Raw genomic sequence first — 71862 nt, 5'->3', positions numbered from 1 at the left:
CTGTATTCAGCATATTCAGTTGTATCATATGGGTTTATTGTTAGTACCAGCAATAACAAGATTCCAGCCACCATCTGCTGAGTGCTGACTGTGGGTCAAGCACTATGTCATTTGTGCATGAACTCAGTGAACTCTCATGGCCACCTGTGACATGGGTGCTGGCCTTACTCCCCACATTCTACAGGTGAAGAGGCAGAGGCTCTGGAAGATAAACAGCTTGCCCTAGGCCACAGAGCTAAGAAGCAGTGGGGGTGAGTTGAGAACCCAGGTTTCTCTGATCCCAGAGCTGTGCTCTGAACCAATGTGGGCTTGCCTTTTCCACCAGACTCAGTTCATAAGGGACTCTTGACTTTTTCATGGAATTCCACATCCCAACACTCAATCCTGGCTTCTTCCTGCAGTGAGGACTTGCTGATTGATTTCAGACTATACCACCATCAGGCCCTGTTTAAGGAGATGCAAAGGGTAGGGCAGCTATGAACTTTAGGCAGGAGGAAGTGTCAAGTTAAAGCAATAATCCATGTATCCTGTATGGGGCAAGGGTCTGTGGCTTCCAGGCCCACCTCACGGTCATAGCACAATTCACAAGCTTCTGGCATTACACCTTCTGCCGATAGGGTGAGGGGAAATGAGTGATCTCAGTCTCCTCTTTGTTCAGATGATTGAAGCATCTCTCAGAGATGATTCTCTGAATATCTGTATTTCCATGGAAATTGGAATTTGCAAAGTATCTTATGCCCCCTTGTGGACTGTGCTTTCCTGACATTTTGAAAAAGAAAATACCTTTAGTCTGAAAATTGCTGAGCAACTACTACTGCCTGAAAATCTTGCAGGATCTAGGAATCAGCCACTGATTTACTGACTGGGGAACCCTGAGTGTACTCTGGACTCCTTTACTCTGTGACAGATGTGCTGCAGTCAGCACTCTGCTCCTGGGCAGTAAAGCACACTTGGCAGGTCTCTGCATCTTTCTGAGCTCATAGCTTACTCCCTTTTGTAATTTGCAGTCATCTCTCAGCTCTATTCTTTTGAAAATACCAAGGCCTATGCACTCCTTTTCTCCGGCCATGCATTTCTTTCCCTCCCCACTACCACTACCACAGCCTGTCCCTAATTTCCACACTGTCCTGTCCAACTCCACACCTGTGTCTCCTGCCACTTCACTTCCACTCATGCCTCACACCACATCCACATTCGTCACCCAATACCCCACTTTGCATACAAGGCTCCCCGCTGTCTATAGGGGAAAAATGTTCAAAATCCTGCACTTCTTGTCAGCAACACCAGCTCACTGCCTACTGCATACAAAGCACCCCTCTGAGTCTTCTCCTCCTAAAGAGGTGTGACCACAGTGGCCACCAACTCTCCTGCAGGTACTGGATTGGAGTTACATCATTTAATCTTTAGGACAACTCTGTGAGGTGGGTGGTGGGTATTATTTTTCATAAAGCAAAATGAGTCTCATAGAGGTTAAGCAACTTGCCTGAGGTTATCCAGGGAATAATTGGCAAGGGCAGGTCTCAAAGTCATGGCCCTCTGACTCTACAATCCTTGCCTTTACCAAAAGCTACCACGTAAGTCCCCTCCTATGTCAATCTTTGTAGAGCTTCACCTGCACTCTGGTTATAGTTCCTGGTGCTAAGGACACAAGGAAGAACAAATCAGGTGTGGCTCTGGTCTCCCCTTCTTAAGGCTTCTTAATCTCATGGAAGAGACAATGGTCTTGTTTCAAGATCCCCATCCTCCTAGCTGGTCTGCTTGTCCGACACTCACGGTTTGTGGGAAGCTTTGATTTCACTTGGCTTAAGCATTCCTGCCCTTCCTTCTACAAACTCACATTTGAGAGCTTAAAGTATGTAGGCCAGTGACAGTGCTAGGCACAGCATAGTATAAAAGCCATGGTCCTGCCCACTGGCCCTTCTGTCCCCACAGCTTTGCTCACGCTCTTCCTTCATCCAAATTGTAGTCCCATGCCTTTTACCAAAACCCAGTGTACCCCTTAAGGCCCATCTCCTATTGTGGAAGAGAACTCCAGTGACTCCTTTTGAATCCAAAACAATTACTGTGGGCTGGCGATTTAGCTCAGCGGCATAAGTGCCTCCCTTGCAAGCAGGCAGTTGTGAGTTTGATCCTTGGTACCGATTAAAAAAAAACAAGACAAAAAAAAAAAAAACTCCAATTACTGTTACTTTGATTACTTGGAGACTCATTTCCTTATACTGATATGTGAAAGGCTGGCTAGGGTATTTCTGTCTCTCTCCAATTGGCTCTGAGCCTTGAAAATAAGGCTAGCCAGGTGCTAATATGCAAAATCTATAGCCATCTGACAGTCCTATTTTCCTCGCATGGTGCTCTCCACAGTTCAGATTTGAGCACGTGAGATGTTAGAGCAAATGTTAGAGCTCTGGGAATGTCAACTGGGTAGGAGGCTCAAAATAAGAGGCTATAAGGGCATAAAAGTTTGCTATCAGAAATGGAAGTGATAGCCCCCCAAAACAATTCCACTGCTACCTTAATTGGATTATGTAAATTGATCATTCTGCATGTCTTTATCTCTGCAAATTACAGAGATGCCATTCTTGCACCTGGCCAGCCAGTTCAAATTACTCAGTAATCCCCAACATCCTCACTATCACTAATCCCTGGGCCACCCCCTCCTTTCTTCACAAGATAATAAATTCTGGGAAAAGCCTAAGATCCAGGCCTTTGTCCACATGTCCTCACAAGGATTGGATTTAGGACCCCTTGGCTGCCCTTAACTTGGATATGTCTTGGTGTCTTTGCATTGGTGGTGGTAGATTGGAATTAACTTGCTAGGATTCCAGTGATGTCTCAATGGGATTACAAATATAAGCTTTTGGATTGTGAGGAAAACTAGAAAAATGATTACAATACTTGGGTGACTGAATTCGATATTTGGGTTTACAATACCTATCTTACCTGCGTGGTGGAGCCCCCTACCCTCCCACCCACAATCATCGCTCCTTTCTCTAAATTCTTCCGACAGTCATCCCCTGGACGATTCAAGCAGCAAGACAGCTCCCTTGGCACACGTCCATTGTTCTTTATTCTTTATTTTCCCATTTATGTGTGGATCCTATTACCTTGACTGTTTGCCTCATCACCCAGGAAACACCTTTATTCTTCTCAGGAAACATCTGCTGAGTGCCTAATATGTATTTTAGTGGTGGAAAACTGACAAACCTTTGTAGAGTCTCTTTCAGCTAATAGCACTTTCATAACTTTTATCATTTGATTGTCACGGAACATCACCACTTCCATCTTATCCTTCAACTTGAAAGAGGTAATTCACATTATTTCATAGATATGGTCATGAACACGAAAACACGACACATCTGTCTACCCATTCTCTGACCACCCCTACCCCTAGCCCACTCCAAACTCTCTGGCTGCTCCTATTCGTCCACCTTCTTCCCATTGGGGGTGAAGGCCCCATTTATACAGGGGCTCTGCACCGAAGCTGGGGCTCATCAGGTGCTTCTCTTGTCAGCATACTGCTTTCTCAGGTGAGCAGTGCTGACCTCCTCCGACCCCACAGCAGGCTCACAGGGACAACTGAGGCCATGGCCCTGGAAAGTGTCCCTTCTACCATTCCTAGACTCTGAAATCCGGGAGCCTGAGAGTCTCCTTGGGAGCCGCTCCAGCAAAGCCGAGCAGAGGCACGTCAGGCGTCTGCTGGGCACTCGCCATCTGGCTATGAGTGGGATACTGCTGGAGGGCCAAGGCTTGTCCAACACATCCGACACACTTAGCAGACCAGCCAGCATATGTCCAAGTTGTAAATCCTGCAGGGCTGGGGACGCTTTGGCGCGGGGGCGGGAGTGTCAGAGGAGCAGAGCGTCAGAGCGGCTGGGGGATGTGCTCCTAGGAGGGAGCGGGTTAGACTGAGAAGTTAGGTTACCGCTGCTGTCGTGGTCAGCGAGGAGGAGCACGCCCTCTGTAGGCAGCTTCGAGAAAGCAGCAGCTGTCAGCTGCTGGAGCGGCGGTGCCGGGACTTTCTGAGCCAGTATCTTCCACCTAGCTTAGCACCATGGTAGCTTTTAGTCGCCTTAAGGTCCGACACACTCACATTTCCCCCAGCCCTCTCTACACCTAGCTGTCCTTAGGTCCCACCTGGGGGCGGGGCGTTTCCCTCACCACTCATCACAGTCCTTGCAAAACCGAGCCACCATGCTGAAAGCGCCCCCTACAGTTTCCTGGGTATGGACAGGAACCCCGGAACCCCGGTATGTAAAAGGACAAGGCAAAAGAGCCTGCAGTCGTTTCAGCAATTATTTACTCTGTACCAAGCGCCGGGCAAATAATAAATCCTCACAACAGTGCCAGGCATGTGCTACTCTTCATTCCATTTTATGGTTGGACAAACTGAGACACCAAAAGCTCTGTATGTCACTCATGGTCTCTTTGTATCTTGCCAAAGTGGAAAGAGGCAGAGCTATGCTTTTAACCGTTGCATCAAGTGCCCCTCCTTATGTCCTTGATGTCATGACAGTCCCCATACAGACTGATGGTTGCCAGCCTGAGCCAGTCCCCTTCTTCTGGGTCACCATGGTCCTCTTTCTAACACCACACCCTCCTGTGTGGCTCCCTGGGCCTGTCTAAGTGGAACTTCTCCACTTACAGAGTTTTCAGCTGCAGGGCCTGGATGTGGCTTGCTAGGTTCCTCAGTTTCCCTGGAAAATGGTGCTGTAGCATCTGTATTGTAAGGCTTCCAAGAACTCTAAATAGACAATCCAAGCACAGGTAAAAGAGTTTCTGGCCCACAATAAAAGCCCAAGAAATGATAAGGAGTGCTATTGTGAGAGGGAACAACTTGTGCAAAGGAACAACCCCTAATTGCCCTCTGAGCGGATCAAAGAGGGTTAGATCCGCTGTAGGGTTCTTGTCTCCTTTCAGCTTGGATTGTCTTAAGAGCAGGGAACATTAGGCGTAGTCCTAAGAGCATGTCTGGTCTAATCAACTCTAATCAGTCACATGGGTGTGCGGTTGGTAGAGCTCTAATGGCATCGTCCTCAGGTACCCTGGTAACATTCCTGCTCCTCTCCCCTTGCAGTGGCCTGAATCATTTTGTGTGACAGGCAGTGTTCATTATTATCACCATAACAACCAGATAGCCATCAAGTACTCACTGTGTGGCTATGTGTCAGAGGCCCATGATCGAATGGCCAGCATATGTTCAGAGGATGAAAGGAGCCCTGTAGACCGAGTCATACCTGGGTTTCACACAGATGTGGGGAGGATGTCATCCTAAGCCCCTAGCTCTTGAGTTTTCTGGTATGGACAATGCATCAGCAGTATAGGAACCACGAGATTTCTAAACAATATATTCATGCCAGAAATGCTCTTAATGATTTATTCCTACAGAATTGTTCTCAATTATGGAGGGGCTGGATCCAGATGATTAGCATTCATTCATACTAATCAGTAACCAAAATAACAATTCATACATGCCATTCATTCATTCATTCATTCATTCATTTCTCCCTCTAATGAACCTTAACCATGCATCTACCAAATGTCAGGTTCCGTGCTCAGTGTTTAGAATATAAACAGGAACCAGATATAGCCCCTAGTGGAGACAAACACTATACTATGAAACAAACATGAAGAAGATTCATTCATTGAACAAATAATTCTTGACCATCTGCTATGTACCAGGCACTGCTCTAGACACTGGTGATACAACTATGAACAAAACAGAGAATCCTTTTCCTGGAGGAGCTAAGAGAAACAGATTGCTTGCAAGACCAGAGGGAGAGCCATGAGTATTGGCCGATGGGGTGCTAGAAGGCTTTTGGAAGTGGTATGGACTGAGTTGAATCTTTGTACCTCACATCATTAAGCCTCAGTTCCACCAGCTGGGAAATGGGGTGTACTAACACCTACTGCTCAGGGCTGTGGAGGCAATCAGGCAAATTCACCCATGTTGAGCACTTAGCACAACACTTGACATGGAGGAGGACAAAATAATGAGCTCCGAGTTACAGCACAGTTTCAGAGAAATCACTGGTACCTGGTGGTATCGCTTATTTCACGGGCAGCAGCAAGCTTGACTTCATTCAATCTGTCTAGCTCTAGAAACTCTGGCAATTGTGGGTGTGGTAGGTCACACGTATAATCCCAGTACTAGGAAGGCTGAAGCAGGAAAGTTACTGTGAGTTTGAGGCCAACCTAGGCTACACAGTGAGTTCAAGACCAGCCTGAACTACACAGCGAATCCTTGTCTCAAAAAAAAGTAAAAATAAACAAAAACAGAGCTTTGGAATGGACACAGCCCCAGTATAACATTTCAGTAAACAATACTACAACTCTAACAGAAAAGTTGATTTTCAGTTTTCGTGCTGGACAAACTGAGGCACCAACTAGTGATGGTGTATGATGTGACCCCAGATAAAAGCATGGAGCTGAAGTGGGAATATAGTTCCAGTGGCCACTCATTTTTAAATCCAAGTGGTAAATAAGATACTTTTATCCAGAAGCTTACACATACCCACTTTCTCTTTCTTCGCAGTGCTAGGCATTAAATACAGGGCCTTAAGCACATTATCCAAGTGCTTTATCACTGAGCTACACCCCCAGCTCTTTTAAATTATGTTATTAATAATTTTTGTCTTTTTGAGACAGGGTTTCACTATGCAGTTCAGGCTGGCCTCAAACTCACAGCAATCCTCTTACTTTAGCCTCCTGAATGCTGGGATTGTAGGCATACACCACCACAACCAGGCTTTAAAAATTGCATTTTGAAGCAGAATGTCATTAAATTTCCCAGGCCTCAAACTTGTGGTTCTCTTGCCTCATCTTCCCTAGTATCTAGAATTCAGGTATGTGACACTGTGTCTGGCTCAGTTTTTATGATAAATGGACTGTGGACCCTGAACCTAATGGCAAAAGTGAAAGGAAATCTTTTGCTTTGAAACATCTCAGTAAGCTGTCTATTCCCTGCAGTTTCTCTCCTTTGGGAGTGAGGTCACAGGTCGGGGATCTGGGCTGGGATCTCACAGATTCCTTGCAATTCCAGAAGAGCAAAGAGAGCTAGAAGGACCCTAGTGATTGCATTCTGTCCCTGCCAGCTGAGCAGTGCAGCTGGGTGAGGCAAATTGGATATAATTTTGGCCTTTGCTCTCTTTCAGTGCTGTAAAATAAAGGCTGTGAGTGAGGGATTATCACTATAACCACATGTTCCTGCTCGATGCATTCTAAAAGGATTGGATATAGCGCAATGGCACAACACCTGCCTGGCAAGCACAGGGTCCTGAGTTCGATTCCCAGTACCAAAAAAAGAAAAAAACAGGAAAGAAAAGAAAGATAAATCCATTATAGCAGTCCTCCATGAATGAAATGAAAACAAAATGTTGGAACTATTACCATCATGATAGGGCCGGGTGTGGTGGTACATATCTATAATTTCAGCACTCAGGAGGTTGAGGCAGGAGGATCACCTCAAGTTTGAGCCCAGCCTGGGCTACATAGTGGGTTCAAGGCCAGCCTGAATTGTATAGTGAGGCCTTGTCTCAAAAACAAACAAAAGTCATAATGTCAAAATTTGTGTAGAGACTGGAGGTGTAGCTAAGTGTATATGTTTAGCATGCACGAGGCCCTGAGTTCTATCTCCAGTACCTAAAAACAACAAAGAATTAAAGTAGGTCCCCAGCTTTATTCTAAGCACTGTACACATGTTAATCCCTACATAGTTTCTATGAGGATGGTACTATTGTTATTCCCATATTCCAGATGGGCAAACTGAGGCATGGAACAGTAAAATAAAAGTTCGCTAGCTGGGCAGGGGATTTGGATCAGTGGTATAAGTGTCTGCCTGACAAGACCAAGGTCATGAGTTCAATCCCTTGTACCAAAAGAAAAAAAATCTCAAGAAAAGTGGGACAATTAAGTGAAAGAAAAATGGCATTTCAAAATGAGACCTCTAGCCCCAAAGCTCCTCATGAGCGAGTCCTGAGCAGGAAGGTGAGGAGGAGTGCTCCACCTGTACCTTGACATACAGGGCAGGCTCCAAATTTACTCATCTAGTCCAGCTCCGTGAGCAGGAGTGGAAGGACGTATGGTGGACTTTATCAGAGTATAAGCTCTGGTCATCCTTTCATAAAAACAAAATACGGCTTTTGAAAATTTTACCAAACCATCTAACCACATGGATACATTGCAAGCCACCCTCCCCTGCCCTCTGGCTCAGAAGGAGCCCAGGCAAGCACATCTGTGAGGGGAGGCACGATTAGTCTCGTCGAACATCTGCCCCTCCCCCTCCAGACGTGCGCTTCTCCTCTTCTCCCCAGCCTACCTTTGGAGCTCAGTCACACAGAAGACTTCTCCTTTTCACTTGCAAACGCGAGGCCCCTTGTGCGCCCTGATCCCTCTACAGCTATTTAGCAGAAACTGCCCTGGTTCCGTGTTTGCAGCCACAACTATCTCCATTCTGGCAGTGAAAACATTACGGATGGTGAAACGTCTCCGATGTGATCAGATCTGGTGCGATCTCTCAAATCCCGACAGTGCTAAATCTCCTAATGGGTTACAAAAGTTGCCAGAAACTGGCATGTACCATAGTCCCAGCTGCTAGGGGACGGCTGAGGCGGGAGGATCGCTTGAGTCCAGAGGCTCAAGGTCAGCCTGGGCAACAAGCGAGACTATCTCAAGAAAAAACCCACAAAAATAAGCGCAACAGTTGTCTGGGGAAATGAAATCCCTGGGTGAACGCTCACCACCCAGATAAGATCCCACTTCCACTGCCCTTCCTTGACAGTTAAGGAGATGCTGTGGATTAATAGACTGCGTTAATTTAACTCAGTTATGTTAAGAAGAGGGTCCAGACAAAGTAACCAACCAATCTGTCACTTGAACAGTGTTTATATTTGTTGCTGGGATACCGGAGACTCTTTTAAGCCTTAGACTAAAAAGAACACCATGCATTTGACCTTGTTCACCTGCGCGTACAACAAATAATGGCCAACAGGATAGGAAAGCTCCTTCAGACATTTTGAGTGAAACACAAGGCATTTTTGTGTCCCCAAATTGCAGTGTCAAATACTTGTGGTTCAAATAAATCTCAATCTGCGTACAGAAGTGTACATTACATGTAAAAAGACAAGCGTTGGAAAAGACAGATGTTAGTTATTCAGAGGTAAATCAGATCACCTTTGACCTAAACCCTGAACTGTAATTTTGTTGCTCAGCTTCTTGGTCTTGAAATTAATGCAAACCTTTACATTTGTACTTTTACTTGCCAACGCCAACCTGCCCACACAATCTGTAAATCACTGCTCTGAGTCAGACACTATTCAGTTACGATTGTGTTAGATATTTTAAAATGTTCTCTGGAAGGATTAAATCACCTAATCCCGATCCTGTCACTGATTCTGCTTTATGTAAAAATCATGGAGCCGGAGGACATTTAAACTGGAAGAGACTTTAGACTGTCTGTTCCCTGAATTCCTCCTTTCCTGCATGAGAAACTGAGGTTTTGATGTTACACTGACTTTCCCCTATGTCATTCAGTCACCAAAGCTAAAGCCCCAAAGAAAAGTACTGGTTTAGGGTTTTAATAAACCTAGACAGCCTTGCTGAGTCCTGAAGCTAACCCTCCCTGCCCTCCTGCCTCCGACAGTACCTGAGAATCCTGCCCCCATCCAGCCTGATATTCTTCAAGAATCACACCGTTTTCAATCCAATTGGTCTAAATAAGATTCCAACAATTCAGCTACTGTTACAACAGTAAGCAGGAATTTTGGGGGGCAATGTTAAACCTGAAACTGCTACTAACAGCGACCTTTGAGGAGGGGAACTAGCGATGGGAGATGCAGAATAGGGAGATGCTTACTTTTCATTTTATATCTTTTCTTTACTGCTTGATTTTTATTGCCGTATATACATACTGACTGTCTTAAAAACCTGAACGGTAAATTAGAAATTTTGCGCTCACAAACTTCAAAGAGAAAATATCATTTACTTCAGTAATGTCAATGCTTGAAAATCCATTATATAGCACAGCACTACTTAAGCATTTTTTTTTTCTACTCAAGTATCCACAACGACAGAGGAAACTGAATGGGTTTCCCCAGGAGTCTGGGGGCAGCGCCATAAATGGCCCTTGGATACAAGAACTCTCTTTGCAGTTTGTGGTGTTAAAATGCCTCCAAATTAATAGACTCTTTAGCATATTTCCATCTCTTTTAATACAAAAATAATGGCTTAAATGACTTACCGTCCACGAAAACTGCCCTTCTGGGAAGACACCCCACGTTTCTCCTGCGGCAGTCCGGAGCACCCGCAGCACACTGCCTCCAGTGACCAAGTGGAGAGGCCCCCGGAATGGGCAGCGCGGCTGTGCACAAGCTGACCTGTATTCCGGCTCTCTCACCTGGAATGAGGCTTCACGGATCTTGTTATGCATTGAATAGTAACAAAACAACAGCATAAATTAGTGGGTTGCTAAGATTGTGTACCATCAACGTTTGCATGAGCATAATGGACATAATGAATTCTATAGCACTATCCTGCACAGCTTGGAGAGATTAAAACCACTTTGTCTTTAAATTAAATTTCAGAAATCACTGAACGACAAGAATAGCAAGAACAACAACAACAAACCCCCTACCTCATCTATGTCAGCCACCCAATTGCAGGAGGCACCACTTCTTGCTCTCTGATCATTAATGCCTGGTCCTATGTTTATTTTAATAGCTGCCAGCTCAGTGAGTCCACATCTATTGTAATAACCATAAAGGGGGCTTGGGTCCTCTTCTGCTGTCTATGCAGCCCCAACTGGAGAGCCTCTTATCCCCTTTCAGAAACAAAATCTGTAACTGAAAAGACCTAAGCTGAAGTTCACTTGCTATAAATGCTATGCAACACAGTGTGTCTAGGCTGCGGCAGAAAAAGGAGGACTTGAATTCACTCTCATGTAGTGCTCTACATAGACAAATCTTCACTCAACAAAAATGGGTGCTGAGTTATGGAAAAAATCTCCTACTGGAGTACATTGCAGATGCCAAGCATGATACTTACTGCCTGAAATGCTTTATCTTATGTGCCTCTCACTTATGACACTCCTAAGAAGCAGGACTGGCATTATTATATACCCATTTCACAGAAGAGAAAAGAGAGGCTCTGGGACATTGACTCACTCAAGCTCATACAGCTAAGCAAGCAGCAGAGCCAGTATTAAAATGCAGGTACTTCTGAATGAGACCCCTTGAAACTCTGAACTGCCTCCCATTATCAGTTACAAAGGAGGCATGCTTAGTACATATGTTGTATGGTAGATGGTTTGGGGAAATGATTGATAGTTTGCAACAACCCTCTGAGGTGGGTATTATTATCCTGGTTTTGTGGGTAAGAAAAACTGAGCCTTAGAGAAATGAATTAACTTGCCCACCAGCACAATGAAGTAGCAGTCTTGATTTCAAGCCCAGGCCTGTTACCAGAACAAGTAGTATTTAGTTTTGTTTTGCTTTTTAAATCCTTTTCTTTAGAAAAGACTCAGATGGCATTATCTATCTCCTAATTCTCCTGAAGGAAGAGAAGTATGATCGTCAATCGCAAATGACATTTACAGAGAACAAACATCAAAAGTCAACTTCACATGTAGGAGAACGTACCTCCTCCTCTTAATTGAAAGTTTTAACAACTCATCTATGACTCAGGTGCTTGGGCAAGGAGTAGAGCCTCTAGGATCTCCCAGGAATTAAGTTGTGCTGTTATTTGTCTGTCAACAGGCTTACACCTGTGTGGGATGTGTTTCTCAGGAGTGAGTTTAACCTGTGCATATTAACTATTCTACCATTTTTAAAAAATTTTAATGCTGTGGTTTCACAGGGTGTTTTATTCTTCATACAATTATCATGTTACAGGCAAAATCCACTGGATTTCTAAACCCTAATCAAGAGCTACAAAAGTTGCAAACACTCTGTGGCTCCCAAATAAGGGTTTATCCAAAAGAAACATGTTCTCCACTGACTGGAGTTATTAGTCTGCTCGGCAAAATGCAGGTGCTGGCTCCTCTTTGGGAGGTGAGTTTTGAGGTCATGGCTGTCATCTGACAGTCTCCATAATCTTTTAACAGCACTGCAATCTCAGCACTTCATATAGGTGCCAGTTAATCCTCTGCTTTGGATGAGATTAAATAAAAATGACTTGAGCCAGGTGAAGATGGATAAAGGCTACTGGATGAAAACTGGTTAACTACAACTATCTTGTATGTTAGGAAATTGTTTCAATGTGGTGATGCACTAACAAATGCAACCATTTAAAACTAAACAATTTACCTTGTAAAGTGGCACCTCCTTAGGGACACTTTAGTTCAACAATTCAGTTTGCAAATAGAAGCATTAAGAAATTTGTGAAGTCTGCATCAAGTGAAAATCACCATTTTTTTCAGAATCATAGAATTGAGTTTGTGAACTGACAGTTCTTGATTAATAACCTAGGACTTGGCAGTGGGTATATGGTACCTATATGTTAAGTACTGGAGATTAATTCCATGGTCTTCTCATTGAGTTACATCCCTAGCCCTTTTTAAAAGTCTGAAGCTGGGTCTCGCCTAAATTGCCCAGGTTGGGCTCATACTTTCAATCCTCCTGCCTCAGCCTCTCAGTGTACACAGTACTTTTTGAAGAGAGAACATTTAGCTGTCTATGACGGCCTACAGGCAATAGGCCACCTTCTTTTGGATACATTGGGCCCAAATTTCATTCTGTTAACATACTGGAAATGTTGACAGGTCACACAACCAAGCTATTCTTTGGTAGTACAATGGATGACAGTTTAAAAAGAAAGTTCATCTCAGGAGATAATGTAGCACTTCCTAAAAAAGGTAGCATTTACTGAAATACAAAGTATATTTCTAATGAAAATAGACAGCCAAGAAACAGAATTGCTTTAAATATTTTTATTTCTTCAAATTTGTTATCAGGAGTGACTGAAATAAAAAATATAATTACGAGTCCCATTATCACCACCATCATCATCACCATCATCAGCATGGAAATGGCTTTAAGAGAAAACTGGTCAGATGAGTATTATTGCTTCCCATTTTCAACCAGCAAATAGTTGCCATGATAAGCGGACAGCAGAGTCTGGTTTGGAATGCTCAAGATGTGTTATATAATACAACTTGCCTGTTCACAGGAGAAGAAACCTAGGAAACAACTTATGTGAACTTCTTGATTTCATCATATAAGACAAGCACAAAAGCACCACCCATCCCTCGGAGAACATTGGACCAGGCACCCTTGAAAAAAGCTTTTCCTCCTTCATCACGAGCAATCTTCCTCCAGCAGTCAAGCGTGCCTGTGTACATGATGTCAGCTGTGAAGAATAAAGACATGAATAAACTGGTGACTAGAGGCCAGTAAACGTCTGAAAAATTCTCTAGACTACATAAACAGAGGCCTATCCCCGAAAACTAATGTCATTTTTTGTTTGTTGTGCTGAGGGGGGGACACGGGCTTGCACATGCTAGGTAAGTACTGTACCATTTAGCTACACTCCTAGCCTCTCATGTGAGCTTTCAGCACAGCATGTACACATCAGCAGTGAATACTGAAATATTAATTCCATGATTGGAGAACTACAGGGTTGTGAACACTATTCATGGTCTTACCTCTAGTACCATTTAAGCACCCTCATTCCTAGGCATTGAAAGGGCCTGCTCACCAGGCAGCTGTGTAGCAGACATAGATGCTAACAATGCATCCCTCCACCTGAACAGACCACCGTGCAAAGCAGGCACTGCTAGTCTGTGGCCACAGCTTGTCTCCAGGTCATAACCTTCTGCTCAAGTGGAACTTACTTCCTTTTCTCCCTGACTGCATCATCATGCGGCGGCGAACAGTGTCAAATGGGTAGGAAGTCAAGCCAGCAACAGCAGTGACTGTCTGTGCAATCATCCAGCTAACGATGATGTGAGTATTTTTGGGGTCTGGAAGCATTCCTGAAAATAGGAAAGAGATAGTTTTTATCAAAAAGCATTTTTAGTGACTCTCCCCCACAAGCATTTCATCTGTAGAGGAGTGTTGTCTTAGAGGAGCCTGGGTTTTCTAGCAATTAAAAAATGTCACTAGCTCCTGAAATATTAGGTTGCCATAATGATTTTTTTTCCATATGATCTTTTAAATCGTCTCATAACAACAAAGCTTCAAAACACAGCAAACTTACCTTTTGCAGTATCATAGATACCAAAGTAGGCAGCTCGGTAGATGATAATACCCTGCACTGACACGTTAAAGCCTTGATACAGGCCCTTAATCCCATCAGATTTGTAGATTTTAACCAGGCAGTCTCCAAGGCCTTTGAATTCCCTTTCTGCTCCAGCTTTACCCACATCGGCTGCCAAACGGGTACGGGCAAAATCAAGAGGGTACACAAAGCACAAGGATGTGGCCCCTGCGGCACCTCCTGATGCCAGGTTCCCTGCAAAGTAGCGCCAAAACTGGGTCCTCTTGTCCACACCACCCAGGAAGATCTGCTTGTATTTATCTTTGAAGGCAAAGTTGAGAGCCTGGGTGGGGAAGTATCGGATGACATTGGCCAGGTTACCACGCCAGAAGGACAGGACTCCCTGCTCCTTGGGGATTCGAACCACACAGTCTATAATGCCCTTGTACTGCTTATCAGCGGTGATTTGCTTGCTGGCATGCTGCACCTGATGGACAGGAAAGAAGCCAACAGGGACAGTTATAGAAATGGAGAAGCGAAAAACGTACATATATCATCTTTACCAATACTCTTTCAGTTTGGCACTGCTTTTTCCAAACCTAGTCTTCCACATCACACGGGCTGATGGTGTCACAGGGGGAAGAGGTGATCTGCGCCATCAGAAGAACTAAGCCTCCACCCCTCTAGGTAGGCAGGGGGACACCCTCAAGCAGACCTATGACCTTTAGACCTGGGAGAAAGGTCGTTTACCACGGTCTCAGGTAGAGGTATTAGGGCGAGTCCCACGCAGGGCGCAGTCACCTTGGTTAACGTCTCAGGTCCCTGAGCTGCTGGCTTCCCGCTCCACCCCCACTCATCTGCTGGAGGTGACCCGGGTGCCACCACCCCTCGGCAAGCGCGGGCGCGCCCTCTAGAGCTGGAGCGCGCCGGCCGGCAGGCAGGCAGGCAGCCCCGGGACCGCGGCGGCTGCGTCGGCGGACGCAGCAGACACACGCGCTTCCCGGCGCCGGCTTCCGGCGGGCGAGGTCTGAGCGCATTCGCCGGCCGGGCAGCCGCTGCACTGGTCCACATGGCCCCCCGCAAGACTGCGATCTCCTTGCCTCGACCTTGACGACTCTGGGCAGGCCAAGTATTCCTCCTTTAGCGGAGGCTTTCGAATTGTGTCCTTGGTCCCAAGGCCCAGGGAAACAGTCACTTCTGGTTGGCTCCATTCGATTTCACTGCCTGTTTCGGGGATGCCGAGGCCTGATTTTTCCTCATCTCCTCAGTCCCTGGCCACTTCCTAGTCGCAAACTTCATATCACTAAGGCACTTCCCTGAAGCACGCCTTCTGGTCCCACTCCATGTCCTCTCCTGCCCCAGGTCTAACGAGTTAGCCCGCTCTAGTCCTGGGGACACTCGCCTTCCATGCGGAGCCCCCTCCCGCTTCCTGATTGTCCCCGCGGTCCCAGGACGTACCTGCAGCAGCAGCTTGACCCGCTCGATGGGCGCTACCGCAGTCTTGGAGATGGCCGCGGCCACTCCACCTGCCAGGAAGTCCTTGGCGAAGGACACAGCGGCATCTGTCATATTGGAAGAAAAGACAAAGCAGGCGACAGCGAAACGGACTAGGGCTGAGAACCGGCTTTGACTCCCGGGCTCTAGGGAGGAGCGACGCAAATGGCCGGTTTATATAGGAGGAGCCGGTGGCCGAGTGGCAGGCGTCAAGGGCGGGCAGGGGCGGACCTCGAGCCCGGCGCGCGGGGTGCTGAGTGGCTCCACAAGCTGGGGGAGGAGCGGAGAGGTTCGGCCAGGGACCGCCCTCCCCGCCGTCTGGGCTTGCTGGGGCACTAGAGCAAACTGGAGGAAGGGGCAGCTCTAGAGGCTACCCTGAACTTGGCCTCTGGACCCACAGGGACCCTCGGGGTGGGGAGGAAGTCGGGGTTACAGTGTGCCTGGAGAAAAACCCCTGGAGCAGGACCAGGCCTTGGTGAGGCACGGTGGTAAATAGGATGCCCCGAGGAGGGGCACTGGGAAAAAACTCAGTAATCAAGATAAATACTGTTGAGTGCAATTGTTTTTAAAAAGTCACTGTTTGCAAACTAAGGCCTGCAGGCTTCTCATCTGGTTTGTTTATCTGGAGACCCAGGGCTGGGATTAGGGTAGGCAAGTGAATCAAGGTCATGCAAGTGCAGAAGGGGATTCTCTTTTAAAGTTCTGATCACTTGATCACAAAGGATTTTTGAATTCCTTTTATTCTTAAAAATAATGGACTGAAAGTCATTTATCTTGATTACTAAATTATTCGAAGGCGAGTGCCTTGATCATTTTATCCTACACTGGGCACTGCCCTGGAGCTGTGCCAATGAAACCAGAAGAAATTGGGGGAAGCAGCAGGGCCAGGACACTGCCAGCGTGCCCCAGATCTGGGTGCAGTGTGCAAATACAGTTTGGCAAAATCCACAGAAAGGGAGAGTTGGCCTAGGAGAGTCCAAAGCACCCGGCTGGGGGTGAAGAAGTAACCAGCCAGAAGCTGGACAGAGAGGTTGTCTAGAGGTTTAAGAGGCTTAAGAATGTTAAGAATTGTGTTGACATTTGACTTCCTGAACCCCCCAAACAAAGTGCTCTTGAAATAGATTACTGGACTCCAAAACATTTAGAGGAATCAATAGTCTTAGATCAATGGCCATTGGGTCAATGAACAAGTACTCACTGAGCCCCTTAATCCCTGAACTGGGTAACCATTTGCTATACATGTCTTTAAAGCATGAGTGTTCAGAACAAGAGCGGATAGTGTAATTGCAAATTGCACATCTAAATCATCAGTGTTTATAGAAATAAGGATTGTGGAGAACCACTGGGATGACTCTCCTTGAACAAAGAGCAGTTACCTCCACTTTGGCTAAACCTGGCCCTATCTCCAAGTACTGATAAGTACAGAGCTGGCTAGGCCATTTCCTTTTCCCTTCAGTTGGCTCTAACCAATGTAAATAGGGCTAGTTGAGGTGCTGATGCATAATCTTTGAAGCTAGGCGACAGTGGACAGTTGCTGTTGGTTGAGCAGGGCAAGAAGAAGGTCCTATGACTCCAGGGCTGTCAGTTGGGTTCAAGCCTAAGAGGCCATAACTTCCTGGCGCAGAATAAGAGGCCACGACTTTGTGGCGCAGAAAACAAGTCAGAGCTGAAGCACCTCCACCTAAACATTAAAAAATGCTATCTCAGTTGTGTTATGCAGATTGGTCTTTCTGCATATCCTTCCCTCTGCAAATTGCACTGGGGCTTTCGAGCCTCCTAGCTAGGTCAGATCACATAGTACTCATGCATCTCCTGCCATTCTCACAGTCACTCATCCTCAAGCCACTCCCTTCTTCACAAATTAATAAAATACAGGTTAGGCCCTGGGTCGACATCTTTGTCCTGATGAATCAGTATCTAGGCTTGACTTGGGACTCCTTTGGCTCCCCAAAATAATAGATATGCCTTAGTGTCTTTATTGTCGCCATGGATTGCACTGCAAGTGGTAGATTGGAATCAATCTATTGGAATTCCAATAACATTCCCATGGAATTACAAATATATACTTCCCGGACCACAAGAAGGTCCAGGAAAAGGCTCACTATAAAAAGTAGCTGTTGAAAACTAACTGCAGCCAAACTGTATCCCCAAGGGCAAAAATGCCACAAGAAAGGTGCAGTGGGCATATCCCTCATTTTCCTGTCCCTCCCTCCCCTGCCCTCTCCTGCTCTGCCTGCCAGTTGATTGGATTCTAGGGTTTTTCTTAGATTGTTAGGCAATTCTATAAGTACATTTTGCAATTTTTCAGTTTTCCAAAGAACCTCAGCAGCCCAAAGCAATGGACACAAATAGCAGATGTCTAAAGGAGCAAGTTTGAATCCAGATTTGTTGATGTTGAGTGAAACCCATTTTCAAAGCCACAGTTACTTTTCTTCTGGTGAGAGAAATAAAAGCTAAAGCAAAATCCCATAGAGGGTTTTATTTGGAAGGAAGTGATTTTTATAATGCACTTCAAAATACAATTAAAAACCTTTCTAGTTCGAACTCTCCACATTCTGGTGAATGGTGAATGCATTTTTATTCAAATGTTAATTACTCCTTGATCGACCGCGCATCAGTTTCACACCTCTGTTCTGCAATGGCCTTTCACGGGCCACATGTACTACTGCCTTTGAGCATGATGCTCTTTTTCATTGCAGAACTCTTCCCATTTCAAGTACTTCCACATGTACTGTTTGGTCAGATTTCTTTTGTGCAACAACAACTAAAAAAGATGAAATAATTACATAGAAGTTGTCCTTTAGCACAGTCTGGATGACTAAATGTAGTTTTATTGGAGGCAAAATACAAGATGGATCATTTAAAAGAACTTCATGACAGAATTTGGCATTTTGCTAACTCCACCATATTCTAGAACTCTTCTAGTTGCCTATTACCATACATACTTCAGAGTCAGACATTCTTAAAAGTGTCAAGGTCATAAAAACAAAGACTGAAGGACAGTTAGGAAATAAAGAAGACTATTTGCTGGTAGTGGTGGCACAGGAATGTAATTTCAGCATTCTGGGAGGCTGAGGCAGGAGGTGCCAAAATTTGAGCTCAGCTCAGACAGTGTAGTGACTTGTAAGAACTTGTCTCAAAATTAAAAAAAAAAGGTTGGAGATGTAGCTCAACACAAAGGCCCTGAGTTCAGTCCCCAGTATCAGGGAGAGAGAGATAGAGAGATCGAGAGAGAGAGAGAGAGAGAGAGAGAGAGAGAGAAAGAGATAGAGAGATAGAAAGAGATAGAGAGAGACAGAGAGAGACAGAGATACAGAGAGAGAGAGAGAGAGAGAGAGAGAGAACGAGATAGAGAGAGAGAGAGGAATTTACTGCACTGTGTGATTTTGGACCAGAAAACAGTTTTGATGATAATAGTTGAGTATCTTTACATAAGTTAATGGTAGTACCAATACTAGTCTTACTGTTGTTATGTAAAATATTAACTTTTGGAGGTGTTGGGTAAAGGATATGTGGGAATTCTTTGTACAATTTTAAAAATTTATCTTCAATGGATTCATAAAAGCAAAATTGTACATGTTTATGGAGTGCCGTGTAATGTTTCTATACATGTGTACATTGTGTAACTTGTAAACTGGGTTAAGCATATTCATGTCCTCAACCATTTATCATTTCTTGATAGAGAAAACTTTCAAACTCCTCTATTCTAGCTTTATGAAAACATATAGTACATTAATACCTCAGTTCATGAACACTTCTGTTTGTAAACAATTTGGTGCTCAAATAAAATTTTGCTTCTGTTCACAAACTCCACTTTGGGTGGCAAAAACAACTACAGCCATCTTCCCCACATAAGCACAAATAAGTCCATTTCCCCAAAGCGTGAAACAAATTAAAGTTCATAAACTAAGGTACCACCGACTGTATGTCGTTATCTGTAGTCATCCTACTGTACAATAACACACTAAATTTCTTGCTCCTAGTGTTACAGGCAGCTGAGCTAGTTAGAAATATTATATAGGCAGGGAGTCAGGGCTAGGCCCTCAAAGAACCTGGCACAGAGGACCAGAGGTCTGATGGCCCTGGAGGAGACACACACCTCTTGCTGTGGGCCAGATCTTAGGACAAAAGGCAAAACAAATGCAACCACACCCTTAAGTATAATCCTTAGGGATTAACTCTGGATCACTTTGAGAAGTCAGGACTCACCATTCCAATCCCTAGGGAAGAGTCACTGCTAAGAATGTCCGCTTTCTATGTGACTCACTGCCCCATTTATCCCCAATGTAATCAATTTTATCTGAACTATTAATCTTATTGGCTAAACATAGCTCTGTCCCACTTCATTCCCATGTACCTTGTGAGTTCCTATTTTCCCCCAATTTTAGACCTGCATCACCTCAAGGTTTGTTTTTTTTTTTTTTTTTTTTGAGACAGGGTCTCACTGTGCATTTTAGGCTGCCCTTGAGCTCACTTTGTAGCCCAGGCTGGTCTCAAACTTGCAAAGATCCTCCTGCCTCAGCCTCCTGAGTGCTGGGATTACAGGCGTGAGCCACCACGCCTGGCTTCACCTTATGGTTTTACTCTATGAAAATTCCTACAAAAACCAGAGTCCCTGGCAACCCACTGGGGACCCTTTCTGTCTCCCTCTCAGACAGAAGCTTTCTTTCTCTCAATAAATATTCCTACTCTTAACCTCTGTTGTTCCTAAAATACATTCTTCTATTTTAGAGAGCACAAACTTGTACCAGACATATAGTAGGTTGGCTTATTTCTTTCACTTAAAATGATCTCCAGTTGGTCTGTGTTGTGGCAAATGATAGGATTTCATCCATTTTATGACTGAGTAATATTCCATGACACATATGCACCAGATTTTCTGTATCCCTTCATCAGTTGAGCCACATGTGATAGAATCTTGGTGTGGCTGAAAAGATAGGAAGTATGAAATATAAATGACCTTTATTTTAAGAATGTGTGGACAGACCACCTGACCCTCTGGGGTCTGGCATTGTCTCCAGGAGCTGGCATTCTCTCCACCAGACATGTGGTGTGGGGGCATACATGTAGCTTAGGTTTGAGGTGGTGCCTAAGGGGCATTAGTGATGCACAGGTAGCCCACTTGTTATTTTTTATTCGTGTGTGTGTGTGTGTGTGGTCCTGGGACTGAACCCAGGGACTCATGCATGCTAGGGAAGCAATCTCCCACTGAGTTATATCCCCAGCTCTTTTAAAAGTTTGAGACAAGATCTCATTAAGCTGCTCAGACTGGCCTTGTACTTAGCTGCCAGAGAGTATCCAGAATTAGATATTAGTTGTTGTTTGAAGTACTTGGGATTGAGCCCAAGAAATGCTGACCTCCATGCCTTGTTCTTTTTTATATTTTATTTTGAGACAGGTCTTGTTAAGGCTGGCTTTGAACTTGTGGGTCTCCTGCCTCAGCCTCCAAGGCATCTGGGATTACAGCTATGAGCTACCATGTCTGGACTGTCTTTTTGATAATAGCTGTTTTTAATGGGGTGAAATGACAATTCACAATGGTTTTGATTTGCATTTCCTTGATGATTAGCAAGGTTGAGTCTTCATGTACCTGTTGGCCATTTGTATATCTTCTTTAGAGAAGTATTTACTTTGATCTATTACCTATTAACTTTTTTGTGGTACTGGGGATTGAACCCACAGAGCACTAAACTAAGCTACATCCCAGCCTTTTTTAGTTTTATTTTATTTATTTATTTTATCAGTACCAGGGATCGAACTCACGACCACGCGCTTGCAAAGCAGGCACTTATGCCGCTGAGCTAAATCCCCAGCCCTTCTTTTTTAGTTTTATTATGAGATGGTCTTGCTGACGTTTCTTAGGCTGACCTCAAACTTCTGACCCTCCTGTTTTAGCCTCCCAAGTAACTGGGATTACTGGCATGTACCACCATACCTTGTGATATTGAGTTTTTAGAGTTCTTTGTGTATTCTGGATATCAGCCTCTTGCGAGATGTATCTGTACTAATTTTTGCAACATTTTTCATAAGTGTGAACTTAAAAAAAAAGCAAAAGGAAAAGAAACCAAGAGCAAGAGCCCAGGAGAATAGAGAATAATATTCATATAACAATAATGATATTGACAATGACACGGATATCACTTCATTAAAAACTGATTTCCTCCAGTGGGACATAGTCGGGACTCTGTCAGTAGTAACTGCTGAGTTTCTAGGAACTATGTAGAATGCAGTACACAACAGAGAAAGGAGAACTAAAACTAAGGCAGTGCCTATTAACTCTGAAGAAAAAACCAGGAAGAATAAACAGCAAAACTTAGGGCCTCAGATATTATGTGCCAACACCCAGAATATGGGTAGTAAACTGAATGTAAAAATTTAATTCAGGCGGGAGAACACAGTTTTATGGGTATGGTGTAAAATGCCCATGGATATTTTATGTACTGTGGAAACGAGGACTTCTGGCTCTCATCACGAAAAGGAAGAGTAAGTCTGGTTCTGAGAGATAGCACGCAGCAAGAAAAGAGAACAACAATATATCATGTGAAAAGCATTCACTAGGGATGAAAGGGAAAATGGAAGTGCTCAGAGTTGTGGAAATATATGAGCCAGCACTCAGGTAAATAATATGGCTAGTACTCCACAAAACTATGGCAGAGGCAAGAAATGATGACAAGGAACATAGACCATCCAAATGTCCCCTAGAAGCTTCATTATGCTAACAGCAACACATATGATAAGTTCTTGACTCTTTATGACAGTTACAGTCTCATAACCATTGAGAAGCAATGGGCTATATATCTAAGCTGGACTTGATACTGACACTCAATAAGGAAGATCTGGTCAGCAAACTGAAAGTGATATCTTGGGACCAATGACTGTACCATCTGGGTTGTTAAGAAAAAGAATGCTGGCCATGGTTATAGGTTAACTAATGTGCGTGTGTGTGTGTGTGTGTGTGTGTGTGTGTGTGTACACAAAGTAGATATCAAATGGATCAGTGAGGCTAAATATATCCTCGTTACACACCAAAAGAGAAAGAGGGGTGAAGAGGGAGATATCCAAAAAGAAAAAAAATATATAATAAACTACAGTGTTCATATAGATTATTCTCTAATTAGTTCAGATTAAAAAATACGTTTAAGCCAGCTGTGGTGACACAGGCCTCTATTCCCAGTTCCCTGGGAGGCTGAGGCAAGAGGATCACCACAAGTTCAAGGCTGACCTGGACTATATAGCAAGACTATAACTCAAAAACAAACAAACAAACCAAAGAAGGCATTTAAAAGACTGGAACATATTCAGAGAAGCTATCAGGAAACTGAAATGTCTGTGGATCATGTTATAGAAGAAATGGTGGAATGAATGAGAGACACTGAATTGGGAAAGAGCTTGGATGAAGGAGGAATAACATACAACTGGCTTTATAATTAAAGGACTGCTGGGTAGAAGCATATACTAGTGGATATTCTATGTGGAATTAGCACTAGCTGTAGAAAGTCTACCTTCATAAAGGTAGACTTTTCAACTCACTGAGAAATTATCTTCTCAAATGTGAGTTATTTAAAGGTGAAATGGGTTACTGTACAACCTGATGAATTTCTTGTTACTGGAAATGCTAAAAGTTGAGGCAGAATAGGCTCTTAGTAGGCGCCCTGTAGAGGACAGTGTTTTTCTGGTTGAGGAGAGAATTCTCCAGGGATTATATGTTTCTATCTCTTTTTTTGTATCTGTAAGTTTCAATGGATTTTAGGATCTAGGTTTGGAAATCTAGGGCAAAATAGGAAGAGAAAGGTAATTTAGCCCAATGGTTACGAGGATGCACTGTGGAACCAGATTGCTTGAATTCAAATACTAACTCTGCCACTTGCTAGCTGTAACCCTGGGCATAAGCTGCTAAACTCTCCAAACCTATTTTTCTTTTTCTTCAGATATAAAATGGGGATGACAGTATGTATATCTCCAAAGACTATAGGGACAAATAACTGCCATAATGTGTGTATAAATCAGAGTACAGTACACAATAAGCATGTATTGCGTGTTTGGTTTTATTACTATTAAGAAAAATTCTTAGTTGAGTGACTTTGAATTTTCATGAACAGTTCACTCCAAGTCTGCTTCAGTGGGGTGTAAGTCAGTGCTTTGTCCTAGGTCCCACCTATAATTTGGTAACCATATCAGAGACCACATGAGCAGGATTTGAATTCCTAAGAGGTACCTGGGAAAAGCACATTCAGTATTCAGAGCCAGCTCATATTTCCAGTGAGTCATTGTTGTGTTTATAGTGAAATCAATGCGCAGCATTTGTGAACCTGCCTTCTTTTTTTAAAATTTATTTTTACACTTTTATTAGCACATACTGATTACATTCTGGGCCTGTCTTCTTGTGGCTAGTCTTTTACTGTATCAGCTTCTGGAACATTCTTATTCATATCCAGCTTTACCACATCGCCTACGTTTCCCAAGACCTTCGTTCATATCTCCCCTTTGCTTACTGAATCAAATCTAACCTCCTCAAAATGGCATTTGAACTTTCTCTTCCCCTGAGTTCTTGGAAGGATTTGATTTTTGGAAGGCTTAGTATGTAACAGATTTCAATCTTCAGCAAACTTCTTAAAATGAAACAAGTCTTAGCAAGGTATAACCTTTCTATGGTTACTGTATATATTTGAAGAGTATACTTTGGTGAGGTTTTTACATATGGGTACAAATGTGAAACCATCATGGTAATTAACATAGTGAACCACCACCTATCCAAAAATTTCACATGCCTCTAGGTAATGCCTCCATCCCAGACAACCACTGAAGCTTTCTGCCACTAAAGGTTAGTTTGCATTTCCTAGAATTTCAAGTAAATGGAATAATACAATATAATCTCTTTTTGGGAGGGGGGGTCTCACTTCTCAGCATATTATTTGTTCAGATTCATGCATGTTACTGTATGTATCAGTAGTTAATTCTGCCTGTTTCTAAGTAGTATTCCATTATATAGATATGTCACACTTTATTTATCCATCACTTGGATATTTGGGATTTTTGCCTATTATGAGTGATGCTGCTGTAAACATTTCTATAAAACATCTTGCATGGAGGTAGGTTTTCATTTCTTGGGTGTATATCCAGGAGTGGAATTGCTAGGTCATAGGGTAACTACTGTATATGTTGGACTACTTGAAGAACTGCCAAAGATTTTTCCTGATCCATTTTACATTCCCAACAGCAGTGGATGAGCATTTCATTTGCTCCAGTTCTGGAGGCCTTTCTTCAGCTGCCATCTCCTCAATGAAAGCATTTTGCCCTAGAATAAATTACAGGACATTAAGGCCGTTGTCCAACATGTTGGAAGGCCAAATCGAGAATGCTTACACTGACAGCAACTTCCTTCTTCTTCCCCAATTACAACTCCCTCCTTCCTGTCCCTGTGTGCATGAAGAAAATTCCAATCAGCTCCTGTGTGTCATAAAGGCCTACCCAAGCACCACATCTAGTCAAAGGTCACATATGCCCCCAACCCATACCGGTCAGAGGAGAAAGCCAAATCATTGCAGGTTGTGGGCGCCTCTCCATGTCCTTTGAATAAAAGGACCACTTTCACTTTTTTTTATATTCTCCTTCTATATTGCACCAGAAAACTCTAACATTTTAGTGCCTTGCGACTTGCATTGGCAGAGTGTGTTGGCTCCTGGGAGTAACTCCCAGTATGCGTTCCCCTGCCTACGAACTGCTTTTCCTTCCTTCAGGACCTGCTTATTTGCTGTCGCTAGACTGCATCCAACACTGACCCACCTCATTTGTCACAAGTGAGGCAACTTCCATCATTCAGGGGTTTTCGGTTTAATCTGTCGGCCCATGTCAGATAATCCATTGCTGTCCCTGGACAAAGATAACAGTTCTCACATTCCTTGAGCAAGACAGCCCAAGGCAGAAATGTTACACTCTTGTTCTCTGGAACCCGCCCTGCACTCTTGGTGACAGCCAATGAGAATGGGAGTTGGGACCTTGCTTGTCACATTTTAGAAATAGGTGATGACTTCTTTTGATAAGTGTGACCCAGGACAGTTTTCACATTTTTTTTTTTTTGGCTTTTTCCTTTTTATCGGTACCGGGGATCGAACTCATGACTGCCTGCTTGCAAGGCAAGCACTTATGCCGCTGAGCTAAATCCCCAGCCCCCAGCTTTCACATTTTTGCAGCTTTCAGAAACTTTGGCAAGGTTGTTCCTTTCAAGGGAAATTTAAAAAAGTAACAAATGTGAACTGTTCATTCCCTCGGGGTTAACAATTCATCACCCTCCAAACTCATACTGGGCTATAGATGAGGTTTTCTTTATTTTTATTTTTATCAGTACTGGGGATTGAACTCACGACCATGAGTTTGCAAAGCAGGCGCTTATGCCGCTGAGCTAAATCCCCAGCCCCAATAGATGAGGTTTTCATGTGTATGTGTTAAATGCCACTCCTAGTAAAACTCAGTTTGCCACACAAACTGAAAAATGAGTTATTCTGGTGCATTTAAATGAGGCAAGATTCTGGAAGTTTAAAGATTTTGGTAGCTTGGTATTTAACCATAATTTTATAATTGTGATTAGTAATAAGTCACCAGCACAATAAATTTAATAAGAAAAATGCTTTCAACATACTGAAAACCTGAGTGTATATTTATGAGTGTGGGAGAGGGAGAGGAGATATATATATATATATATATATATATATATATATATATATGCATTAACAACTTAATGTTAGACATTAATGCATTGTAAGTATATAGATGTTATTTAAAATGCACAGTTATGAGCCTCTAAGGTGGAACAATCTTGAAATTTGATTTTTAGAAAATCTACTATAGGTGATTAGATTAAAATATTTTCATTCTTTACATTTTGGGGGGATATGTGTGTCAAACATTTCATTTGATCCTTTCTAGGCAACTGGGACATCTTCTGAGAAAAACTCAAGATGACTAAATAATTTATCTTCATGGCGGTCTTGCAAAGCGAGTTAAAAAGACCGAGAATTTAGGCCACTTGAACTGTACATGACTTCAACTAGAAGATGGTCTATAAAGCGGAAGAGTTAAGCCAGCATAGTAAAAACTGCCTTCCTGAAACAAGCATCTAAGCCTGGGATGCTTCATATTTCAATAAGAAGGCTGACTCTACTAAAAGAAGTGATCTACTTTTAAAGCTACCATTTTGATCTGGTTTCTGATAAGGCCTAATCTACACTGTGGCATGTGCCCTCAGAAGTGAGGAGAGGTTATGAGTGCAAGAATGCCATAGGGGAGGCCACAGATCAAACCAAGTGAAACTAGTCTGTGCAAGCCTGCTCTGACTGTGAGTGACCCTGTACTTGTGGCTGAGCTGAGCAATCTCTGATTTGCCACTTCAATACATGTTGCTTTGTGATGTCATGGGAATGTCACTGCTTCAGTGTTGTGTTGCTCTTCTGAGTGTACAGTGCACATCTTTTTATTGCTAGGCTTCACTTATAAAATCTGGAGGGAGCTGGGTGTGGTGGGGCATGCCCATAATCCCAGCACTCTGGGAGGCTGCAGCAGGAAGACCATAGGTTCAAGTCCAGCATGGATAACTTAGTGACTTAGTGAAATCCTTTCTCAAAATAAAAACCATAAAGGGCTGGGGCTGTAGCTCAGTGCGAAGGCCTGGGGCTTCATCTGCAGTATCAGACACACACAAATCTGGTGGGATTGCCATAGTGATGCAATAGTGCTGGGAAATCCTCTCACGGTCCAGGTGTTCGTGGAGATATCACTGTGGTGGCTCCAAGGTGGTTTATGGCCAAAGGATCTCATTTCCAAGAATGGTAGATGGGAACACCCTCTCACTACTCCTCCGTGCACAACTGTGAGGTTACATCATCTTTGACCGCAGCATGCCTTCAGCCAGTATACTTCTAGTTCTGTTCGGTCTTACAAAGTTGGTTTTTTAGACTTCAGTTTTTCAGTTCTCAAGAATTTCTTTAATTCCCTTAATTCCTGGGGCTTCAAGCTCTGGTCCACCCCTGGAGTCAACTTGTAGTTCAGGGGAGACACGATGTAACCATTTTGGTAAAGACATATTCTCTTGCAGAACTCAAAGGTGCTGAACATTACTCCAAAATATGGAACTATCTGTTAAACAGAAAATAAATGTGATTATTTTCAACTCTCATTAGGAAAATGTCAACATGTCAACAATTAAGGTGGATCAGAATGAACTGAGATAACAGTTGTGGGCATCACGACGTGGCATTTCTCTTTGGAATCAAGGAAGTGGGCAGAGGAACACTGGTACAGTGTAGGCAGAGTGACTAAAGGGCATAGGCTGGGGAGGCAGCAGGCCTGAGCTGATGGGCCCATGGGCGATCTGACACTGCCTGTCAGTATATGTTGGCCTTGACTGGTATCGTTTACATGGCAGCTAGTGTAAGGTTCACTCAGAGTTCTTCACTTTTGCCCTTTGATCATGGAATTTATTGGGAATAGGATACACACACATTTGCAGACAGCTTTTGATGGGGTCATAGCTCCTTAGGGGTCAAGGAATCTCATGTTAAGAACCTCTAAGTTAAATGCTTAGCTCCTGTAGGATGGGGTATAAGAAGTTCCATGACTACACAGGGTCCCCCCACTCTTTGGGGGCTAACAGCCAGTCTGCATCTATGGGTCCTGTGCGATCCTCAGTGTTAATGGGTGTTTCTATGGGGGCAGGGACAAAGGAAAAGGTAGAACTGGGAGACACAGAGAAACAATAAATTGACTGCCCTTCTCACCTTTAATAAGTTGGCTGTCAATCCACTCCAGAGCCCCAGGACTCCCTGGGCCTTCACAATCTGTCGGAAACAGTCCACTGCTCCTGAGAAATGAACATCTACACCTCCACAGTGGGGAAGATAGGGGCTCTGAGCCTGGCAGGAAATAGAAGGTGGGTTGGATGATTGAAATCCTGAGAAATAAGTGTCCTAGTACCCAGAATCTCAAGTCGGCACTCAGGATGTTATGTTCCCGGCTGAGTTAAAATGGCAAAGAATGGCTGCCATAGTGTTCTTCCTGGCCCATGGGTTTAGAATGAGTATCAATAAAACCATGGTGCCTTGTTCATTTATGTGTGGTTTATTTTGCCAAGAAGGAAGCAAGAATTCAGAAGGCTTGATTCTGTACTTCCACTCCATTCCAGCCTACACCTTCCATGCATGGTAATACTCCTATGCCCTTAATCAACTTCAGTGCCCTCCTGTCTCTGTCTTAACTGCTCCCTCCACTGGGAAGTTACTACAGCAGATGGCGCCCGCTTATTCCCACATGACAGATGTCACTGGTGGGAAGCAGAGCAATCATGGCACTCTTCTAGCTCCCCATTGCTCTTCCCAGACCCCTACTCCTTCACTCTCATGACAATTAGCCCTCAACTGGGGGCTCCTGTCACTCACACTTTGTCCTGCTACATCTACTGACCTCCTGGCCACTCTTCCACCTTGACTGAAGGCTGTGACACCTGCTGGCTCACTCTTGCCCAGCCTCATTATCCTGTCAGGGAACATTTAAGACACCCCATACTATCCCGGCAGTTGGTCTTCAAATTCAGTGATCCTCACCATTAAGTCACTTTGTCCGCCCCCTCTTTCAGCCAGTTCACAAACCTCACTCCAACCCCAAAACTATCCTGACTGAATCTCGTTATTGTCAGAAGGCTCTATCTCTGAAGGTAACTGGTTTTTTTCCATTAGAAAAGGAATTCTATCATCAGACAAACTGACTTTTCACTACACTATCTGTAAAATCAGCACTATTTGTCCACCCTGTGGGGGACATCCCTTTACAGCTGGCTTTCAGGAGTGGCGTTTGGTTTACAATAGGCTGTGCGCATACAGTAGTTTGGCTGATTGTGAAACATCTATAGTGTTCTATGGCAGTGGAACAAGGATCTGCCCTGTAGGAGAGACATTGAATAACAATAAGAGCATAACTTTACGGTTGGACAGGTCAAGTTCTAGCCCGCGGCTTCCTTGCTTACTGGCTATGTGTTCCCAGGCAACTTATGTAATCTTCTCGAGCCTCAATTTCCCTAGTAAGAAAATGGAAACAACACCTACTTCATGGGGCTTCTATGAAAATTCAATGTGAAGCATTCGGCATGTCAGCCATGCAGTAGGATCAATACCTAAGAGCTACGATTGCTATTAATTACTAGTATGTCTGAGACTAGGAGACAGAGGGACAGTAGTCAATTAAAGACAAGAGACTGAGTAACCTGAGACAAACTCCCAGAAGTTAGAGCGCAAGGAAAGTCTGCCTTCTGACGTCAGAGGTCTAGCAAAAGCGGTAACCACAGTTTCATTTTTGCGGCCCACCAACAGTGCCTGTTGAAGTGTGCATGTATGTAAGCCCCAAACTTAAGTGTCTCGGCGGTACCCTTCCTTAGAGCCCCTCTTTGTCAGCTTTTCTTTGTTCTTCCTAATAAACTACACTTGGCTGGTTCCCCAGTGCTGTGACTGCTGACTTCATTCTTTGTCATCTTCAGGACAAGAGCCCTGAGGGAGAAAATCTGTAACAAGTTGAGAGTACACTGTCATTTGACTTCCTCTCTGTACTCACTAGTTCCCCTCATGCCCACTTCGGCAATCTTACACAGCAGACTCTTCTAATCAGGGTTCTCATCTACCCAGCTATTTCACTCTGAATTTGTACTTGTCACATATTTTGGAGAAAATTAACCCCTCTGGTCACTTGCCTACTCCTTTATCTCTAGGCTGTGAGAGCTCCATTGGTCTTATGTTCCTTTTTTATTTGTGTAGCTTTTCTTTGGCACCTACTCTCAAAATGCTAAAAAATCAACATATCATCTCTCTATAAAATTGACATTATTTGTTCTCTATCCCCTTGCAGATAGATAGCTTTCAGGAGTGGAGCTTGTCCTTCGGCTGATCCCCACCCATCGAAACTCCTTCTGTGCTCCACACTGCTGCTGCTGAATACACAGAGGAAGATGGGGACATTGGAAGCTTCAGAGCCTCTGATCTTGGCTGCCCCTTGGACTACAGAGCAGGCCTGCAAAGCACCCTTTCCCATTCCTCACAACAGCTTTGCCAAACTTTATCACTCCTCCCTCCACTAACTTCCTCTACGTGTAGGTGGCTGACTTGTCCTCCTTGAGCATGGAGAAACCAGAAGACTCAAACTTTTGTTTTTCTTTCTTTTCATTTTTTTTTTTTGTTGTTATCGGTACCGGGAATCGAACTCATGACTGCCTGCTTGCAAGGCAGGTTCTTACGCTGCTGAGCTAAATCCCCAGCCCTGTTTTTCTTTCTTTTGGCACTACCAGGGACTAAATTCATGAAGCATTCAGCTCCATCCCCAGCCCTTTTTTATTTTTATTTTGAGGCAGGCTAACTTACCCAGGGGGGACTCCAACTTGCCATTTTCCTGCTTCAGCCTTTTTAGTAGCTGGGATTATAGGTATGCACCATGGTCTCAGCCAGGCCCTCAATCCTGCTTCTTTTCACGAAAGTCTCCCACCCAGAGGTGCTTTGGGTCTCATTCCTTTGAATTTTTGAGCACCTTTCCCAAGAGACCTGCCCATCTTCCTGAGCAAATGAATAAATTTAAGTTCTTCTCATTTCAAAAATAACTCCTACCATTAATCCTTCAGATACTTCCCATTGTCTCATTCCCAAATTAACACACAACCCCTTGTTTGTTCTAGGAGTTTGAATATTTGTATTGATTTGAGAGATTACCACCACAAGGAAGATACAGAACTGTCCAGTGGGCCCCAAAATTCTCACAGGGTGCTCCTTTGTAGTCAATACTTTCCCTACTTCCACCCCAGAAAGCTCCCCATGTGTTCCCCTTTCCTGTCATTTTTTCTTGTGAGAATATCATATACAGGGAAATACAACCTTTTAAGACTGGCTTCTTTCACTTGGCTTAATGCCTTTGAGATTTATCCATGTGTGTTCATCCCGAGTTTGGCTGTTCTTATTGCTCACTGGCTATACCATAATTATTTTGTCCACTCCCCTGTGGGAGGACATCTCATTCCTCTTTTATCTGTGCTTATTAGAACAGTTGCCTCAGGCTCCTTACCTCTCTCTCATTCAATGCTCTACTATTTGCAATCTAGCATCTGCCTCAATTTCTCCACTTCACTGAACCTGAGCAGGCCTAGATCTTTTCCTGCTTTTATTTTCTCTAGAGTACTCACCACTTCTTAATATCTGGTATAATTTGTTTTTAAAAAACTGTCTTTTGTTGCCCCAACTTCAGCTCTATGGAAACAGAAGTTTTGTCTATTTGGTTGCCACTGTATCCTCAGCATCCTTAGATATTCCACACATTTTTGAGCAACAAAATGTATCACATAAAGTGACCTCCTAACTGCCAAATAAAATGGGTATTTCTGAGCCATTTTCTTACTATGTTTTTGGGCAATATTAGGCACTGATAACCAGCAACTTTTTGTCTTCTTGAATTTATAGCTGTATTCTTGGAAATTCTACCACAGCCACGGCTGTAAGCACCACCTCTAGGCAAATGACTCCTAAATCTTTATCTTTAGTCTCAGAGCACTCAACTGCTTACTGGAGTAGTACTGCCCACCTAGACTGTCCATACAAATACTCGAGCCACCTAGAACTCACTACTGACTTTCTCCTTTTGGGGTCAAATTTATTATCTTTATTATTTTTTGTCTTACTTTGTGGTACTGGGGTGTAATCTATCTAGGGCCTCAGGCATGCTAAAAAATGATGTACCACTGAGCTACACATCCAGCCCTTCTTGTATTTCTATTCTCAGTAAATAGCTCCACCATTCAGCCAGATGTCCCAAGCTAAAAGCCTGAGATTCCTTCAATTCACCATCCTTACTGCCCTATCCAATCAATTAGCAAGTCTTACCCATTTTATATTCTAACTGTGGTATTTCTCAGATCCGTCTGCTTCTCTACACCGTCACTGCTGTCTCCTTAGTGCATCCTACTATCATTTCATGCATGTATCACTGCAGCCACCTCTTACTGCTCTCCTGGGCCTTCTCTTGTCCTTTCCAATTCATCCTTCCCACTGCAGCTATTTTATGTTATTTTGTCGTTTCAGTTTGGATTACTGTCTCCTTCACTGACTTTCTGTTACGGCTGCTCAGATCCATACACTTGCCATGTCACACAAAAATGGGAGGCCCTCTTTTCTTCTAAGATTGTGGTGATTGAACACAGGGTCTTTGCATTACATCCCAAGCCCTTTTAAAATTCTAAACAGGGTCTCATTAAGTCATTAGGTTGTTCAGTCTGGAACTTGCTGGAACTTGTGATCCTCTCCCTTCAGTCTTCCAGAGTGCTACCTCCAAGGAGATGAGGCGCCTCTTATTGCCACAAATCACCATCTCACTGTGTCCAGGTGTGCAGGCCTTTGATGGTAAGGAAGAGAGGGGACAGGGAATACAACGCAACAGTAGAAAACTCCATGGTTGCTTCATGCCTCCCTCCTGTGGAAAGGAAAGCGGACCCAGCCTTCCTGTGCCCATATCTGCATGTTCTATCCATTCCCCTGTGTCGAGAAGAGGAATCTCTTCAAGCTGGGCTTCTGTGTCCCTTTGACATTTCTGTCTTTTTCTGTGGTACTAGGAATTGAACCCAGGGCCTTCCCACATTGAGCTACATTCCCACTTTTTTACTTAAATTTTGAGACAGGGTCTTGTTAATTGTAATGGTTTATATCTAGATGTCCCCCCAAAGCTTCATGTACTCACAGGTGGAGCTTTTTAGATTGAGTCATGAGGGCGTGATAATCATCCTTGGAATCATGCACTGATGGGTTAATAGCCAAGAGTGGTGCTGAGAGGTGGATTCCAGTCAGAGGAGGTAGGTGACTGGGGGAGTAGCCTGGTGGATCTTCCTTCCTGGCTCCCCTTTTGACTTTATCTGCTTATGGATGCTGTGTGATGAGCAGTTCACCTCTGCCATGCCCCTCTGCTATGCCATCCTGCCTTGTAGCCAGCTGACTACAGACTGAAACGTGAGCCAAAATAAACCTTTCCTTCCATAAGTTGTGGATGTCAAGTACTGCAGCTCAGTGACAAGAAAATGACTAAGACACTAAGATCTAAGTTGCCTAGACTGGGCTCAAACTTGTCATCCTTCCGCCTCAGCCTCACAGAGTGCTGAGATTACAGCCATGCGAGACCATGCCCAGATTCTGCTCCTTTCTTGTTCCCTTCTAAGCCCTAGATCTTCAAGGCCTTAATTACTCTAGGCCTTAAGAACTAAGAATTCCCAAAGCACAAACTCAAATTTGAAAAGGATTTTAAAATCTCCAGTCTAGTTACTTTATTTTACAGATGAAAACTCATGACCTTTAGAAGAGTGACTTAACTGAAGTAACTAGCTAGTGTGCAGCATAGGCAAGACTAGAATTCAGATATTTCACCTCACAGGCCACTGGAATCTACATTCAGGATCCCGGCCCCAAGTGATTCCCTTGGCTTCTAGACTCCAAGGCTTGAAACTACAACCTGTACTGCGCTGACAGCTACATAACATGTGTCCTTGCAGGACAGCCCACCTCACTTCTTGTTGCTGTGCAGTGATGGTGGTCATCTTGTCTAAGTTAGACTTTAGTTTCTCTTGTAACTCGCATCCCATAAATAGGACATTTAATAAACCAGACAGTAAAATATCATTAATTCCAACCAGTGGGTGTGTGTAGGGGGAGTCAGTGTGAATTAGTAAAGTCTGATTCTCTTTTATTATATGGGGCTAGAACTAGACTGGTGGACAATTTAGTGGAGAAACTTTCAAGCCCTACTTTCAGGCATAGTTGAGTGGTTCACAGCAGTCTACACAGTGCACCAACATTCTCTCTGCACATGGGTTTTAGCAGAACACAAAGCTGCATTTGAATGCTATTTGATCATAAGTAAGTTCCTTAACTTCTCTGACTTCAATTTCCTCATTTTGGAAATGGAGATAATAGTACTTATCTCTTAAGAGTTGCTGTGTAAATTAAAAGAGACAATGAAGACCACCAGGAACATTGTCAGTGTTCAATGAAGGGCTAGGGTGTGGCTCAGTGATATAGCATTTGTCTAGGATTAGTGAGGTTCTGCGTTGTAGCCAAGCACTGAAATAAATAAAACCCTCCCAAAACCAAAAATGAAAACAAAAGTGCTCAGCAATGCTGCCCATTAGTAGTTGTAAACAGGTATTTTAGTAGGCTTTAAAATCAGCTTTTTATGTTAAAGAATTCAAATATTCCCATAATCATGCTGTTTAAGGTAACTTTGCTTACTAAGCTGTGGGTTATGAGAATTTTAAGTTAGTGATATGTTAATTAATGAGGCTTCATAATTCTTTATATTGTACTAATGACTCATATCCTTATTAATCTAGCTTGAAGGATCTATGTTGTATATTTTAAAAATTACGAGCTCTTTATCAAGGTGAAGGTGAAACTTCTGAGTTAGGCCTTTCCTTTGAGGTACAGTTAACAACCAAACACAGGTCACAAGATATAAACTGGAACATGTAATGGACAGGCCAAGTCTCCTGGCCTGCAGTAATAGCTTCCAAAATGGTCAGGGAGCTTTGGTTGATTCTGACTTTACTGTTTTTCTTAACAATGTTCACACTCAGCCTTTCTTTCTTACTTTACCAGTAAAGAAAGCTGCCAAACAGATATTAAGATTCCTCTCCCCTTAGAAAGAATCTGCCTGATCTCAAGCTTTCAAGTTCTTTTTGCAGCTACATGACGGAAATATTTTTTATGACTGAACTATTGAAAAGAGGAAATTATGTTTGAGTAGAAAGGTAACCTTATTCTGCTAGGAAAGAATACTATTTATCTTTAGCCAGCTTATGGTAAAAACTGCAGAAGCCCGTCATGAGGCCAGTAACCATTCTGTCATCTGGTGTTACTACTGCAACTAAAACAAAAAAATTAAATTAAGCTACCTGTGTTTTCTTTCAGTTTAATGGTAATCAATTTGTGATAAATGCAGGGTCATCCATGGTCAATCCAGGACCTTAATGTTCTCCCAGTGTTTTTACTGCATGCACCCTCTAAGCCACCATCCTTGTTCATGTGGACCACTGTGGTAGCTTCCGCAGTGGCTTTCTTGCCTTCTGCCTCACCAGCCAATTCTCTGTGGTAATTTAAAAAAATCAGATGATTTGATTCATCGTCTTATAATATTTAATTAGTTTGCATCCAACTTTGAGGGAAATCTGAATTTCTTACTGGAGCCTACAAGCTTGAGTGGCAATATGGTGGTATATATAAAGCAACTTGTTCTTTAGGGGATATAAAGTTGACTTGTAGCATTTTTCAGTTCAACGATGTAAATATTCCCACCCTGGCTAATTTTAGGCTACCAAATGTGAGGTCCAGCAGCTTCCTGATTTCCTGAAATTCAACAATCAGGTCCTCTGAGCCACTACAAACTGGTTCTAACGTATCACCTGTAGGCTATGAGATCCTACATAAATGTGCACTGTTCTCCCAACACACTTTTTTTGGGTAAAACTAGGGATTTAACCCAGAGGCACACTACTACTAAGTTACATTTCCAGCCCTTTTTACATTTTGAGGCTGGGTCTTATTCAGTTGCTAAGCCTGGCCTAGAACTTGCAACTTTCTTGTCTCACCCTCCCAAGTAGCTGGGATTATAGGCACGTACACACTTGGCTAGAACAGATTTTTTTTCTGTTATTGGGAGTTGAATCCAGAGATGCTCTACCACTGAGGTATATCCCAGTCTTTTTAATTTTTTTAAATCTTTATTTTGAGAGAGGTCTTAACTAAGTTGCCCAGGTGAGGCTTGAATTTGTGATCTTCCTGCTTCAGCCTATCTCAGTGCTGGGATTACAGGTGTGCAGCACACCAGCTTGAATGGATTCTTTATGCAAAGATCAGAACTTGTGAGAGAGTATGAATAAACGCATCTACGAATGTGTCTAGAACACAAAGGCAAGCACGGATTGCCGGTCATCCCCAAAGGATGAAGGAATCATTTAGGCATAATAGTGCTTGTCAACACTCAGTGGCACATTAAATTAACCTGGGAAGCTTTTACAAACCATCAATGATTGGGTTGTGGCCCTAGAGGTTACAATTTAACTGACCTAGGGCAAGGCCTAGATGTCAGTATCTGTACAAGTGCCTAGGTGATTCTGATGTGCAGCTAGTCAGTCCCCGCCAGTGTGTGCCTGCCACAGCACAGGCAGCTCAGGGCTCAGCGTCCATCGGCCTGCTGACTGCACTGTGAGTCCTGGGGAAGGTGCCGATTGCCTGCAGTCATGCACTGTGGCCTTTCACAAATGCCTTGATCTGTCTGAGCCCCAATTTCCTCACCTATAAAAGTGGGGTAATATTAACATCTACGTTATAGAATTGTTTCCCATATTAAATGATTTAATGCAGGGTGCTTAAACCTGTATTTGATGAAAAGCAAGCACTAAATAAGTAACCACTACTGTTAACATCATTATGATTATTCTACACTTGGAAAAGAGATGAATATGCTGAAGACCAAACCAACCTGTTAGACTGGAATGACAGACTGCATGTGTCCAATCTATTATACCAGTAAAGAGAAACAGAATGTGTCAGACTGTTAGTCACAGCACCTGAACTAAAATCCTCCTTTTACACAAAGCCAAGCAACTATCCAAGCTATAAAATGTAGCTGTCTGGTTCATATTCACAGGTCTCTGGGTGTTATGGCTTGTGTCTTTATGTCCCCCTAAAGACTCGTGCAGTCACAGGTAGGGCTTTTTGGGAGGTGGCTGAAATTAAAAGAGTGTGATCCTGGGATTAAGGGTGTGTAAATGCTAACTCAAGTCCACTGACTGGTTTGGCATAGTTGGAATATAAAAGAGGCAGAAAAAAGCTGCTAAGATCCCCCGCTTACTTTGCTGCTTTCTGCCTGCATGAACTGTCTCTTCTTTTCAATGTCTGTCTGCCATGCCACCATGCCTTGGAGCCAGTCCATTATGGACTGAAATCTCTACACACTTTGAGCTAAATAAACCTTTCCTTTTTTACCTCTGGATGTCAGGTATTTTGTCTTAGAAATGAAAATAGTAACCAAGGCACTGGGGGAACATGTTGGCTTCTGCAGGATTCTAAGAAAACCAGGGAGCCAGGCCTGGCTCTGCCACTACCTGTGTAATCTTGCCTAAGTCATCTACCTCTTTGGACTTTGGTCTCCTCACGTGTCAAGCAAGGAGACTGGAGGCAGCTGACCTTGAATATCCGTTCCAATTCATACAATCCTTGCTGCTGGCCTGGCTCCAGGCTCCTTTCGGCTTTTATGACTTTAAACCTGCCATTTCCTCTGCCTTGCTCAGCCTTTCTTACTGATCAGAATAAAGGCAGTCTGAGCTCCCCAGACTAGGTCAGGAACTTTGATCACCCTTGTGCTTCTTCATGGCATGCAACACGGTTTGTAATGATAGAATTATTTCTTTCATGTGTTTTCCCCTCACCCTTGCCACAGCCCCATTTCTCTGACTCTCTCTCTCTCTCTCCATATATATATATATATATATATATATATATATATATATCACTATAATCAAGAGGTTAGATGGAATCTTTAAAAATTAGAATTGTTTTTAAAAAGATAACTTATATCTCCAGGTTCCCCCTGACCAAAGTAGAAGTTAAGGAGGGTTCAACATTGGGTCCTCTGGTGGGGCCACGCCTGTCTAAATCTACACACACCTATTTCCTGACTTTTGCTATACCCTGTCCATACACTAGAGTACTTCAGAGTGCTGAGAGGGGCAGGGTAGCTACTCTAACAACTTGGCTAAGATGATGAATTATAGAATTTTCAGCGCAGAATAAATTCATTTCCCAGTTTTATGGGCTTTTCACATACTCTGGATGGTGCGCAGGTAAACAAATCCAGGCAGCCAGCAAACCCTCCTACCCCATCAGGGCAGTGACAATGTCTGTCTGAGCATGGTTTTATCCTCAAAGTCTACCAACATGCCAGGTACACAGGAGAGGCTTAATATACATTGAAGGAAATAAGAAACAAACTTACGTAAGAAGAAAGTGAAAAATAAATACTTCAAAGCAAAGCAGTTGAAAGTTTCTGATATAAACTTCACAGGGGCCTTTCAACAAAGGCGTCGTTTTGGTATTATTCTTTCCACAGGTACTAAAATGATTCAACAGTATTTATAAAGAGGTAAAACACACAGCCTTTGACCAAAACAGTCCTACTTTAAGGAAATCACATTACAGATATATCTGCACATGAATGAAATGATGTTATGTTGTAAGAGAATAACAGCCCCATTAGTGGCCACATTACCTATATTCCTCTTGGCATGGCCAGGACTGCCTACAGCTGGGAAGCTGTGCTCTATAGTGGAACACTCACACAGTGTGTGTAGGCAGTGGCTCCCAACATGTGTGTATCTGAGCCCTTTCAGCATGTCAGCAGCAGGCCAGGGGGATGATGGGCCACTGGGATTGCTTGTGGTCACTGTGGGGGAAGCCAGCAAATGACAGCAGGTTAGTATTCTGCTTGGGCAGAGACAGGAGAGACAGTGAGTTCCTGTGTGGCCACGGGGCAGGGGGTGGGGAGGCCAAGAGCATGTAGCTGGGCATATCCAGGGAAGGCAATTGAGATGCAAGTGAGCAGAACATGCTGAGGTAAGGCCAAGGCTGGGGAACTCCATGAGTAGCAATCACTGATCAAGTTTTAGAAAAGCCAACTTTGAGAGTGTCATCTTGTCTAAGGGTGAGATTACAGGACGGGTAAAGAAAAAGATTTGGGAGATGAATTTTCAGAAGGCCGAGAACACACAGATTTAGGCAGGATTTGTGCATGGTGGCCTCTCAGTAAATGTGTATTAAACTCACCAAATGAAGAATAATTAACTGTCCTACCATCCCTGCTCATTAGCTCTAGAGTGCGAGGGTCTACTGAGGTTTTATGATCCTGGCTCATCTGTGTGTACAGTAATCAGGGGAATGCAGAAACACTTGGATTGGCTTTATAGATCTAACCCAGGCTTTGTATGCTATGCACAGGTTCTAAAGAGATGCTCCCAGCACAATAAAAATAGCACTGATTACATGCCTGGTTCTGGATTTGCAATAACCTAATTCAGTCTCTTCTACAGATATGAGATAGGTGCAACTCTCGTCCACATGTTTTAGATGAGGAAGATCAGGTGCAGACCAAAGTTCACGCAGAACTAAGGGGCAGGCTGGGATCCAAAGCTTGTACTAGGACTCTCTGAGCTAGTGGGCTCATTAGAGACTCAAGGTGAACACAGCTATCAAAAACAAGTCACTGACAGTTATGTGGGGAAAAGATGGGAACTCCAGTGTTGGTTGTAGGCCAGTGGGGAGGTCAGCAAACTGGAGTCTCCATATTTGCCCCTCAGCAGCAAGGGGTCATATGCACGATCATAGGTAGCTCTAGGCTTTCCTGGTGGACCACAGCTATTTCCTGGAACCTCTTTTCCCTGTCTGTTTCCCTGTCTCCCACTCTGGGGGAGGAAGGTGGGTAGAAGATCCTGTCTTAGCAGCTGTTACTGGTAAGTTGGAGTTGCTGCAGGCTCCCAGATCTTTATGTCTTTAAGGGAATAAGTGAGCTCAGGTCAGGAGAAAAGGGCAGAGTAAGATTTTAGCTTTAGTGGAATTGGAAAGCTCCTCCCTACTCCCTTCGGCCTGCCCTCTAGGGACAGTCTTGTTTCTGAGATCAACAACTGCGATCCCTAAAGTATTTAGGGCACAGTACACCTTTGAACAAAAAACAAAGGGGGAGCGGTTTCCTTTCAATTCACTTTAATCTCAATGCCCTAAGAAGTGACCTTGCCTAAGGGATGTCAGACATCTACCTGGATTTGGAAAGCATCTGTTTTGCTAAGTGCCAAGGCAGTGCTGCTCACCTAGGCAGAAGTTAGTCCTCCAAGTGACCAGCCCTCAAAGCAAGATGACAGCAAAAAACCAAAACCGCCACAGAGGTGAGTTTGTCGTCTCACTCAGCGCCCGCCACTGTTTGCCATGCCGGGCAGGTAAGCGTGCTCTGTTAGGAAAATAGCTCCATTCCTACTGAGACTAGATGCTCTGCCACCCAGGAGAGGCTGAGCTAGGCGGAAACCCTCAACTCAGCTATCATATCTCCCAGTGGGGCCATGAAAGCAGTTTCTCTTTCCCTCCTGGACGTCTGTCCTTGCTCCACTCCCATTCTGGCCTTCTTCCCAACCCTTAGAGTGGCTGTGGTCAGTTGGTGGCTGGTCAAAGAGTCTGTGGCCACTGAGCAGTCTATGCCTATGGCTTGCCTTTCCTATCACGATCTTCAAGTCAAAGCTGCCAATAAGGCTGCCTCTTGTTATCAATTGAGCCCCAGGACGGCCCAGTTTTCCTGTTTTCTTCTCCTCTAATTTGCGTTAACTGTTCCCTGGCCAAAGCCAGGATTGCTATAGTCTGAAACATTTCTGTCTCCCCAAACTTCTACATTGCAGTTGCAACCCGATGTGATGGTCTCAGTGGGTGGGGCCACTGAGAGATGATTAGGTCACAAGAGCAGAGTCTTAAATGAATGGGAGTAGTGGCCTTATAAGTCCCCAGGGAGCTGCCTGGACCCTTGCTTTTGTGAGGACACAGCAAGACCATGTCCTTCATGAATTGGGAAGCAGCCTGTCAGTTTCGAGCATGCACATTGTTATTTCTCTCAGCTCCTCTTGCACCGATGCTGCAGCTCCCACCCCTCAAGGGTCAACTTCCGCTTTACTCCCACCTGGGGCAAAGTTAGTGAACCAGTTACTTATTCAGGAACAAGCCTCTGTTGTTGGAGGGGATAAAAGAGTTTAAGGAAGGAGAGACCCAGGTTCAAATCAAAGCTACACCACGCAGGGCTAAGTGACTAACTTTTCTCTGTGAAAGAGAAATAACATTGGTACTTATTTTGCAGCAGCAATAGGATTGAATGGGTTAAGAAACTGCCTTGTACACATTACCTGACCAATAAATGGTTACTATAGTTACTGTTCTATAGTTACAATTTTTTTTTTGGGGGGGTACTAAGGAATGAACCCAAGGCTTTTGTATTGCGCTATACATCCTCAGCCTTTTTATGAAATGTTTTTATGGATGCAAGGTCTCCCTAAATAGCTAAATGGCTAAGGCTGGCCTAAAGCTTGTAATCTTCCTTGCCTTAGCCTTCCAGAGTGCTGGGATTCCAGGAGTGTACTACCATGCCTGGTTACGTGGTTACAATTTCCTAATCCTGCAGCAACAGATGTTTCTGTCACTGCGGCTCCTAATGTAGTTTTTCCTCATGTTTACCCAAGAACAGATTTACACACATTCATTTAGACCTGGTCACATGTAGTAAAAGCAATCAACTAAAAATATAAATTAGATAGTTTTGTGATTTGTCAAACACTTCCAGATACTATACAACGTAGCAGTGGGCTGGCCCTAAGAAGTGTAAACAAAAACGTGAAGGTCCTTAATCTGCTGGCTTGAAGTGGTTACAGCTGTTGCCCTGAGCTGTGCACATCCTGACTGCTAAAGTTGGACATGGAAGATTGTGCATTTGGGGACTGCAGCACAGATGCAGTTTTAGGCAGGGCACAAGCAGATGTCTCCTTCGGCTGGGAGGGGCGGGCTTGGGTGTGCTTACCTCCTGCTTCAATAGCATCTAACCACGCAGACTAGGGCCCACTCAGCAGCAGTGAGGGTTCAATGTTGTGCTTATCATGAAATTTCCCAAGGCTGTCCTGCACTTCATTCATTTTTAAATGAGTATTCAGTGCCTGCTATGTGAGACTAAGTGTTGTAGGGATATACAAATGTGTGACACACACTTCCCATAGGTAAAATGCTTGCAATTTAGAGAAAGTAAGGGACACGAAAAGATATAATAGGGGTCAAAAAGGTATAATAGAGGCCGGGGATACAGCATAAGTGTCTGCCTGGTAAGTGAAGGTCCTGAATTCAATTCCATATGTGTGTGTGTGTGTGTGTGTGTGTGATACGAACCATAAGAGAGTTATACAAGTTGAGGATCCCTTTGAAATGCTTGGAACTTTAAGTGTTCGGGTTTTTTTTTTTTAATTTGGAATATCTATATGTGTATAATGAGATATCTTGGGGGATGGGACCCAAGTCTAAACATGTAATTTATGTTTCCTATATAATTTACATACATAGCATAGAATCCTTTTTATGCAGTGCTTTTAAGTGTGCCTGCATTGTGACTGCCACCCATCACCTAAGGTCAGGTGTGGAATTTCTCACCTTTGGTATCACTGTGGTGCTTAGAAAGTTTCAGATTTTGAGGCATTTTAGATTTCAGATTTTTCTTTTTCTTTTCTTTTTTTTTTTTTTGACCTTCAATCCATTCCAAAGATTTCAGCTTTTTCGATAAGGGATGCTCAACCTGCAGCAGGACTGAGGTAAGGACATGGAGAAGGGGGAAGACTACTGCTTGGGGAGGTGACAGAAGATATGAGGAGGTGCTCTGATAGGGAAAAGAGGGCCATGTGCGCTGAGTATGGAAAAGGTGGAGGCATGGAGAGAAATGCGACAGACACTGGCTGGCAAATGGCATCGGTAAAAGGAGACATTCATCCACAAGGGTCTTGGAACAAAAGAACCATGCCGCTGGGCTCAGAGGTGGGTCAGTGAAAGCCTAGCATCTACAAGTTGTGGAAAGAGCAGCTGTTAATTAGCTTCTCTCGCCCCAGAAACCCCTTGGCAGTGGTCTGGGGCAGCCCCACTGTGATACAAAGGCCAAATGTCTGCTTTCAGCCATCACAATAAGATGGCTGTTTTAGGGGTGGAAAAAGCCGCCACACTTGTCAAACAAAGCAATAAATCATGCTACAGTAGATCTGGAGGGATGGCCTGCATGAGGCAAACTCAGCTGAACCTTTAAGGAGCCCAGCAAGATTTGACATTTGGAGGCAGAGATGGCCACAGGAACAAAGGCGCAGTGACTGGAATGTAAAACAGGAGCACTCTTCAGGGCTGGGGGAGGGGCAGGGGGAAAGTCCTTTCACTGGCACTGGAGGCTTGAATACAGTACAGGTCATAAAAAGGCATGCTTTATTTAGCCCAATCAGTACTCAATTTTTATTTGCAACACTGAAAAAGGGGGAGATTTTACATAAATTTTGGATTTCAGGCTCCCCTGAAAACTGGGTCTGCATTTTTAAAAGGCATCCATCCTTTGGAGAAGAGGAGCTTGCAAGCTGCCACAGCCTCCACTGGCTCAGTTTATTCCTTTCTGCTATCCATATTTAAATGCTAATCACATATTGTAAAGTTCAGTTCTCCAGAATGCTTTCAAAAGCTATGATGGCTCAGAAAGCATTTCAAGTCTTGTTCTTTAAGGGATGAGGATGTGTTCTCTGGGTTTTCCCATTCTCCTTTCCAGGTCACTTGCAAGTTCCAACAGGCATCTGATGTAGCAAATTCAGGTATAAAAGGCCTCTGTGTAATGAGGATAGCAAAATTGGTAAAGAAAAACATGCCAAGCCCAGAGGTTTTGCCTTTGGTGTTCTCTGAGGGCATTAAAGGAGGACACAACACAGACTTTAAGAAAGTGAGTTCAGCAGAAAAGCCTATGGCTGGGCTGAAAGCACTGAAATGAATCTTGGCCCTGAAGACAGGTTATGTGGGTTTCTATCCCAGCTCAGTTACTGAGTGGTGAGCTGGCAGGCTACAGAACCTTTCAGTGCCTCAGTTTTCTCATCTGTCAATGGGCTTGGGGATAACCATGCCCATCTTGCAAGGATTAAACAAAACAGTGACAACACAGTGTCTGTTACATACTAGTATTTAATGCTTATGATCATTTTTAGAATCCTGGAGACCAATTAAAGGATTACTGTAAATCACATAGACAGGAGTTAATAAGGCCCTGGATTGGGTAGAGGGTAGTAACAAAAAGACTAGTGTGGGACAGTTAGGAATGGAGAGGAAAGCAGGCTTGAGGTTGACTAGATGAGTGGGAAGGCCAAGAGTCAAACCTAATCTCAGGATTTCCAGCCAGGGTAACCAGAAAAATGATGGCACTGAAATGGAGAATTTGAGGAAGAGTTTTAGTGCAAGGAGCGGTCGGTCTGATAAATATTAAATTAGAGGTGGCAGTGGAGCTGTGATGGCCAGATGGCAATGCTCAGCAGGCTGTGAAAAATGTGGGACCAAGGTTCAGAAGGGAGATCGGAGCTGAAGACAGAGATTTGATCATGAGAAGCTTTGAGAGGGGATGAGTATTCAGGGAGGGAATGAATGAAGCTGCCATGCACAATTCGGCAAAGACAGCTCAAGGTGGCAGCCGTCTGGGTCAAGTCTGGATTCCAGTTGAGCAGACTGGGACCTCTGTTTATTCACTGGCCATGTGTGTTCTGCTCAGTCAGCTGTGCCACTCAGATACCACCTTTGTCCTTCATCTTATGTGCTTTCACTTCAAATGCTGACCTGGGCCAATCCTGCTTACCTTATGAGCTATGGTGGGGTCAAAATTCACTGAGATATAAAGCAACAGGCTGACACTTGGTTTCCTATTTGATGAAATGGAGATACTCAGTATGGGCAAGAGGGAAAGGTGTCAGGCAAACTCCTGGGGGGCCATGCTTGAGCCTGGTGCCTCCCTCCTTACTCCTTCAGAAGGCCTACAGGCACCAGGGCTCCCATGTTCTCAAGCTCCTCCCTGGATTTTCAGGGCAGTGTTCCCCAGCCTGTCATCCCCTCTTCTTTGTATGCGCCTGTCCAGAGAACCATTTTCTCAGGACTCCCTGGTCCTGATTAGGGGCCCACAGATTTATCACATAAACTAATCTGTCAGTATTTTCCCTTTCCTACTTGTTTTCTCAGTACACTATGTGCTACCAGTCCCTTCTGGCCCAGGACCTGAGCGAGCTGTAGGAGGTCAGATAAAAGAGCCAGGCTATACGGAAGTGGGCAGAAGGGCGTTTCAGATGGGGTAATGTTGGAGCCCCTGAAAGCACACCAGGTGGGGCATCTCACTCCCTTTGTCCACATGGGAGAGCCCCCCCTTCCCACCAGAAATGTTCTATTAAAACATGCACATGCATAATGTATTTACCTCTCCATTCTCTAGCATGCCAGCCAGGAGCCAAGGCAACAGAAAGAAAAAAAAAAAAGAAATAAAATGAGTATAAGCCTGGTGAAGGAAGGGCTCAGGTGGTTAAACAAGATTTCTGATTATTATCATTAATGTTCAGAAGGGTTCCAACCTGATGTGGCACTCAATGGGCAGACTGCTTTCATGTGAGTGTGTGTGTGTATGTGTGTGTGTGTGTGTGTGTGTGTGTGTGTTTGTGTGTGTGTATGTGTCTATGAGTCTGGATAAAAGCATATTAGGAGAATGAGTCATTCAGACAAAGGAGCGAGTCTGGGGAGAGGGTTTGAGAAAAATTCCCAGTTGGTTTTCCAGTTGGTTTTCTACCAGACACCTGCTATTGATTAGCTTCGTGTTGGGCGGTGCAGTGGGGAAAGCCAGTGGAATGCAAATGTTACCATTAAGTGTGTTCAAGTCACAGCAGCCTGGTCTCCTGGCAAAGGTCCCTTGTTACCAATTCTGCAGGCAAAACCTGCCTGCTTCAGTGGCAGGGGAGACGGTTCTTTAAGCTCCCTCTCCTTGGTGAATTTGGATTGTGTGCTTTGCAAGAAAAACAACAGTTTTAGCGTTTGTCTGATGTCTCTAGGCTCCCAATCTTCCAAACTGAAGGTGGATTTCCAGCAGGGATTATGAGGTTTGTAACTGAAGATCACAGAGCTGCTGGCTGCAGTACCCTGACTGTACTGTTTACTGCTGCGACATCTAATGGCCAGAGAAGGAAATGCCGCATTTGTATGTAAAAGCCCATAGTTTTTGTCTTGGGGGGTAGAGTACAGAAGGAGATAAGTTTATATTATATAATCATGGGTTATATTTATTGTGTAGCTATGGGTTATATTTATTAACCCATGAAAAACAACAGTCTTACTAAAACCATATGAATTCATTTCCTATATTTTTGGGACATTTATGATGTTATTCATAATTAGATGCTGACCCTATTTTGTACAAACAACACAACTACATCTTTGGATTTTTCCTTTTCAATCATAATGACTTTGCATCTACTTGAAAGCTTCTAGAATCTCTATGTATATATTATCAAGAAGGTTCTTACACAAAGGAAAAGTTGACTACGATAGCCCCGAATACCTCCTTCCAGTGTGTCCTACTCTAGTTTACAGCAGATTGTTGTGGTAAGGACATACTCTAACATAGAACTTAGTGTCGGCTATGGTCTCCCAGAGGAGGAGATTGTTTTAGCTACCAGAAAAAGAAATGCATGCAAAGGTTTATGGAAAATATTGAAACCACTTAACCTCACATTTAGATGTTATTCGACTTCATCAGAAACCCTTTCTCCTAATGAGACCTACCCTCACCCCAAGTGGAACGATGCATAAAGAACACTGCATTACAAGAGATAGCAGAAAGTTCTGGAGAGATGCCCCTGGCAGTTTGAGAGTCTCAGGGCCAGGATAGTTTTTAAAAGTAAGTAAAAGTTTATGGTGTATCATATCTCCTTCACACCCTACCTCTCCTTAGCTAGTTTTAAAAAGCAAGTATCTTTTGGGAATGTGGAATGTAGCTTAATGGTAGAGTCTGTGTAGCATGTCAAAGGTCCTGGGTTCCATCCCCGCCATTATAAAAAAGTCACTTTTTTTTTTAAAGAACATTAATACCATATAAAGAAAACATTTTTTTCTTAAGGGCTGAAACATTAAATTGCCATGAGACATTGGCAATTTCATATGGTTAAAACCAAAGAAAGAAGATTTGAAACAAAAGGAGAGATTCTGAAAATAAAGACTATCTTTCAATTTGAAGCTAGCCTGGGGTACACAGCAGATTCAAGCCTGGTCTGGACCACACAGGGGGACCCTGTCTAAAAAATACTCAAAAAAACGTATCTTAATAAATTATTCTAAGTTTCTAGTTTAATATAATTCCAATCCTAAACACAAGTCATTCTAAAGTGCATCAGGATTGGTACCAGGGATTGAATTCTCACTCTCACGCTTGCTAGGCAGGTGCTTATGCTGCTAAGCTAAATCCCTGGCCTCCTAGGAAGAATAAATGGCTGAGAATAATCAAAGAAATGTTGCAAAGAAAAGCAATGAGAATTAAAGGTCATTATAAAGCTACAGAGACTGAAATAGTGTGGTGCTGGCACAAGAACAAACTGATAGACAATAGAACAGAAAGCCGGGCCCAGAGGTAGAGACCCTAAAAAAATTATACAAATAGTATGTGTTAAAAGTAACATCACAAAGTAGTGATAAAAGGACATATTAAAACTGGTGCTTAATTAATTGGTAAACCATATTTTTAAAAGCTAGTCATTGCTTCCTATCATGTACCAGGTAAATTTTAAATGAATTAAAGTGTTAAGTATAAAAATTGTAACTACAATAGTTAAAGTACATTAAGTGAATAGTCATTAGATTGTGAGGTGAGGCAGGCCTTTTAAGCAGAAAAACAAGGAAACAAAAACACAATAAGATACAATCTCATAAAATTTTAAAAATACATACAACAAAACAACAGTAATAACATATAAACAGCATTAGAAGCCAAAAGTCAAACTGGGAAAAATATGTGCAATATATAGTTGTATAACAAAAGGCTAACCCCTTTTATATATAAAGACTCCTTAGAAGTAAGAAGAAAAAAGTTCAAAACAGGCAAAAAGGCAGAGGTAGAAAATTTATAAAGAAATACAAAGAGTTGGGAGTGTAGCTCAGTGGCAGAGCACCTGCCTAGCTTGCATGAGGCCCTGGGTGGGGGTGGGGTGGTTTCAATACCCAGCATCACGCGCTGGGGGGGGGGAGGTGAAAGAAAGGTAGAAACACAAAAGGCCATCTGATATGTATGAAAAACATGCAATCTTGCTTATAAAAAATAAAGTTCAAGTTAGAACAGTATGATACCCCTTTTTAGGTAGTATTAGCTTAGGGATGCCTCAATAATGTTAATGTTGATGAGAGTTCAGATGAACCAGTCTCCCTTTCTGCTGTGCAAATATAAAATATACATTTCTGGAAAGCAGATTTCCTTAAGCACCTTATGACGATGCATGTCTTGTGACATACACATCAATTTCTAGAGATACAGCTTATGAGTTGCATCATAGATGTGAGAAAATTCAAGGGTTTTCATTGCAATGCAATAATACTGATGGATTAGAAGCAGCTTTAATATTCAAACTATGAGAAATCAACTATTTCTGGCACATCCATATGGCAGAATATTATTTGATAATTACAAATTTAATGGCCTGGAGCAATACTCTTTATATAAGTTTAAAAAAGCATTCTGAACACAATTTTATAAAAATAATCTTATATATACATATATATGCTTATATATACATACACTTATGAACACATGTAAAAGAAAGTTAATCATAATCTATGGGTATTGGGCTTATGGGTAATTATTTTCCTTTTTTGTACTTTTATGTATTTCCCAAATTTTCTACAGTCTATGTGTATTACTTTTTATTGTAGTCAAACACAGAATTAGCCATTCTATTTTATATTTTGCAGTATTACGGATTAAACCCAGGGCTTTGTACATGCTGAGCAAGTGCTATTCCACTGAGCTCGTTCCAGGTCTATTTTATTTTAAATTTTATTTCATCCTTGAGCTTGCTAGGTTTCCCAGGCTGGCCTAGAACTTGCAATCTACCCTCCTCAGCCTCCTGACTAGCTGTGGTTACAGGTGTACACCAATGCACCCAGCACAACTAACCATTTTAAAAATACGCATGCATTACTTTTAAAAATCACAAATAATGTTCTATATAAGTGAGCACACACAAAGGCTTTTCTAAATTTGCACCTACATTACATAATAACAATGTGACAATTAGTTGGAGTGGCACAGTGTAAAGATAGTTGTATGATAAGTGAGTATCTCTAGGGTTTTCAGTGCTGAGCTAAGCAGTGGCCCAGACCAGGCAAGAATAGTATGAAAGGGAAGCAGAAGTAGGGAGGACATTGAGAAAGCAGATGGACAAGTCAGAATCTTGTACAAAAACAAACAAGTGGGACTAATCATTTACAATACAGTCAACTGGGCCCAAATTAATTTCCATACAGCAGTTCAGGACTATGTGATTGTATAAATCAGGATTTGCCTGGAAGAGGTGATGGAGCCACACAAGCCATGTGGAATAGATTCCAAGGCAGTGAATGGGTTTAAGGAAAGACACAGAGCCTCAGTCCTGTTTGGATTTTTTTTTCTGTTTGCATTTTGAATCGGCTACTATTATACATATGTGGTGGCATGCCCCACGCTTCATTTGAATGAGTCTAATTTTTCTTTGATCAAAATTGGTTTATTTTGCGGGAGAACATGGTGGATAGACAGCAGCACCTATGGAGGCTCTCTGAGATACTCCACTTAAAATCCAGGAATGGTGTGGTATGAGGAGTCCTAAGCAAGGGGAGATACACCCTGCTAACCCAGGAATGAACTAAACTAAGAGAAACCAACTGGAAATCCAATCCTGGTGCTATAACAGGACCAGATAAAATCTCAGCACAGAAGCTAGAACCCGCACCACTGGAAGCCACAATTTGAATTTCCTGCTGCTGCATCCAAATCTGCTGTGCAGGGAGAGAGATGCGCAAAAGCTCTGAGAGTGGGAATATGCAAACTGAGTTGAGAGTGGGACTAGCAGTGAGCTCTACATCAACTTGCGGTGAGTGAACAGAACGGGGACCCTTTCATACAGTAGGAGGCTGCAGTGACATTAGCCACATATTCCCCTCTCAAGTGGGATTGGTGGGGAGTGCCTGGCCTGCATGACGCCATTGACTAAGACCCAGTAGGCTACCCCAAACCAGGTCCCAGTGCCTGGAGGTGTACCCTAGCGGTGAAGCCTTCAGTAGGTTGACCTGGAGGGGCAGGCCCAGCAGAGGCTGCCGAGGTCTGTGTCTCCCTAGTACACTGCAGTGGGCAGGAACACTTAGCCGGTGCAATTCAAATAAACTGTAACCGACAAAGAGAAAAAATTGGGCCTCCTACATTCGCTTGTATGGAAGGAACAAAAAGTATGGGAAGAGAAAGCAACAAGAAAGGGTCCTCAGTCCCCAATCCTGAGAATAAATGCAAAGGAAGACAGAAAACAAGCAATATCAGACACGACACCAATAGACATAAAGGGATATCTCCAGAGCCTCATAGATGAGTTCAAAAATGAAGTTATTAACGACCTAAGCAAGATACAAGTAGAATAGTGAGAGAAATGCTAAGCACTGCCCAAGAAAAAACAGATGGTGGAATGGAAGAACAGAAAAAGAGGGGAGAATTGTTTGATGGAGAAAATAGAGAAAACATAGAATACATGAAGCAGGTTCAAAGAGATTACCAGGAAACTAAAAACTCTATCGAAAGCTGGCATAACAGCTTGAAAGAAACTAAGGATAGATTATCTGAATTGGAGGGCAGATTTGTAATATGGGAGCATGAAATGAAAAACTTCTTAAAAATAACAAGAAAACAAACAAATAATACAAAGGCTAGAAGATGATAAGAGGATCTATAACTTAAGAACATAAAAGAAGTAGGCACACAAACAAATGGACTACAAAAGCTATTCACAGAAATAATCCGAGAGAATTTCCCTAATTTAGCAAAAGGTAAAGATACTCAGATGCATGAGACATACAGGACCCCAGCCACCTACAACTCAAACAGAGCTACACCCAGGCATATAATAATCAAAATTCCAGAAATCCAATATAAGAACAGAATATTAAAAGCCATCAGAGACAAGAAACAGATCACTTACAAGGGAACACCCATCAGAACTACAGCAGACTTCTCGGCACAAACCATCAAATCACGAAGAGCGTGGGGGGGGGAAATAATTCAAGCTTTGAAAGATAACAACCTCCAGCCAAGATTGATATATCTTGCACAACTGTCCCTAGAAATTGATGGAAAAACAAGGTGCTTCCAGGATAAAGAGGAACTAGGGGAATTTGCAACCACCAATTCAACTCTACAGGAATACTGCAGCATATTCTAAAAATGAAAAATTCCAAGACTCCAGAAACAGTGGCAGAGAGGCCACAATGAATGGAGCAGAAAGCAAAATGAAGAAGACAAACTGACAACTAATGACAGAAAAAGATCTCAACAGAAATGAGGCAGAGAATGTTGGATGGTAAGAACAGCTATATTGGAGAAAACAAGACATCGTAATAGGTAGTGCTGATTTAATATCCTCTTGTTTTGAAGTCCCATCAAGCTTTTGTTCTTCTGTCTCCATCTGTTTTAACCTGTTGTATCTTATTGGATTTTATTATATGTGATAATATAAATAAAAACTTTTATAGACAAGGAGATTATACAGAAACCATTGCTCATTTTCTGTTAGTTGATTCTAAATACCCTATAATACTGTCATTCTCTTGAACAGTTTTACATTGTCTTGATATGTTTGGTGCTGCAGTATATGAAGTTATACCCAAAGATTTTAAGGGAAGAGACACTATGATAACTACTTTTATGTTGGGATATCTTGTGGTGAAACACTATTTTGCTTAAATGGTTACGCTTTGACCTGCACTGGTTTGTTGTTATGCCCTCTTTTATCTCAATCTCCTTTTTTAAAAATTATTTACTTTTTGTTTTTAACTTTTTAATTAAGGGAAAAATAAAAAAAAGCAGGATACATTATAGTAACCCACTTTGATTTCCTATTAACTTGATTTGAAACCCTGTATTGCTCTCACCATCTTGCTTTGACTGATTTTCCTCTATTCTGCTTTGCTTGATAGTACCAAGTTTGAAAGTATAGGCAAAACTGTGAAGACAGTAAGATTCATTATGACGCCCATCCCGGTTGACTATTATTCTTTTAAAGTCTTGTAATGTCCCCAATGTTTTGGTTTTATTCTTTACTGTTTTGTTCAATTTTATTATAACTGACGATATAGGCAATTCTTTTTAAGATAACAAGAGGCATTATGGTAACCATTGTTGATCACCTAGTATTTTGTTTTAACATTATCTATTATGTCCATCCTTTTGATTTGACTGACTCTGTTCTGTTATGTCACATTTGGTGTTACTGTCTTCCAAAAAAAGTAATAAGAACTGTGGGAGTAATAAAACCCAAAGTGTGTAATTGTCATTGTACAAAAGAAAGGAAAAGAAAGTGCTCTAAAGAATATAACTGCATATATATTTAAGTGTATAAGATAGATAACCATATTACTAAGTTTTGTTGGATCATTGAACAAAACTGTTTCTAGTCTCATTGTTTGAAAGTCCACCTTATATGCTCTAATTTTGTAACTTGAACAACTGTTTCTAAGATAACAATATGTAATTTATTAACTAGTGATTTCCTACTGTTTATGTTTTCTAAAGTTCTGTATAACTTGTACCCTTTTTCTATTTTTTTTTCTTTTTCTCCTTAAATAAAAAAAATTGGTTTATTTTAAACTGGGTGTGGTGGCACACACCTATAATCCCAGCATGATGGGAGCCTGAGGCAGAGGATTGATGAGCCCAGCCTGGGTAAATAAGTGAGGTAGTGAGAATTTAATCTCAAAACAAACAAACAAACAAACAAACAGAATTGGGGATGTTCATTATTCAGTGCAAAGGCGGGGGGAGGGGGCGTCAATCCCTAGTACTGAAAAATAAAGCAGTTTATTCTAGGTTAAGATAAGGAGGACAGAAGAGGAGGCCTTATTGGGAGCTTCATAAAGGACCAAGAATGGAGTATGAGATGAGATAGCTGCTTGGGCTCCAGCCAACAGTCCTGAGGTTAGCAGCCAGCAGAAATGCCACACACAGAGTGGGATTCGCATGGCATTTGCTCAGTCATGAGGCCCATGGAAACCTGGTATCACTCAGGGTTTGCTTTCTGTGCTGCTGTTACCCACCCACAGACACTTCTAGACACCGCCCACTGGCTGCTGTCACTCCTCACCTGCATTTTTCTCTTCACAGTGTCAAAGGGAAAGGAGAGGGTCTGGGTCACAGCAGCAGCCAGGCACACATTGGCAAAGTTCTGCAGGAGGGAGAACCGCTCTCGGGGTCCATTCCATATTTTCTCCAGGTTCATGTAAACCAGCAGGGAACCAGCAGAGAAGGGGAGAGCACCTGCAAACCAAGGGCAGGAAGAAGCTAGTATCTTGGGAAACCACTGGAAAAAGAACAGGAGAACGTGAGGTCTGCGGGAACTGGATCATAGTAAACAGGAAGGGCTTGGCTTGATGAAACTGCTCTACCTCAAGAAGCACAGAGTGCTTTCTCAGGGCATGCTGAGGCTGTAGTTTGATAGGGGTTGAGTAATTTGCCAAAATGCATCAAATGGTTCATCAAAGGATCGTGCACTTTACTGTATATAAATTGTACATTAAAGAGAACCATGCACAAAGAATGAACTTGAGTAAATGAAGCAGGCACACATTGTTGAAGGGTTTGGGGGTGAAGTGCACTGGTGGTTGCAACTTACATCGAAATCATCCATTAAAATGATGGACTGAAGATGGCTCTGAGGGGTGGACAGATACATGATAGAGCAAAAATTCAGATTGCAGCACCTGAATGATAGGTGTGTTTCTAATTCTTTTAAATTTTCTGTATGTTTTTGCCAGCCCCCAAATGACTTTCATAAAAGAGAAGTTAGTGGGTACACTTGATTAAGTTTTGTGGGCTGGGAAGTACTGCTTTCTCACTTAAGAAGGAAGAATTTTGTGAAAACTGGTCAGGGAGGCTACCTGACCTTGCATTTAACATGGTCATGTCACAGCCCAGAGGGCAATGTGAGGACATCCCTACTTTTCTAATATAATTAAGGGGGTGCGTGAGACGTGCAGTAGGTGGCACTCTCACTAACTTCTTGAAACCTAGGGAGCCATCTTCAGACTACAGAAGGACTACATTTCTCAAAGTGAGATATAAAATAAGGGATAACACAAGTGAGGCTGCTGATCTTTAGATAAGGTCATACCAAAAATGACTCACCAATCTTCCATTTACCTTCACACGAAAAATATTTGGGCAGCTTACGCTACGTGCTGGGTCCTATGTCAGATGCTGGGAATACAAAGAAGAGCAGGCTAAGGCTAGAGATGCTTAGGGCAGGAGACAGCCAGAGAAAAGTAATGAGCGTATTATTGCTAATATTTGCCATAAGCAGGATAGTTCCATAAAGACCAGAGGGATCAACTTTTCCTAGGAAAATCAGGAAGGACTTGACAGAAGAGAGATCTTTTGCACTGGGTCTTGAGGAGCGAGTTCATCAGATATCAGAAGAGTAGAAATGCAGTCCATGCAGAAGTCATAGCTTGTACTAAGAGAGTAGACTGCTAGGAAACTCACGTTTTTGTCTGGATGGAACATGAGTGCAGGTAGAGGCATAGCACAAGACAGGAAGAGGCAGGATGGACTGGCAGGGGCCACGGCTGAAGGATCTGGAATGCCACAAGGAATCTGGGATCCCCCTTAACTCAGAAGGGTCACAGAAGGTAGAAAGTGAGGGTGGTGAACAATCAAATTGAGTGAGGAAAGACTGGCCCAGCCTGGCAGCAGTGCTGAAGACTACTTTCCTGCCAGTTTGCACTGAGTCACCTCTACTCTGTCTCCCTCCCTGCCCGCGGATGTGACTGGCCCAAATACAAGAGTGGGTGTGTGGCTATGGAGTAACCAGCTCTATGTGGATTGAACCCATGCAACTCTGACCTTGGTAAAACTGATGAATGGGTCACAAAGGTATTCAGTACATTCATATATGTCGAAGAACACAGCCTTTTCTTAATAAGATGAAAAGTTCCACTTTACCTAAAACAGTGAGGGACACCCCTCGATAAAGGGCCAGGAACCCTTCCTGTTGATAAATGGTAGAAAAAGCCTGGAGGAGCCCCCTGTAAGATGGCTCGAGCATGTTCTGCACAATCAGCCGGGTTTTGATGAGGTCCGTAGGATATGTCACAATGGTGGAAACCATGCCTGCGAGACTCCCAGCCACAATGGAGTGCCACTGGGAAATACGGCCCAGGTCGTCTGTGAACAGCACAACAAACCTGAGAGAAAACAGGGGAAAAGCCCAAAGCAATCAGCTATGGATTGTGCTATGGTGCTGTACACAACTTTGCAAATTATTTCCAGCATCTGGAAGTGTCTTACAGAGTGAAAATTACTATTGTGCTCTATTAATGAACAAAGCATTAAATCCTACCATGTTTATATAATGATAATTGACTATAAGGAAAAGCTCCCCAAACTGCTTATTTATATCCTGTCTAAATCCTTCCCATATTAGACATTTACCCCTGTTATCTGCATAGCTGTCAAACCTAGCTTGCCTGTGGGATACAAATGCACAGAAGTATTTGGCAAGTACCAAATTGGAGTGCACTCTTTCAGTCGTGTCCAAACTTAGGACTGGAACTTCTTGACATGATGGCTTTGAGCATCTCAGAAACTGTTTTAAAAATACAATGGTTTAATAATGTTAAATAACATTTTGTGGGAGCTCCTGGATTTAGACTGAACCAATATAGTTTAATCACATTTTGCTCACTGCAGAAGGCCCTGCAGCCAGTTAACTGATAAGGCTACAAGCAACTTACTAATTAAACTGTCACCATTTGACTAGCTGACTAGACTATAGCTCTTTAAGTTACTTTCTGTGCCTCACTTCTGCTTTCCTATAAATACTGCTTAATCATGATGTTAGTAGAAGTTCTCTGAAACTGCTTGATTCTCAGAACTGTCTGATTTGTGAATCATGTTTCTTTGCTCAAATTTAGCTGGTCTACGGAATTCTCCTTTGTAACAATAATTGTAAGAGATGATGCTGTCTTATTAGTTTTCTTTTTTTTTTTTAAGAAAAAAAGACAGACAAAAACAATAACAAGCACCTGGGGTATAGCTCAGTGGTACAGCGCCTGCCTGGCAAGTGCAAGGTTGTGAGTTCGATTCTCAATACAACAACAACAACAACAACAACAAAAACAACAAGTATTATTTCTCATCCAATAGATTAGCAAAGATCAAAAAGTCTGATAATATCAGGTTATGGTGAGGATGTATGGAGATAGGGGCTCTCATTTATGTCTGGGAGAAACAAATTTGTAGGGTCACTTTATAGTACCTTAGTAAAACTGGAGTCCTAAGTTGTGCAGTGGCTCCAAACTTGATTCCCACTACTCAAATAGCAAAGTTCAAAAAAATCTTCTTGGTGTTCATAACAATACTCAAATTGAGAAAAACCCTGTACGTGTTAAATGTGAGCCACGCACCACATCTTGTCGCAGACACAAAGCAGTGACCTTCAGTCTAAGCACTACATTAAAATGCCCCTCACTGAAGTTTTTTTGGTGCTCTATTTGCATAAAATACAACTTTGGATCCAAAGAAAGTTAAGAGATACCAGCAGTAAAGCTAAGAGGAAAACTGAGAACCATGATAGAGTTAAAGAAAGAAATCATCGTGAAATTTGTTAAATCCTGGAAAAAAGAATTTATGAGTGTAATTTTTGGACCTCACCACCAATTATTTGGCTTTCCATTATTTGTTATGGGAAAAATATGTTTAGTTCTCAAACTTTTGGGTGGTTGAACAAAAATTTGGAACGAACTGAGTTTGACAACTGGGGTATCACGGTAATTCCATTTCTAAGTGCAATCCTAGAGAAAACTCTTGCAGGTGAACATACAAAAACACATAGTGTAACATGTAAATATGAAAAGCTCAACCTAAATGTCCATGCGTAGGGGAATGAATAAATTCTGGCAATGGATACTACATGGTTAAAATGAAAGAGTTTAGAACTATGTGCCAACAAGGATAAATCACAAAAGCATAATGTTAAATAAAAAGCAAGCTGTGGATTGATCTGTATTATATGTTAACCATCTATTTAGAAACACCCCAAAACCAAAACATTGTTCAAGAGCAAGTGTGAGTGGGTATGCGCGCGTGTGTGTGCACGTGTGTGTGTATATGCACGTATATGAAAATACATCCTTGGGAAAGGGGAGAGGGAATGGGGCTAGGAATAAGAATGGGAGGATTTCAGCTTTATCTGTAATGTTTTATCGCTTATATTTTGAAAAGAATGCATGGCTGTCAGGCACAGTGGTGTATGCCTGTGGTCCCAGCTGCTTGGGAGGCTGAGGTGGAAGGACTGCTTGAACCTAGGAGTTCAAGACCAGCTTGGGCAACATAGTAAGACCTCCAAGTCGAAATAATGTAAAGCATGGATAGTGGTATGAGTGTATTTCTCTGTGGTGTAACGATTTAAAAGTGATTTGGGGTGGACTTTTCCAAACGCAAAAGATAAAGCTGCTCAGTTACAACCCTTCCCTAGTCATGAGGGCCTACCTGTCTGAAATCATTACGAGTGGATTTTTATACAGCACACATTCCCTAGCCTGGAAGCAAAGGGATTTTACTCCCTGCTAATGACAAAATCCAAAAGGGCTTGGAAACCAGGAAAAACATTACTTTCTGTCAGACAGTGGGGCTACAGAGAGGGACAATGAAGATGTGAAATAAAAGTGACTAGAAGTAGATTAAAATAAAAGTGTTTCAGCTCTTTATTTTATAATTAAAGCACTTTTGAGTTTTTATTTTTCAGCTTTCAAACTTCCAGTGGATACGCTTCCTGGGCCCTCTGTGTGGTACGACAAGGTGTTCAGCTGAAACTATTTACGGGGTTCTAGGCTGGTGTTTCTGCTTCCAAATAAGCACTCAGTGATGGAAACATCCTCTTTGGACTGGTGCATCTCAGTGGTAGAGTGTTCACCTAGCGTACTCGGTGTCCTGGGATCTACCTCCAGTACCAAAAAACAATCCAGGCAGTTAAAGCTGGCATTCACCAGTGGACCATGTGCCTCAATATCACAGCCTGCTCACTTCCTCATGCCTCTCCTCCTCTCTCTCCTAGCCAGTGAGGGAAGACAAAGGAAGTGGAAATGCCTTGCTGGTAGTCTGTGGCAAGCTGGAACAAGCCAGAAGGTGGAGTTTGAAATATCACAAGAAACATCCTACATTCTTATCATCCTCTTTTAGTTGCCATCCAACTTGGCCACTTGTAGGACACTGATTCATTCATCCTATTTGTAGAACATCTACAACATGCCAAAACTATGCCAGCTCTCAGCAAGGATCATATAAGAAAATTCAACAGTCCTGACAAGAAATGACCCAGAAGGGCAACTACAGGGGAGTAGGCCCTGGGTTCAGTGAATGACTTGAACTAAGAAGAATTCTTTCTTATATCAGTTTATTTTATAAAGTGGAGTCTTGCTATCAAATACAAAATTAAAAAGAGCCAAAAGAGCTCCTTTCTTCTCAGACTCCTACCATCTGACACAGGGACAAGGAGCAGCCATCCCCTCCTTAGAATCACAGTCAAGCTAGGCAACCCTGATAGGCTACCAATGAAATCATCGTGGGGCCTACATCTTAAACTCTTTCCTGATTGGCTGGGACAGTGGTCTTTCGATTTTTGCTCTTCCTCTTACCCCCGCAGCACATACATACATGCACAGAAGCTTTTTTCAGGCAGACTAGAAAAGCTGATGAATTGAGTAACCCCTTCCTTTCAGCAAGCACAAATATTACACACACGCTGGATACTTGTGATTAGAATTGCTAACACTTCAACCCAAAATAAGGTAGCAGTCAGTGCAGCCAAACATTAGCTCATGAAGTGGTTATGTAGCAAGGAATTAGTCCTTGTTCTGAGCAATTTCAGAACTGCAGGGACACAAACCAGTGTTTACACAGATAGACAAACATTTGTGAAATATACTTGAGGGAGATTCCTCGATCTGATCTGATCTATTTGAAAGCTATCAATTGTGTTTGCTATTATTTATTTACAAGAACCTTGCTCACAATAGACTCTACTGAGTGGACTTTTTGATCTTGAATCCAAGTAAACAGACACTTCATCAGAGCCTTGGACTGTGGAACTAGAAGACCTGGTTTCAAGTTCCAGCTCTGGTATTGTGTATGTAGACAAGTCATTTAAATACTCTATTCCTTAAACATATTGGATTTTGTGTTTTGTTCAAGTCTAAGGAAACAGTAGAAATAAATCAGGAAGAGTACAATGATGAACTAAAATTGGCATTTCTGTAGGAAGGATGGCATCACAATTAATCAACCACTACGCTTTCTAACTGCTTTGCCATTCACTGAAATACTTCTCAGTTTTTAGAAAGCTATGCAGGAAAAGCTATCAGCACACCTAGCCCGTGTAACTCTGTTCTTCTCTCATCTTTCACCTACTGTCACCAGCCTATTTCAGGTTCCTCCAACTACCATGTGGATTATAACAAACAAGTTCCAGCTGGTCCTGCCATGCCCAACCTTCTTCTTCTCCTACTACCAAGTAGCAATCATTCCATGCTTTCATCAAAGTACCACCTCCCACGCTGAAAAAAAAAAGTCTTCCGTAACTTCCTTTGCATATCAAGTCTACATTACTTAACCTGACCTTCAAGATCTCATTCCACCTGTTCTTCCTGTATTATTTCCAGTCATGCAGCGTGCCTTCCCACCTCTGTGCATTTGCTGACTTACCTGTAGTATCTTTCTTCCCATCTTTGCCCAGCAGACTCCCACTCACTCTCTCAAGGCCAAACTCCCAAAGCTTTTTCTCCACATCTTCACACCGTCACACCTTCTCCTCATCCCTTATCGGAAGTGTACATTTCTACAGCACTTCAGTCACAGCAACCACATGCTACTTGTATTATGGTTATGGACACATGAGCTTTATTCTTCTATTACTCTGTAATCTCCTAGGGGCAAAAGGACCATTGCCTGTTTCGTCTTTGCATTGTCACCAGCATCATGCACACAGCAGGTACTTCATGTATCCTAACTAAATTAGTATCAATTACCTTCAGAGAGAAAGGTAGCGTGATGTAATCAAAGAGCATGAGATTTGGAGTCAGAAGGCCAGGTGTAGTACCCAGCTTTATCACTGACAAGTGGTGTGTGAGCCTGACACATCAATTCTGCATCTGTAAAAGGTGGCACAATACTTTCTGTCCTATGGACCTTACAGGGAAGAAGGCAAGAGATGTAAATATCTAATGATGTCTGTGTACTAGATAGTTAGTAGAAAACCAAGACATTGAATCTACCTTTGAAGCTCTGCCTACCCTTCCTTGGCACACAATCGACCCTGTCAAAGAAAGACTTCCTTACCACTTTGTGGAGAAGAGGGTGAAGTGGGGAGCAATTGAGTCATTAAAATTCAGACTGCTGGCTAGGTATTCAGAGGGCAAGGCACTCTGGAGAGGGATAAGAGCTGTGACACAAATGTCATATTATCTTATCCATGATTTCCTCCACAAAGAAAGAGAAAAGAATTCTCCCAGGCAGAAGTGAAATGATCACTGGCCTAGAAAAGTCTGATAAGGGTAATTTTTTTTTTTTTGGTACCAGGAATTGAACTCACGACCTCACATTTGCCAAACAGGCACTTACTCCGCTGAACTAAACCCCGCCAACCCCCAAAATTACCCCAAATAAGGGTAATTTTATTTAGCTTTGTGACAGCGACTTCCAAGTTCTCACTTCCTAAGTCACAGCATCAAGGCAAAATTCCCCTGACTGTTAGCCGCCAAAGTTGAACCATCTGGTCAAAACTGACCAGTACTTGTGGCGGAGGGAGGCGCTCAATTGTGAAGCCTTGCGTAGCCTGTACAAGGCCCTGGATTCCATCCACAGAACGGAAACAAAAAGGCTGACCAGTTCTGATTCTGTGGGCTGCTTCAGGGCCAACGTCACTCTTCAGAGTTGGCATTGTGCTCATAAAATTAAGGACACAGGAACTATCCTCCTAGAGAAACTGCTCCTCTTCCTTAAATGTCATCATTTCCATTTCTCCTTTAGGCTTCCTTTCTGATTCCAATGCAATTATCTATGAGCCCTGAGGAAGCTTTCAGACAGGGCCTTGTCCGGTATTTACACCTTTAGATCTTTTTGTAAAGAGCAGCTGTTGATGTGAGAGAAAGTGGGAAAAACCAGCAGAATGAGGCCAGTGGGCAGCTCAGGTGCGAGGGGAAGCACAAGGCTGAGGGGACTGTTCCCAGCTCAGGGAGGGGGAGCCTCTGTAGAACCCCAAATTTAAGATTCAATTAGACTGCGTGGAAAAAATCTGTGGCCATTTTGAGGCAGTGGATGGGTCCCTCCCTGGCCACCAAGCACTTTCTTCTTGGGGTATTGATCACACAGTCCCATACACACACATCTTCAAGAGAGTCTCTTTTCCTAGGCCAGCCAAAGCAAAACCTTACCAGCTGATAGAAGGCTGGAGTGATTAGGGCTTATCTCTCTGGAGCTCTCTCATTCTTTCCCCTAAATCTGCTTTGATTCCATTCCCAATCCCTCGCCCTGTCCAGCCAGGAAAGCTTCTCAGGGGTCAGGGCTGCGTGCCACAAAATGGCATCTTGCAGGAAGAGCACCTCAAGAGTACAGGAAAAGCGTTGGGACTGCGCCTTGGGGTCCCTCGGCGTGTCCCCGCCGCCCAGTTGTCGGAGTAGCTCCCACGTGATCCAGAAGGGGGCCGTCCCCACCACAGCGCCCCGAAGGACGCGGCCAGCTGCAGACCCCCGCCCCGCCCCGCCCCGCCCCGCCCCCGGGCCGCCAGGCTCTTACTTGCGGTAGGCGGCAAGCTGTACGGCGCTGCAGGGGAAGAGGCGCAGGCAGGCCACCGCGTTCCCCTTCCACAGGGCCCGGGGCCCCTCGGCCCGCAACACCCCGAGCGCTGCGGCCCACGGGCCCCGGGCCTGGCCTCGCGCGCCGCCGACCTGGGCCAGCACGGTGGCGAGGTCCAGGGGCGCGGTGAGGCTGAGGCTGAGCGCCCCGGCCAGGCCGGCGCATAGCAGCCGCTGGCTGCCAGTCAGCCGGCCGTCCCGCCTCCAGGTAGCCATCGAGGCCGGCCAGCCCGGCCGGAGAGACCGCGTGGCTCGGCCCGGGATTTGCGGTCTGGCCAGGGCAGAGACTATAGGCCAGGCCCCGCCCGGCGTGGGGCGGACCCGCAGGAGGGCCAGGCGAGTCCACGCCTGCCCGGCAGGGTCCTGGGGGCTGTAGGTGGGTTCGAGGGCCTTGGGATTGATGTACCTAAGTTAATGCCTCAGTTGGCAAAGCCCCAGCATTTATTTTCAGCATGGGTCACCAGGGTGTCTGTCTTACTTCCTAAATATTCAGCGATCACTCTACCTCTCTTCTTTGCTCTGTTTCTTCACGTTCCACCTCACCCTCTTCCACCCCTGACTCTTTTCCTCTTCCCTTTACCTCTTTTTCTGCCCAAAGAAACGACCTGGTAGGTTTTTCAGTGCAGAATGGACAAGCCTATAAGAACTGCAAGGGCAAGCAGAAACACCTAAACTACACCCAGGATTTGGAGACGATTTATTTACTTCCTCAATGGGCACTGATCGGGATCATTCCCAGAATATCAGGTCCTAATCTCTGGTGGTTTAGGGTTTATATTGGATAAATAAGCAGGAAGTACAGAAGCAGAATGGCTTGTCAATTGGGGATTGGTTTATACGATGCATCACAGTGACCAGCTGTGCATCACAGTTACCAACTGTTTCTAAGATACAGGAACAACTGGAACTGGACAGACTGAAGTATACTGACTGTGTGTGTGTGTGTGTGTGTACATTTTCTGCTACATAACCACAGCTGCTATCAAACACTTGACAAGAAATGGGCTTTACATATATTACTCTCAGTGAATCCACAAACAGCCTTTAGTAGAGGGTAGCTCATTTAGAGAGAGAGAGGCTGGAGGTGTAGTAGTTGGAACCTGTACTCTGGAATCTGCTTTAGAATCTTGACTCTGTAGTTTCCAACTGAGTGATAATGGGGAAGTCTCAAATTCTCTGTGCTGTGGTTGCTTCGTTTATAAAATGGAGATTATACTTTTTTTCCTCCTAAGGGTCGTTGTAAAGATTAGCCCACAGAAGATAGCACATGTTTTTTTGTCATAAAGGCCCATAAACATGGGTGTGTCAAATCCATATTTACTCTTCAGAATATTTCTATTGATGAATTACAAGTTTCAATTTTATGAGTTTTATTGTTAAACCATGAGTGCTTAACATGAAAAAATATTACAAAAATATAGTCTTGCATTTTAATATTTATTATTTATAAAAAAGCATCAAAATCTTCAATATTGAATGATTTTTGGTGTACAAAGTCTAATAAAGAACAGAAATAAATTCCTATATGAAGTAAGTGAAAATACCAATAGCACACTACAAAAAATAATCTATTATTACACCTAAGGCAGTTTTCACATATGACAACAGCGCTTTCCATACACAAGTGCCGCACTGACAGCACAAGTGTTTTATTTTCCTGGCCTTTTTGTAGAACGTTCTTGATATCTTGCAGGTCTTGCTGTTTTGTCAGAAGGTTCTTATCATGTGTTGTTAACAGGAACATAAAAGCCAATAAAATAAAGTATTAACTGCTTAGTATGTACTGTGCATTTAGAATAAACATCAACATTTTCACAGCTGTATACTTTCTTACAAAACCTGACATAACACCAGAAACAAAAACCTATATAAACTATAAAACTCTACCACAGAAATAATCTTTGCTTCAACTGTCACAACCAAGGCAATTTTCGTACACAACTGCATGTTCTATGCATATGTCTTGCTTACACTGACAACACGTGCTTAGTTTTCCTTTCCTATGAGTCAGCCCATTCTTGTCAGCTCTCAAGTCCTCCTGTTTTGTCAGAAGCTTCCTACTATGTTGTGCAACATGTACTTAGCAGGGAAATGATATATCAATAAAATAAAATATCAAATGTGTACTGAGTGTTTAGAATACATATCAACATTTTCACATCAGCTGTGTGCTTACAAAATCTAAGAGATAAGATTAGAAATAAAAATCTATGTGAACTACAATGCAAACACAAACAAAAGTCTACCACAGAAATAATGTTTGATTCAATTGTCACAGCCAAAGCAGTCTTCACATATGAAAATTGCATGTTCCATACACAAGTATCACTTACACTGATAACACATATATTTTGTTTTCTTGTCCTTTCTTGTAGTGCACATTTGACATCTTTTTAGTTTCCCTGTTGTCATAGATCTTTGGGATGCTACACTTGCCGTTCACCTATCAGCTCACCAGTGTGGTCCACATTTTTTTTGTGTGTAGTTCTCTGAGCAGAAACATTTTGTTTTTTGCTCTGCTATAAATTATCTTTTATGAGTTTCAGCCCAAATCCTCTAAGAAAATTTCTCTGTGATTTTTGCACTTGTTATTTTCTTTATAAGCTATTAAACTATTTATCGAACACATTGACTAATGCTTTGTGTTTTGAGTGAATAGTTGCTGTGTAACTCATCAACAACTTTGCCTTTGGTTTTGTTGTAAAAACTTTCTATCTCAGGCTTTCATTTTGTCAATGTTTCTCTATCAGTATTTCCATCATAGTGCAATGTTGACACCAGCGGTACCAGTTTGCTTTTCTTTGCCATACATACATATCTCTGTTTTGAAATTGCAACATTTCACTTGGAATTTCTGCTTTGTTCTTGCATACAGTTCCTGTACTGGTCAACATGTGCTCTGCTAGCAAATGTAACATCAATTAGAAACTGGTAAACCAATCATTGAATGTCACATTCTGATTAGTTTGGGAGATGAGAGCAACAAGTCTGTTCACAACATCATTCAGCTTACTGTTATACAAATAAAGATCGTATGGCTGAGTTCCAGGACAAATTTCTAAATTGGAAGCATAATGGCTTTGCATCTTATGCAAAGTTCATAAATTTTTATGCCATATTTTGAAGTATTGCTTTTTTATGTCTTTTATATTCCTGCAGTTATCATGAGAAATCCCTGCTAAGTACAGCAGACCTATGAATGCTTTTAGTTCAGCTAATGAGATATCGTAATAAATACGTATTTGAATATGACTGTTGTGCATCCAGAACATTTTACTTTTATTTCATGCTTTTGTATATTTCACAGTATCTTATAGCAATTCGTCTGTTACAATTTCCAACATCGAATTATAGTGGTGACATTCTCTCCAATACATTTCACCCCAAGAACCTCATTATATTTTCAGATCTAGTTCTAACATTGGACTGTTTCATTTGGTTGCATGGCCATTTTGCAATATCAAATCACTTTCATTTTATAATTTATCTTGTTATATTTATACTATTTGATGTTTCTCTACTAATTTTTCTTTTATTCTTTATTATTATGGAAATTTACAAATCACAAAAGTAGTATATTTTTGTTGAGCCAAGACAAATAGTACCGAAGTACATTAAAAAATGAAGTCTATCAATTATTCTTTGAGGTAACCACAGTTAAGAGCTTGGTTTTTGGGGGTACATATTTCTTGACCGTTTTTTGTGCTTAAACCTTCATTTATATGGAATTGCTTTCTATTCCCTCTCTTCCTTTTCTTTCATTCCTTCCCTTCCATCTTTGCCTCCATTTTTTTCTTCTTTCCTTTTTTCAAAATGAAAAGAAAATTCTGTCTCTAAAAGGATACCAAGAAACCTGATCACGAGGTTATCTTTGGGGAAGGAAATAAGGACACAGGATTGTGTATTTTGCACTGCTTACTTTTTTTTTTCTTTGTATTACGATCATGCCTTATTTATTTAATTTTTTTATTTTAAAAAGGATAAAACAGAATAAAACCAGCATAAGAGATACAGGCCTAACAACATTATAAAATCAACAATTGTTACCATAATGCCTTTTGATGTCTTCAAAATAGCTGCAGATAACTTTGGACATAGTAAAAATCAAACAGAACAGAATAGAATAGAAACAATAAAAGGAAACAATGAATGTAATAAAGGACTTCAAAACAAGGCAATAGTAAATCCAAAGTTGCTACCATAATGTATCTTGTTATCTTTGAAATAGATGCTCCTGCAATCGGATTTGACATAAACAAAACAAAAGAGAATAAAACCCGACCCAACAAAAAAATTGAAATGATATAGGACTTCAAAACAAGATCATAGGGAATCAACAATGGCTGCAACCTTCAGAAGGAGATGCCCCCTGCTAGATGCCACACTGTGTACCACTATCCTCTGAACCCATAGTCAGACCACTGGCACTAGATCTGCAATGTTAGTGAGACACCAAAGCACCACAGGCATCCAGTTGTGTTTCACCTCCATAGCTATCATCACAGCCTGTGTTTCTCCTGATAAGACGGTCGCTTATGGAGGGAGTGGTGGGGTGTGTCGACTTGGTGAGGTCGTGGGGTATGCTATTTTTGTTTGCCAGCCTGCATGCCAGAAGGGGCTGGGGTCTGGCTGTTCCAGTCTGGCAGGGGTTCACACATGGCAGTGCTTCCCAGACTGCCTTACTTATTTAAAAACATTGTCTCCTCCATCAATTTTCTTGGACGCAATCTAGCATTCCCATCATGTACAGTGTTTTTTGTGACACTGCTTTGCAGTTGGTGAGTTTTTCTTTTAAAATCTATAAACAGTACTTGATGAAGTCCTGTATGGTTCACACATTTGTAAATAAGAGAAATTTGTTTCTTAAAGTTCTGGAGGCTGGTAAGTGCAAGATCAATGTACCAGCAGATTCCGTTGTCTAGGCCTCAGGTGGCAGAAGGTAGAAAGGTGTACTTACTTAATTCTGCATAAAGACTTTTTAAAACAAGGACCCCAACCCCATTAGCTCTGGGAGGAGTGCTGATGGCTTGTCACCTCTTGGATGCCCCATGTCATAATATCATCATGTGGGAAACATTTATATTTTGTAGAGAACATATTTAAACCATAGATTCCATTTTATCTGTTGATGAACATTTGTGCTGAGTCTGGTTTTTTGGATGAGTGAAGCAGCTATGAACTTTTATGCAAAATACTTGCATGAAAATGATTTTTTCTTTATTGCATACAAGGTAGCATGTTAGGTGCATTGTTGATATTTTCCTTTTTTGCTGTACACTTTATCTTGGAAGTCATTCCAATTCATAGGAATTTTTTTCACTTTTTTACAACTACATAGCATTCTTTTGTATGAACGAACCATAGTTTATTTAACATACTGTTGTGAATGGTCATTTATGCTGTTTCCAATATTTGCAATTATATGTAACATAGTTGTGAGTAACAGAGTATATATATTCCTGACTTATTTATCCACTGCTACACTTTAAAATCTCACTTGTAATCACTGACTCATAGTAAGTTCAACAGAGGACAGAACAGAAAGGAATGAGACACAGACCTAATTCCCAATAAAATTTACATATAGTTTTACATATTTCCAGTACTAAAAGGTTTTCCTTTTTTGAAAATCATGTGTTGTTTTACCAATAACAAGAATGCACTGAAGTCCAGGAACTTTTTTAGAAACAAGGCCCAGTCCTGGTGCTCTTTGTTTTGAAGTGCCTTCCATGATGGAAGTGGGCATTGGCAGTGAAAATATCAAGGAAACAAAAGGATATGTTGCTGGGTAAATGTTGGACTCACTGAGAATGACAAGAGAAGTTGGGACAAAGAGATCAGACAACATGAATTGAGAACTAAAATATTCATGAATGAAGTCAGTGACTAGGAAGGTGACAGAAGACTGCCACCAGGATGGGGAAGAAGTGTTAAAACTGATGGTATGAGCCAAGGAAGAACCAGAGAGTTTTCAGGAACAAGGAGGAGCAAAGATCAGAAAGTGGTTTGGAGAGTAAAATGATCTTCATTTCCACTTCCTGAGATATGGCAGTGCAGAATTGTGTGGATAAGCACCTGCAGTTGAAAGGCTAAATAAAGTACATAGCCAAGGTTTCAGTTACAGCAGTGTTGTGGTTTGTTTAAATGTCCCCCCAAAGACTCTTGCAATCATGGAGGCAACTGAGTCTAGCATTTGTGATTGGTTCATTGTCTAGCAGTGCTGCATCTGCCCAGGGACAACGAGCCAGCACACAATATACCGGAGGGAAGGAGGCTCACTTTTCACCTTTCGCCCTTTCACTCTTGTCACTTGCGGCTGCCATGAATGGCTGCCCCTCAGCCATGTGACCCTACTTTGGAGCCAGCTGAGTATGCACTGAAACCTCCAAAAAGTGTAAGATAAATAAACCTTTCTTTCCTTCATTTTGGGTTTCAGGTATTTTATCTCGACAACAACAGAAAAGCAACCAAGACAAGCAGGATGTGGATACAAGACCCTGAAGAGATAAATGAAGTTTGGGATTTAACTCCTTACAGGTTTAGAATCTTAAGCCTGATTTAACCCTCTCCGTCACCCTAACCCACTGATAATGCCCCACTGTTGCCCTGTAAAATTCTCTTTTACTTCTAGATGTACTGGTTTTGGTAGAAGCAATAAAAGTAGCACTGACTCAGGAGCGACTCTTGATAGCTACTGATCACTTCTTTTCTGTCTCCTTTGTTTTCAGTCTCTTTTGCTTCTTCATCTTCATAACCTCTAAAATATCGTAGTGCTTCAGGTGCAGTCCTTGAGACTTTTCTCTATTGAAACTGATTATTTTCATGGTGATGTAGTCTCATGGCATTGTCATCTATGCCCAGATGATTTTCAAATACTTCACTGCACATGGTGGCACACTCCTCTCAGCTACTCAGGAGGTTGAGACAGGAAGTCACAAGTTTGAGACCAGCCTAGGCAATTTAATGAGAACCTGTCTCAAAATTTTGAAAAGGAATGGAGATACTCAGTGATAAATTGCTTCTGGGTTCAATCTGTAAGTGTCATAAACAAACAAACAAATAAATAAATGATCCTCCGGAAAAACCTACTCCAGCCTTGAATTATCCCCCTGAAGCCTGGATTCTTATACCCAGGAGCCTCCTTATTAGCTTAACATGGGTATGTCATGGGCATCTGAAGCCCAAAGTGCTACAAACCAAATCCCCGACCTTCCCTGCCAAATTAGATGTTCCCCTAGTCTTTCCCATGTCTTCCAAAGGATGCTTTATTTTTTTATAACTTGGGCCAATTATCTTGTAGTCATGCTCAATCAGCACTCTCTCTCTTTACAATTTTATCTTCTCTTATATACATTATTGTAATTGCCTCTTAACAAGTAAGTCTTCCTGTTTCCATATTGCCTCATTGCACTCTGTTCTTAATTCAGCAGAGCTATTCTTTTTTTATTTTTTTAAAATTTTATTTAAGGAGAAAAAAAAACCAGAAAAAGGGTACAAGTTATACAGAATTTCAGAAAAAATAAACAGTAGGAAATCACTAGCTAATAGATTACATATTGTCATCTTAGAAATAATTGTTCAAGTTACAAAATTAAAGCATATAGAGTGGACATTCAGTGAGACTGCAAATAGTTTTGTTCAATGATCCAATAAATCTCGGTAATATGGTTACCTATCTTATACACTTAAATATAGAGCTATTCTTTTAAAACAAAAGTCAGATCATGTCACTTCCCATTCAGAACCACCCAGTGACTCCACATCTCTCTTGGAGTAAAATCTCAAATCTTAACTCTGCCCTACACAGTTGTTCTCTCATCCCCACCCATTAACTTTCTGACTCTTCTCCTACTAATCTGCTCCTGCTTGTTTCATTCCAGTCACCCTGGATTTTCTGCTAATCCATGACAGGGGAGGTTCTCCCCAGTTCACTGGGTGTTGCTGCTTGGTTTGTACTTAGCGTTGCTTCTGCCTGTGTACTTGGCTCTAGCTTTATTCTTGGCTACTTCCTTCACCTCCTTCAAGTAAGTATTTGCTTAAATGTTCTTTTCTCCATGAGGCCTGAACACAGATTTAAAATCATGATCCCACATTAGTAACCCTGTTTCCTTCCCTGCTTTTCTTTTGCCTAAGAAATTCGTTACTATCCAATCCTTTACTGTATATTTTATTTTAAAAAATAACTCCCTCAGGTGGGGTATATAGCTCAGTGGGTTAGCACCTTTCTGGCAAGTGCAAGGTTGTGAGTTCGATTCTTGCTAACAACAACAACAACAACAACAACAACAACAACAAAATAGCTCCCTCATAACTGGGTGTTGTGGCACATACCTGTAACCACAGCACTGTGGAAGGCTGAGACACATCACAAGTCTGAGCCCAGCCTAGGTGACTTGGTAGCAAAACCAGGTCTCTAAACAAACAAAGGAGAGCTGGGGATGTCACTTAGTGGGAAGCTCCTGGGTTTCTGGGTTCAGTTTCTACTATACCTGCCTCTCAAAAAAAAGTGAAAGAAAAAAAGAATGAAAAAAATGAGTTTTTCTGCTCTCTGGAATATAAGCTCCGTTCAGGTAGAGGTTTTATCTGTTGCACATACTTTTATATTTTGGGCACCTAAAACAGCAAGCTTGTAGGCACTTGATAAATATTTGTTGAGTATATGAATGTGTAAATGAATGATACAACTTATAAGAGAATGTATATAGCAGAACCTGTATTTATTAAATGAAAGAAATATTTATGGAGGTCTTCATGGGTTAACACATTGCTAGCATCTGAATAAAGGGAAATGTTAGCATACTCTGATAGATGATTCTTTTAGCCTGTCTTTAGGAATATGCCTTTCATCTGGACAATGATATCATGAACACTGCTCTGGAATGACCGCTGTACAGGGCTCTTTGGCTTTCTTTTATTTAGTTTCTATGTAGAGGAAATAAAAATAACTTCTGAATTTTGGACTTGAACAAATGGGTGGATGGTAATTCAGTGAACTGAGGAAGGATTTTAAGCTTATGAATGATTTTCTGAGTACAACTGAAAGTGATATATCAGGATAAAGTAAGAAGGGCATTAGAAATACAGAAAATCTGATTTGAGGGCTTCTTTTATGTATTTAAGCTATTGTGCTAACAGAAAATCTATTATGGCCGAGACTATGCACCAAGATCCACATACTCTTCTACATCTCCCAGCTTACCTTTTAGTTACAGAGGGTCATCTGGTTTGGTGCTGGCAATGGAATGTGTGTGGGACTGATAACTGCCATTCCAGGCCCAGCCCATGTAATAGCCCTCCTGGTTTGTCGTATTAAATCTCTGTGCTTTTGGTGCAGCTGGAGGCAGAGGACTCACAAATAGTAGAGCACAATGCAAGTTCCCTGCATCCCTGAGTTCATCATGCAGAA

At 42.5% G+C, this 71862-nt stretch overlaps 2 protein-coding genes across 4 annotated transcripts; both read right to left on the bottom strand.

The window, feature by feature from the left end:
• Positions 1 to 12904: 12904 nt before the first annotated feature.
• Slc25a5 (solute carrier family 25 member 5) lies at positions 12905 to 15851 on the bottom strand. The gene is made up of 4 exons (XM_003467626.5): positions 15646 to 15851; positions 14188 to 14674; positions 13823 to 13963; positions 12905 to 13338 (listed from the first exon to the last, which is right to left on the bottom strand). The coding sequence occupies exons 1-4, from the start codon at positions 15754 to 15756 to the stop codon at positions 13181 to 13183; spliced, it is 897 nt and encodes a 298-aa protein (XP_003467674.1). The 5' UTR covers positions 15757 to 15851; the 3' UTR covers positions 12905 to 13180.
• A 7839-nt stretch (positions 15852 to 23690) lies between these two features.
• Slc25a43 (solute carrier family 25 member 43) lies at positions 23691 to 62752 on the bottom strand. 3 transcript variants are annotated; one of them, XR_010046636.1, is made up of 6 exons: positions 62398 to 62746; positions 55552 to 55793; positions 53696 to 53868; positions 28452 to 28586; positions 25465 to 27810; positions 23691 to 24976 (listed from the first exon to the last, which is right to left on the bottom strand). XR_010046636.1 is itself a non-coding variant. In XM_003467569.5 (5 exons), exons 1-5 carry the CDS (start codon positions 62670 to 62672, stop codon positions 27610 to 27612), a joined length of 1026 nt encoding a protein of 341 aa, XP_003467617.1. In that variant the 5' UTR covers positions 62673 to 62746; the 3' UTR covers positions 23691 to 27609. The 3 variants fall into 3 exon arrangements, 2 of the variants coding, with proteins under 2 accessions (XP_003467617.1, XP_063102396.1); XM_003467569.5 differs by having other exon boundaries at positions 23691 to 27810; XM_063246326.1 differs by lacking the exons at positions 23691 to 24976; positions 25465 to 27810; positions 28452 to 28586 and adding an exon at positions 38238 to 44144 and having other exon boundaries at positions 62398 to 62752.
• Positions 62753 to 71862: the final 9110 nt, after the last annotated feature.

The sequence above is a fragment of the Cavia porcellus genome, unplaced genomic scaffold, assembly GCF_034190915.1.
Source record: "Cavia porcellus strain 051 isolate PalLab524CR breed Dunkin Hartley unplaced genomic scaffold, mCavPor4.1 scaffold_3, whole genome shotgun sequence".
NCBI classification, from domain to species: Eukaryota; Metazoa; Chordata; class Mammalia; order Rodentia; family Caviidae; genus Cavia; species Cavia porcellus.
The sequence above is the reverse complement of the archived record's forward strand: the minus strand, read 5'-3'. Positions and strand labels throughout refer to the sequence as shown.

What these genes read in the sequence shown, in the direction of transcription:
- Slc25a43 (XM_003467569.5), bottom strand. Translation starts at nt 62,672, where the DNA reads ATGGCTACCTGGAGGCGGGACGGCCGGCTGACTGGCAGCCAGCGGCTG. An exon ending in GGTGTCCCTCACTGTTTTAG is followed by an intron (nt 53,869 to 55,551) that starts GTAAAGTGGAAC and finishes CTTGGTTTGCAG; the next exon opens with GTGCTCTCCCCTTCTCTGCT. An exon ending in TGACAGCCAACTTATTAAAG is followed by an intron (nt 27,811 to 28,451) that starts GTGAGAAGGGCA and finishes TCTGTTTAACAG; the next exon opens with ATAGTTCCATATTTTGGAGT.
- Slc25a5 (XM_003467626.5), bottom strand. Translation starts at nt 15,756, where the DNA reads ATGACAGATGCCGCTGTGTCCTTCGCCAAGGACTTCCTGGCAGGTGGA. An exon ending in TATCTATGATACTGCAAAAG is followed by an intron (nt 13,964 to 14,187) that starts GTAAGTTTGCTG and finishes TCCTATTTTCAG; the next exon opens with GAATGCTTCCAGACCCCAAA. An exon ending in GCAGTCAGGGAGAAAAGGAA is followed by an intron (nt 13,339 to 13,822) that starts GTAAGTTCCACT and finishes TATTCTTCACAG; the next exon opens with CTGACATCATGTACACAGGC.